Below are 64,247 nucleotides of genomic sequence, written 5' to 3'. Positions count from 1 at the left end.
ACAGATATGACACTAGTCATGGAGTGAAGTAATTGGCTGTGTAAACAATCCAGACAGGATCTACAGAGCTGGACCAAAATATTATTGCTGTCTTCTCGGAACAAGATGGTAAAACCACAGGCACATTCATACATCCATTCATACTAAGTTGAAACTACTCCAGCATTTGTTATGAGAAAGCATAATCTCAAATTGCTCTTTAAAATTCTAGGAATGCTTATCTTTGCAAACACACATAAGTACCCCGAAGGAGGGATGAAGCTTGGAGAGGAAAGTTTAATATACTATAGGAGTATAATATTTGTTAATTTAATACAGTCTAATACTTTTTAGAAATGAAATGGATGGGTAAATTGGAATTGTTAAGTTGGGGCAAAGTACGTCATCAATGTGAAGGAACTAGAAGAGTGCATTTTCCTTGTTTAATGAACTGGTATTTCTTTAATACTTAAAAATTGGGTTAGAAAAGGATTTTGGAATTTATTTTAAAGAAGAATTGTGTTAATCCATTGTCTGCTAAGAGCACTTTTCCATCACTTTCTTCCCAATTCTTTTTTAACTGGAGGCACTAAAACACCAAACTTTGGCTTTCTGGCAGGAAAGCTATATTTTTATCAGGCCAATCTGTGTGCAACTCCAATAGTCTGTGTGCATTCAGAAAAACTTATAAGCCACTCTAAACATCTTTGCAGAAATATATGTGAAGCTTGGCCTCTCATTGAATATCGAGAAAGTTCTCTTCCAGCAGTCACCAGCCAATCCCTCTGCAATGCCAGAAAGACAGCTTAATGGTGTAATATTAGAAAATGTTGACAATTTCCTCTAGACCATTTCTTGGTAGCCACCTCTCCACATAAGTCAACATTGACACTGAAATACAACACTACCTGAGCTCTGCAAGTGCAGCATTTTCCCAAATGAAGCAGAGAGTGTTTGAGGATCGGGACATTTGTAGGGAGACCAAGATGCTTGTTTATAAAGCTATTGTTCTCCCAACATTGCTATTCTGGGAAACATAGACTGTCTACAGACGTCACACCTAACTACTGGAATGTTTCCATTAGCGCTGCCTCCAAAAATCCTGCAAAGCTCTTGAAAAGACAGGCAGACAAATGTCAGTGTGCTGGAAGAAGCAAAAACTACCAGCATTGAAGCGATGCTCCTACACCATCAGCTCTGCTGGACTGGCACGTTGTCCAAATGCCCGATCACCATCTCCCAAAGCAGTTACTATAATCCCAACTCAAAAACGGAAAACATAATGTTGGTGGACAGGAAAGGAGATTTGAAGATGGGGTTAAAGCCAACCTTAAAAACTGTGGCATAGACATCGAGAACTGGGACATCGAGAACTGGGAAGCCCTGGCCTTGAGAGCTCTCTCTGGAGGTCAGCTGTGACCAGTAGTGCTGTGGAATTCAAAGAGGCATGAATGGAGGACAAAAGGGAGAAACATGCCAAGAGAAATGTGCATCAAGCCAACCCTGCCCAGGACCGCCTTCCACCTGAAAACCGATGTCCTCACTGTGGGTCAAGAATAGGGCTCCACAGTCACCTACGTATCCACTGCCAAGATACTACACATTGAAGGCCATCATACTCAGACGAGTATGATGGCCTCACATAAAATTATAAACTTATAAATTGTTGGTAACGTACGTAAAAAGTGCAACTTCCTCATTGCATCGAGGTTAATAAACAAATGAAATCATTCTTCATGGGCATTATCTGCAATGATGAAATCCCACTGATCATGTTTGTGAATATTCACATTTTCAAAAACATCTTCATATACCTAATAGACTTCTGTCCGCAGAGCAAGATGCTTCTGTAATCCACAAAATTTTATTACTGGCTGACAGGTCGATATTTGAGCTGAGCAGTAAATGCACATTTATGCCAAGCCAGCAGGTCTCTAGTAAATTACATTTTCTTCCCAGCATATAACCATAAGTAAATTTCCACACTAAAAGGCAGAGAGGAAATAATAACATCTGAATTAGAATGAAAACACATTACTTCTAACATGTTGTAGCAGATACTGGTTAAATTAAATTAAACATCATAATTACATTAATCCGGATTGCCTGCATTTAAAGTACTGGTAGCCTTTGTTTCAGATGAACAATGCTGTCAGAAAAGGAAAAAAATGGAACAATATGCTCTTTAGTATGTTCAAAGTACTTCAGCATCTAATTTGTTGGGCAGAAAAACAGAAGGGCTTTACATATCCATAATGATACTGTGATAAATTGTGAAATGGAATTAATTCAAATGAGCTCCTCATTTTATGGAACTTTTGTATTTTTTCATAAAATCAGAAGGAAATGGAGGCGCTATTAGGGATAAAAAGAGAATGGAATAAGACACAATTTTTCATGCAGAAAATGGAAGGCAATGAGGGACTTAAAGAATGGGAGGATCTATACTTTCCTACTTTCCTATACCAATCATATGCTCCCTCACTTTTATTGTTATCTGAAAATCTATATAAATAAAAATGTAATGTTCGTTTGTGGGATTAACAGAACTCAAAAACCAGTGGGCCAATTGACACCAAATTTGAACAGCATACTCCTAACAACCCAATTTATGTCCTTCACTCCAAAATTTTTGATTTTGTCATTTGGGAGTTGTAGTTGCTGGGATTTATAGTTCACCTACAATCAAAGAGCATTCAGAACTCCACCAATTATGGCATTGAAACAAACGTGGCATACAGGACTCCCATGATCAACAAAAAATACTAGAAGGGTTTGGTGGGCATTGACCTTGAGTTTGGGAGTTGTAGTTTACCTACATCCAGAGTGCACTGTAGACTCAAACAATGATGGATCTGGACCAAACTTGGCACAAATACTCCATATGCCCAAATATGAATGGAGTTTGGGGGAGATAGACCTTGACATTTGGGATTTGTAGTTACTGGGATTTATAGTTCACCTACAGTCAAAGAGCATTCTGAACCCCACCAACGACAGCATTGGGGCACATTTCCCACACAGAACCTCCATGACCAACAGAAAATACTTAAGGACACCCAGTTCAACTCTCTTCATCAGGGCAAGAAAATGTTAGAAACCAACACTTTCTCATTACTTTATTTTCCAGATCACCAGGCTGGGCCACAGCAACGCGTGGCAGGGGACAGCTAGTCTTAATATATATATGTATATTTAAAAAGAATGGGAAGATACAATAAAACACATGGTGGATGCAATCAAAGCCTCAGTTGCCCTAGGTTGGAAGGACCATAAGAAATGGGATATAAAAACTTGGTATAAATATCTAGCCGACTATCTACTCCAAAACTATATTCGTGAAAGGAAAAGTTATTATAGGACGGACCAAACCAAAAAGACCTGGGAGGCAAAATGGAAGGGTCTCGTTTCTAGAATAAAGGAGAAAGATGGCTGTAAGGAATTAAATACGACATCCTCATGATTGAACAATTATAATAAGTATAGGAAGAGTAGTAAACAAAATGAATACTTTTGAGAACCTTAGACAGATGATCAGGGCCTTCTCAGTGGTGGCCCCTCGGCTGTGGAATGCCCTACCTGCAGACATCAGATCAGCCCCCTTGCTGTTGGCGTTTCGGAGGAAGGTGAAAACCTGGCTATTCGAACAAGCGTTTGACTAACCAGTGAAATTGAACATAGAAATATGGAACAATGGATAATGAGAGTGGATGCTGATTTTATTGTTGAGGCGTTATGATTGTTATACTGTCGTTAATTGTTGATGTTATAATCTGTTTTAATTGCATTATACTGTTTTGTGATATTTTGCATTGTTGTGTAAACCGCTTTGAGTCGTCTAACCTAGCAGTTAAAAAACATGCAAATGTGAGTAGATCAATAGGTACCGCTCCAGCAGGATGCTAACGGCACTCCATGCAGTCATGCCAGCCACATGACCTTGAAGGTGTCTATGGACAATGCTGGCTCTTTGGCTTAGAAATGGAGATGAGCACCAACCCCCAGAATCGGACACGACTGGACTTAACTAGTCAATCTATTAGCATTGTGTTTAAATTATAGAATAGACAGAGATATCAGGGGAAAATGATTAAATGCTTGAACATAATGAGGTATAAATGTTCGATAGTATTCCTGTACCTTTGTATTATGTAAGGAGAAATCAAGGATAGAGTTTCTCAGGAGGGAATGGGGAGGTGGTTGGATTGGGGAAAAATAGTTGTATTTTGATGCTTGAATTTTGAAGTTTCTTTGTTTCTATTTATGTATATACAATAAAAAAAAATAACAATGAGCTCCTCATTACTCCTGTCAGGAAATGAAAGTGAATTGTGCGTCATTGTCCCCCGCCCCATGAATTAACCAAAATAAAAAATAAAATAAATTGGAAACCAAAGAGCTGAAGAAATAGAAATTATTCCCAGAACAATTTTTTTGCAATAAATTCACGCCACATGTATACATCAGAGGTAACAATAGATAGCTTTCATTTCCATCATAGTTGCTTTTAGTTATAGTGAGCCAGAAGTCTATTAAAATTCATGACTCTTCAGAAGAGGAAATGACTGCTGTGATGCTCAGTTATCTTTATGGTTCGTCTCGAAACTTCTACAGCTGGAGAGGATAAAGCAGCAGGTTCTAAGGCAATACTTTGATCATCTTTCATGATCAGGATAGGTGACATCCCAATACTGAAAAGGATATTCCCATCCCATCATTGGCATGAAATGCACAAGTAACATGCTTCTGTCATAACCAGAACAGTTCATTTTTATTTATTTTTCCAGATGGAAAGATAGACACACACACATTACTTACTTACTTACTTACTTACTTACTTAGGCGATCCCTCGTTGGACGAGTAAGATGGTCTTCCATTATGGATTTCCTTGTGGGTCCGTATGTGGCTGTGGAGCCCTATTCTTGCTCTGCATCTTCTTCCGCAGGGGGGGCATTGGTTTCCAGGTGGAAGGCGGTCCCGGTCGGGGTTGGCTTGACGCGCCTTCCTCCTGGCACGTTTCTCTCTTTCACCCTCCACTCGTGCCTCCTCAAATTCTGCAGCACTGCTGGTCACAGCTGTCCTCCAGCTGGAGCGCTCAAGGGCCAGGGCTTCCCAGTTCTCAGTGTCTATGCCAGAGTTTTTAAGGTTGGCTTTGAGCCCATCTTTAAATCTCTTTTCCTGTCCACCAACGTTCCATTTTCCGTTCTTAAGTTCGGAGTAGAGCAACTGCTTTGGGAGACGGTGGTCAGGCATCCGGACAACGTGGCCGGCCCAGCGGAGTTGATGTTGGAGGACCATCGCTTCAATGCTGGTGGTCTTTGCTTCTTCCAGCACACTGACGTTTGTCCGCTTGTCTTCCCAGGAGATTTGCAGGATTTTCCGGAGGCAGCGCTGATGGAAACGTTCCAGGAGCTGCATGTGACGTCTGTAGACAGTCCACGTCTCACAGGCATATAGCAGGGTTGGGAGGACAATAGCTTTATAAACAAGCACCTTGGTATCCCTACGGATGTCCCGGTCCTCAAACACTCTCTGCTTCATTCTGGAAAATGCTGCACTTGCAGAGCTCAGGCGGTGTTGTATTTCGGCATCGATGTTGACTTTGGTGGAGAGGTGGCTGCCAAGGTAGCGGAAATGGTCCACATTTTCTAATGTGACACCATTAAGCTGTATTACTGGCATTGGAGAGGGATTGGCTGGCGACTGCTGGAACAGCACCTTGGTTTTCTCAATGTTCAGTGTCAGGCCGAGCTTCTCATATGCTTCTGCGAAGGTGTTTAGAGTGGCTTGTAGATCTTCTTCTGAATGCGCACAGACGACATTGTCATCAGCATACTGGAGTTCTATAACAGCTGTTGTTGTAACCTTGGTTTTGGCTTTCAGTCTGCTGAGGTTGAATAGCTTGCCATCTGTCCGATAGATTATTTCCACTCCGGTGGGAAGCTTCCCATCAACAAGGTGAAGTATCATAGCGATGAAGATGGAGAATAGAGTTGGGGCAATAACACATCCCTGTTTGACACCTGATTCCACCTTAAATGGGTCACTTTGGGAGCCACTGCTGTCCAAGACTGTTGCCATCATGTCATCGTGGAGGAGCCGCAGGATGTTCACAAATTTGTTTGGGCACCCGATTTTGTGGAGGATGGTCCAGAGAGCGCTGCGATTCACTGTGTCAAATGCCTTTGCAAGGTCGATGAATGCCATGTACAGAGGTTGGTTTTGTTCTCTGCATTTTTCTTGGAGCTGTCTTGCAGTGAAGATCATGTCCACTGTTCCTCTGGAGGGGCGGAAGCCATTCTGGGATTCTGGGAGGGTGTCTTCTGAGAGGGGCAGAAGGCGGTTTGCAAGGATTCTTGCGAGGATTTTCCCAGCGGAGGTTAGAAGGGAGATACCTCGATAGTTTCCGCAGTCTGTTCTTTTCCCTTTTTTGAAGAGGGTGATGATGGTGGCGTCCTTGAAATCTGCTGGGATTTTCTCGGTCACCCACACTTTTTCTATGAGCTGGTGGAGTTGGTGTGTCAGCTCAGGTCCTCCCTCTTTAAAGATTTCAGCAGGGATCCCATCTGGTCCACTGGCTTTGTTATTCTTCTGTTGGCTGATGGCATTGCTGACTTCTTCCAAACTCGGCAGTGCTGCAAGCTCGTCCCTGGTTTGTTGTTGCGGGATTTGTGAGAGGACCTCTTCGGCCACATTGGAGCTGCGGTTCAGGAGGCTTTGGTAGTGTTCTTTCCAACGTAGTGCAATTGAGTTTTGGTCCTTCAGGAGTTTGGTTCCATCTGATGAGCGTAGAGGCTGTATCCCATGGTTTCTTGGTCCATAGATGACCTTTGTGGCTTTGAAGAATCCCTGAGCATCATGGGTATCTGCCAGGTGTTGGATTTCTTCAGCCTTCTTTGTCCACCAGATGTTCTTGAGTTCTCTTGTCCTTCTTTGGACCTCAGCTTTTGCACTGGCATAGATCTTTTTCTTAGCAACACAGTTGATGTCTCTCTGCCATGCTTGGAAGGCTTTCCTTTTCTTGTCAATTAGCTGTTGGATCTCGATGTCATTTTCATCAAACCAGTCTTGATGTTTCTTGGCTTGGTATCCAATAGTTTCTTCGCAGGCTTGGATGATGGAGGTCTTCAGTTTGTTCCAATGTTCCTCGACATTTTCGGGGTGTACTGTGGGTAGATGGTCCTTGAGTGCTGTTTGGAGATGGGCTCGTCTGGAGGGCTCCTGAAGGGCTTGGGTGTTCATTTTGCGCCTTGTCTTCCTTCCTTGGAGTCTGCACTTGGGGGCAATCTTGAGAGCCATTGAGGATCGAATTAGCCTGTGGTCAGTCCAGCAGTCATCAGCACCTGTCATGGCTCTTGTGAGGAGCACATCACGGCAGTCTCTGGCACGTGTGATTAAATAGTCTAAGAGGTGCCAATGCTTTGACCGGGGGTGCTTCCATGATGTCTTGAACTTGTTTTTCTGGCGGAAGAGCGTGTTGGTGATGACAAGGTTGTGCTCCGCACATTTGGTGAGAAGCAGGATGCCATTTGAGTTGCTGTTTCCAACCCCGTCTTTTCCGATGGTCCCTGGCCACAGGTCGAAGTCTCGCCCGACTCTTGCATTGAAGTCCCCCAGGAGGATGATTTTGTCCTCCTTAGGTATCCCCAATAGGACGGTATCCAGCTGACAGTAGAACACACACACATAGCCTTATATCCATTAGTATTGAGGCTTTTTTTTTAATGTGCAAGGTAAAACTATTTTTAAAAATAGTTGAATCAATATTTAATTTTTAATTTTATTTTATTGCGGAATCAAATGTTATTGTTTCCTTTGAGAGTCAACTTGACAAAATAGAAGCTGCTAGTTAGTTAATCACTCTATTGACTCGTATGGGAAGGAATCAGGAAGAGCAGCTGCACAAAGGAATTAGGAAGCAGGAAATTGTGCTGTGTGGCAGACCGTTGTCCTCCCCATTTCCTTTGTGCAACGGCTATCAACTGTACAGTGGTATGGGGACGGGATTAAGGATTATTATAAGGAGATAGCAGACTATCATAGAAATGGGATCGTCACCTTTGGTGACAGTTCCTATCACAATACCTGTTGCTGGCACACGATGTCACTGCCACAAAGCTGTTCTCTGCTATTAATAGGTAAAATCCATTAACAATCCCTTATTGCACCATGCTTCCAGGACTACCTGTGCAATTATTCAGGTGCTTCTATTTTTGTGTAGAAGTGACATCAGGGGTTGGGTTTACCTGGCTCTCCCCCTCTCCCAATACAATCAAACAACCTTATCACATTTGGAAATACTCTATTTCAAGCAGCATGCATCCTGGATTTTTTTGACAACTGATTGCATACTGTATTGAGATAGTATTCATGTTGATCCCATCACACTTAAATACTATGGGCGCTTCCAGACAGGCCGTTATCCCAGGAGCATCTACGTTTAAAAAACATTGGGATGGGTGTCCAAATGTTCTCCAAGAACTTTCTGGGAAAACACCAGGACACTAACCCCCCTCCCCAAAAGCCCCCCAGAACAATGTAAAAAACAAAAAAACAAAATAACTTACCCGGCCTCCATGAGACTGCTGCCGGAGCTCTACTGGCATGTCATTTGTACGCGCCAGGACAGTTCCGGCAGCTGTCTCATGGAGGCCAAGTAAGTTATTTTGGTTTTTTTTATGCTGTTCTGTGGGGCTTTTGGAGAGAGGGTTGGTATTCTCACAGTTTTCCAGGCTGATTTCTGTTCAATTACTGTCTGTACTACAGTAGTGTGTTTATCCCATGCCTTTTGCAAGTAGTGGGTTTATCCCATGCCTTCCAAGAAGGCGTGGTATAAACTCACCATCAAATTAATTCACCACAAACCAAGGTTTTCCTGGTTTATGGCTGATTAATTCAGGTTTGTCTAGGACATCATCTGGACAGCCCCCTTTTTATTGCGGAAGTTCCCACAATAAAGTGGCTGTCTGGATGCACCCTACGATTCTTATGTTTAGAAAATACTGTGCTTTGACTCATCACATCATAGAAGGGTGACTCCTCACAATCCATTCAAAAAATTTGCTAAGTCACTCCGTAACCTTTTTTTTAATAAAAAAAATTGCACTGACATTATTATTATTATTATTATTAGTAGTAGTAGTAGTAGTAGTAGTAGTAAGTCTCTTTTAAAAATAATCTAATAAACAGAGAACTGCAAGAAGGTGGAGCTTCCTCCCAAACAGGAAGTTTGGCCATAGGATCATGCAGCAGTCAAGTGCCATAGTTGTGGCATCATAGAGGCATGTGGTAGCAAGGGTGACCCACCTAGTAAGTTACCAGGATCACTGACTACTTGAATGTTTTGGGATAGCAGCTTTCTGCAGTAATGTCCTAGGCCACCTGGGGAACATGGTTTGAATCAATTTCAGCCATGGACACTTACTGGAAAATGCTAGGCAAGTCATACTTAGGCAGTGGCAAACCTCCTCTGAATAAAAGATGCCATAAGTCAGTGGTGACTTGAAGGCACACAACAACAACAAAATGTGAAAGTTACAGCTAACCCCAGGCAACATATTATGGATGTCATGAAACTGCAGCAAATTGTTATGTATTTTGTTATTACTCTATATTTACCACCAGGAAGAGGAAAGGCATTTGCACAATTTCATAATCATTTGGCTGCCCTAGGGTTCTTTATGTCTTAGAAAAGAAGTGTGTTCTCTTGCTCTTTTTCACTCGCTCTTTCTTTCTTTTTTTCTTTCTCTCTCTTTTTTTTGCTTTTGAAGCAAAATATTTTGGATCAGCCCTGAAGTCCTTCTTTGAAGTGATTCCTTAAACTTTTTATGACTACCAGTGAATAGATTTCATTGGCTATATATACTCAACTTCTACAGTTTCCCCCATTCATCCATATTAGCTCTTGAAATTTCCAGCTTTTTAATCAGACCAATAGCATAACTATCAACACTGCCCTCCCAATTAAAACCCATTTTCTGGGGTCTCTTAGAAAAGGAACACCAAAAGTGTGGGCAGGCTGGAGGCTCGGGGCCCTTCCACACAGCCCTATATCGCAGAATATCAAGGCAGAAAATCCCACATTATCTGAGCGTGGACTCAGACAACCCAGTTCAAAGCAGATATTGTGGGATTTTCTGCCTTGATATTCTGGGATATAGGGCTGTGTGGAAGGGCCCTGAGTTGTGCTTTTCAGGGAATGGTACTATTGATGGGTGGACACGTACTGTGAAGAGTTCTGTTTTGTTCCCTGCCCAGTTCTTACACCTCTCCCTCTTCCATATTACCTCTGTACAGCTTGTTCTTTCCCCTCTTTGTGTAAATATTCCTCCCCTACTTTGAAAACTGTCTGTCTGTAATAAAAGCAAGCTTATGATTCTACTTTTCCTTTCCAGAGCTTCCAGTGGGGCTCTAGTTTTGGAAACCATGTGGCTTGCTTGTGTATCAGCCAGTTCAATATGCCATGTCATTATTAATAAGACATGGGAATCTTGTGATGCAGCGATGGGGAAAGATGTATTCCAGTATTTATTTTCCTTCAGTTCCTCATCAACACTGTATCAGATTGTATGTGACCTGATTTCTTAACCCTGCTAAACAGAATGCCACAATATATGTATATTTTGTCAACACCCTGTAGGCTGAATCAAGGTGACGGGAACAGATGACTGTTTTTGCAAGGAATACCAGAGGGGTGACTCTGGTCACTTGTCATAACTCGTAACCCAGTGACAATAGTGGGGTAACTGATTAAAACAGCAGTGACTGAAATGGATGGTTCCATTGTTTTTTCTCTGTAGGGCTCTGTAAAAACATGTTGGATGGATATGCTAGATGCGTCACCTGACTCTGATTCCTCATGACGAGAGAAATCAACTACAGTCTCTGTTCCTGCTTGCCAGCTCTTGTACCATGTGTGTGGGAAGCCTAGTTAAGCCAGCTTAAGCAATGATGTTAAGTAACATAGCATTTTATCCCTTTTGTTTCAAAAAACACAGTTACTTTTAATTCTGTATTCTCATTTTGGTTCTGTTGCTTTGTGCTCAGCTGGACGGCACTAAGTTGCACTGGTAATGTTTTATGTTTCTTCCCTGAAGCTTTTGCTTTTAATGTTATTGGCCTCATCATGCAACTATTCATAACAGTTTTGCTTAATGGAAACACCAAGCACGAAAGAGAGAGGAGAAGCTGAGTGGTCAGAAATGGAAGCTTATAACAAACAAAATAGATAAATAAATGGAGGAGAGCCTTGGCATGCTATCAAGACACTAGCAGTGAAGAATATGGGACACATTTCATGAGATGTATGTCTTTCAGCATCGGCTTTCCAGCTCTGGCTAAGTGCCTGTCAAACCAGGGTTGGAGTGAAATTTGAAATCAGACTTGGCCATGGTAGTCCACACTTTGGTTACATCCCAAATAGATTACTGCAACGTGCTCTACATGGGGTTGCCTTTGAAGACTGTTTGGAAGCTCCAAATGGTCCAACCGGCCAGATTGCTCACCAGAGTGGCATACAGGGAGCACACAACCCCCCTGTTACATCAGCTCCACTGGCTGCCAGTCTGCTACCAAGCACAATTCAAAGTACTGGCTTTAGCCTATATAACCCTAAACGGTTCTGGCCCAGCTTTCCAGTCCAAACAAATCTCCCCCTATGAACCATCTTGAAGATCATCCGGGAAGGCCCTGCTCTAGGTCTCACCTCCTTTGCAGGCATGACTGGTGGGAATGAGAGAAGGGTCTTCTCAGTGGTGGACCCTCAGCTGTGCTGGAAACTCCCTTTCCAGCAATGTTAGATCAGCCCCTCCCTCCTGGCCTTCAGAAAAAGAGTGAAAGCATAGCTCTGGGATCAAGCCTTCAGTGAAGAACCATAGTGCAATAGATTAACTGGAATTATGTGCAGTGACTACCGGAATGACCTGGATTATGATTGTGGATTGCGTGGTTTTATAGTGATGTTGGAAGCTAAGCAGGGTCAATCCAGGTTAATATTTGGGTGGGAGGCTGCTGGGGAATACTGGATGGTATAGGATGTTTTGGAGAAATGCAATGCAAACCACTTCTATCCCTTGTCTTAGAAAATCATATGAATTTATGGGATTGTCATAAGTCTACACCCCCCCCCCCACCCTAATATTAGGAAACCCATGTTAGTTGCTTTGGACAGCAAATGCTAAGAGCCATTGGTGAGGCGCCGAAGGACAGAGCTATGATTATCAAATCCTCCATCCTGAGTGTCCTCAGCTACCCTACTGCCCTTAGCTGTAGTGGAGCTTTTTCTTCTAAAAGCAGCATACTAGTAAGATTCACTTATTTATCTAGTTCACTTTTGTGTGTCTGTGTATGTGTGTGTGTGTTGTCCCTCTTCTCAGGGAGCAAAATATTTTGGTCCAGCTTTGTGGAAACTGCTTGAAACATTTACACAGCTAAAGACTTCATCCATGAGCAGGTTTTGTCCCAATATTACTTTGCTTTAACACACACACACAGCATAGTACAAAGGCCACAAGGGAGAAATTATCAGTGAAATGCTTGAGGGGAGATAATTTTCCAAGGCAGTTTTATGGTAATTCTTTATAGCCTAAATACTAATGTCCTGCTTACTGATTGTTTGACCATGACAAATTCAGGAAAGCATGTGTATGATCTCCCAAAAAAACAGTGATTTGACAAAAATGTGTTTGCAAAGGATTAGCCTAACAGCTAGTTCTCATCTGAAGCAAACAAATATTTAAGTGTTTGATGTTCTTGTTTCTTCTCAATGAGATGTTGCAATAAAACAGTAAAACACTTTAAAAAACCAAACCTTAGCATGTGTATGTTGCCTTCAAGTTTCCTGTTGACTTATGACGACCCAATGGATTACATGGGGCTTTCTTAGGCAAGGAATACTCAAGAGTAGTGTTAGTAATTAAGGCTTCACAGTGTTGTCTTCAGCACTGAAAATTGTCGCTCCCACTAAATGAAGAGGGCTGAAATCGAAATTTGTTTTTACCAAAGAAGGTGAGGGTTAAAAAATACCATATATATAAAAAATAAAAAGTTATTTTATATTTTATATTTTATATTAACAGAAGAGCTTTTTTGTGATAACAAACAAACAAAAGTGTAAATTGGCTAGCAACCTATTGGTTACTCAAATTTAAGAGTAGACTCATTCAATCAATAGGTAAAATCTCACTGAAAAGTGGGATTTAATTAGGATTAAGAACAGGATATAAGTCATTATGAACTGTAGAACTGATTCATATGACAAATTGTAACCCTGAGTGAATCTACACTGTAGAATTAACGCAGCTTGACACCACTTTAACTGCCATGGCTTAATGATATGGAATAATGGGTTGTGTACGTTGGTGAAGCATCAGCTGCCTTTGACAGAAAAGGCTAAAGACCTTGTAAAACTATAACTCCCATAATTCTACAGTATTGGCCGAATGGTAAAGTGGCGTCAAATTACATTAAATCTATAGTGAAGGTGCACTCCATGTGTCTCCTCAGCCCACAAAGGCTCACTTCTCCTAGCAATGATTGTTATACACATTCACTCACACTTTTTACAGCATCTGAAAGCAATGTGGCACGTCAGTATTGGGCACAATGCACAGCTTTTGGTAGGAGCAAATAAAGCAATGAGTTATCTGACTTGAAATGTAAGGAGAAAGTTCTTGCATGACCCTAGTTGTTGGTGACTATGTTAGTTGTTCAATGATGAACATAAGAGGAACCATATTGAATCAGACAAAAACTCTAGTCTAGCATTGTATTCATACATTGGGCAATCAAATGCTTATGAAAAGCCCACTAGTCGGCTGTGAGCAGAATAGCTTGTTTCCAAGTAACTATTCTTTAGAGGTATGCTACCTCTACTTCTGGAGGTAAAACATAGCCTTCATAACTATAAGTCAGTGATAGCCTAATCTTCCAAAGGATATATTAGATTCTCGCATTATATAAATATTACACATTTGAGGGTATATGGTAAAAGATAATTTACTATTCTGGGCTGCAATTTGTACATCAGCTACTTAGCTAAGTATGTGCAATGTCACTGCTAGTCTACACATTAATTCCAAAGGGTAAGTATAAACAAGGATTCTTTTAATAATTCCATTTTTTAGAATTAGCCAAAATTCATTTCAAAATAAGACATAGGACCTCTTGACATGGCCCATTTGGGCTGTGTTGTTTTCCTAACAATCACTGGCAAAGGCAAGGCACGCAGGGTGGCTTGTGGCATCCTACGTGCCCTCCCTCCTTCCCCTGTGGGGACAGGGTGCATCCCCATCAGATGGGAGAAAGGATGGCAACACACAACAACATGTGTTGCCCCACCACCGTTTCCCCCATCATACAGGGAAAAGGGGAGGAAAGTGTGGCTATTTCAGTTGGACCACACTTTCCTTCTCGTGGTGGTGACCTCTACTTTGGGAGGAATGTGGGCGCAGCCTGGTGAACATCATCTGATGATGGCCGGCAGTCCTTGGCCAAAAGCGGCAAAACAGGGCTGTTTTCGCCCCGTGTGAAGAGGTCCTCAGTCTACTGTTTCATTTCCCTTCCACATGGTTTTATATTGTCACTATGTTTTAAATGTCAATTATTATTGAGCCACATTCATGGTGGGGTACTTGGTTTTTAAATAGAGGTTGATGGCCACTTCTCAAGAATGTTTAGGCTATGGATTATTTCCTTTCTCAAATCCCATCTAGTTCAATGAATCTTATGATATGCCTTTCCAGTAATACTCTAAAGCAGTGGTTCTCAACCTGTGGGTGCCCAGATGTTTTGGCCTTCAAATCCCAGAAATCCTAACAGCTGGTAAACTGGCTGGGATTTCTGGGAGTTGTAGGCCAAAACACCTAGTGACCCACAGGTTGAAAACCACTGCTCTAAAGCCTTGAACCAGAAAGTTTCAGTTCTTTCCACAGTAACAATTACTTCCACCGTCCACTTCTCCTAAGGTGGATCCAGACAGGACTTTATCCCAGGAGAATCCGCGTTTTACAAAAGCAAATCTTTCTGGGGGCCTGTTCACATGCGTGCTTTCTGGGGTGGGTGCCCAGATGCTCTTGTGGGACTGGCCTGCGAGAACATCTGGAGACCCTATCCCCCTCCCCCGAAGCTCCCAGACCCCTTTGAAAAGTAAAATAAACTTCATCCGGCCTCCAATACACTCTTGGAACAGCTCTCCTGGCACATAGAAATAATGGGCCAGGAGAGCGGGGAGGGAGCGATTTTACTCCTCCCCCTGCCCCTGCTTCCTGACACATCATTTCTACGCACTGAGAGAGCTGTTCCGAGAGTGTCCTTGAGGCTGTGTTAAGTTTATTTTACTTTTCAAGGGGATTTGGGGGTTTTGGAGGAGAGGAGTGGGTATTCCCACAGTTTTCCATATTAATTTAGTCCGGAAAACTTGGAATGATGTCTGGACTGCAGTCCAGACACCGAAAATAGTGGGTTTATCCCACGCCTTCCAAGAAGGCACGGAATAAATCCACTGTCTAATTAGTTCGCTACATATCAGGGTTTTCCTTGTTTGTAGTGAATTAATTCGGGACTGTCCAGAATGTTGTCTGGACAACTCCTTCTTTATTCTGGGAGTTATCATAATAAAGGTGCTGTCTGGACGGGCCCTTAGTTGCACAGAATTTTTCAATGGTCTCTCGAAATATTTTGGAACCTGGGGGGTTGGAAGTGTGAAATATCCCCCTTTATCTGCCTGCTACCACTCTTATTCCACACGGCACCATTATAATCTGGAGTAATGTCTTTCTTGACGGTCTACCTAAAAGGAGATACTGGAGCCATTTGTGTGGAAGCTTGAAAGGATGTTCAGAAGAACAAATGTGATGTTTGCTTCTGAAACAAATTTAAGTTTAGCCTAGAACTGAAGAACAACTTCCCAGATGCTAGGTAAAGCATAGAATTTGGCATAGTACTGTTTACTCTTGTCCTATCTTAATAAGCAGTTTTCTTGTGGTTTTAATGTAGACCTGAATTGTTGCGCCCATGTAATTGTAACCTTTGTAATTCTAACAGTCACACAAAAAGGAACTTCCTTACAATCATTTCGTCCTAACATGCCTGATGTATTTAATTTCAGCTAAACAAATCTACAGAAAGACAAAACCTTTGCCCTTGCTCAGGCTTTTATCTATTTCCTTTCTATTCACCCAACCTGAAGCCAGAGTTTCCTATACTTCCAAGTGTGGAAAATAGGAATAAGATGAAGACATTTACAAAAATAATTAAAATACCTGCATAGCATAGATGAACATTTGAAGTGAACCATGTCTAAAATAGTTGTAATTACTTGGATCATTTTAGTAAATGCAATTCAGAATTAGATATGAATTGGAACCACACCATTAAATGGCAGCGACACAGAGACTTGGCGTAACAGAGGTTCGAGACTGTAAATTGTATTACGTTTTGATTTTATTTTACATCAGAAAGAGTTCTTGCAAGCATATATTACAAAAATAAAATAGCCACTAAATCAGGTCATTCAAATCTTTAAACCAGTGGTTCTCAACCTGTGAGTTCCCAGGTGTTTTGGCCTACAACTCCCAGAAATCCCAGCCAGTTTACCAGCTGTTGAGAACCACTGTTTTAAATGTATTGGTGAACACTTGGCCTCTGTTTCCATCTTTTTGAAGCATATTAATACAAATGACCACAGGTTTTTTTTTCTCCAGAAAAAGCTTCTCTCTGTGTTCAGATGTTTCTGGCTTTTAAGTATTTCCAGTTCTGTAAGACTTCTGAACACAAGATTTGAGAACAGACTGAGCAAGCTAGCCATTGAATAAATTACCTCCAAACACTTGACCTAGAAATATAACTTTGAACATTTGCTTTCCAATAGTGTTAGGTTTTTTTAATCATTTAAGAGTGGTAAATATCACATGTTTGATGGTTTAAGCAAACTAACTTCAGAATAAAAAATAATAATCTCGAAGTGAGACATGAACAAAGCTTTGTACAAGAACCAGTACAACCATAGACATATATGTACATTATTTGTCAACATTAAAAGCACTTGTAAAAATGGTTGAAAGGTTGTATTGCTGACTGAATAAACATTCCTGTTGCATTTGCTTTATTTCTTTGAGGACCTCATCACACTAGAGAATGAATCCACTTTCAATCCGGTTTCTGCCTCCTGCAGAATTCTGGGGTTTGTAGTTTAGTGAGGCTGTTAAGGGCTCCTCTCTAAGCTACAAAACCCAGAATTCTGCAGGAGGCAGCAACCGGATTTAAAGTGGATTCATCCTCTAGTGTGATGAGGTACTCAGGAAAGACCAGCTACGAAGTGGCATTATTTATTTGTAATTTAATTTAAACTACGGCTTTCATCAATATGAAAAAATACTATCAGAAAATCTGATTTTTTTAAAAAAAATTGTGTCAGGAGTGACTTGAGAAACTGCAAGTAGCTTCTGGTGTGAGAGAATTGGCCATAATGCAAGGACTTTGCCCAGGGGACGCCCGGATGTTTTGAGGTTTTACTATCCTTGTGGGAGGCTTCTCTCATGTCCCCACTGATAAGAGGATGAAATCAAAGAATCCTGAGACATTTATATTTCTGTTTAATATATGGAGTAGCATAATCAACAAAGATTATCCTATATCAATATAATCAATTTCCTAAATAAAAATAATATTGATTGTGTCCTTTGCGAGTCCTTTGTACAAAGAAATTGTAAACACCCACAAAGCAGTGGCAAAATCCAAGGAAATATCTTATTGAAATGGGTGATTCCCACCCTTCACGTTGTAGCCAGAAACCACCATGGTGGGCTGTTAAATCTTCTTGCCACTGTAAGCAAACACAGATTTTTGCAAAGTTTCCAGCAAAATACCAATACAAAAGAAAACTTTATTCAGCTGGCCTTTATGGGTTTGCTAACACATCTTTGGGTCTTTGAAATTGTGAAAGGCTCAGCGATGCATTTCCACCTTTTACATTTCCTGAACAAGTAATATTTATAACAGCACACAAACTCCAGATTTACTCTCAACTCCAACTACTCTGTTGGGATTATTGAGTTCTTCAAACAATCCTGTTTCAATCACTTCTTCCTGCCAAGGTATGGGGACAGCACCTGTGGCAAATTTCTTGAAGAACTTCTTGTCTTTCTCGTCAAATTCAATTCCTCGCACTTCAGAGAAATCAGCAATGTCTGCAACATCTTTGGCATAGACAACGGATGGATCTGGCACAAAGGGCGGATCTATAAGGCCTGCCTCAAGCCGGTGGAAATTTATTGACTTGAAGAAAGGATGTTTCCTGGGATCGTCATCGTTGCTCCTGAAATAAAGGAAGAGATAGTAAGACAAGAGGAGGCTAGACTTGAATTACTAATTTAGCCTCAGAGAGGCAGATATTTTAGATAAATTAACTGGTGGGTTCAGAGAGAAGTGATCAAACACACAATAGCTTAATTTATCTTTGTTTGTTTTTCTTTATGCATTATGAATGATCCAAAATTAATGGTCAAAATACCTTTTACTTTATACACAAAGTTTAACTCAGACCAAAACCTCCATCTGAAGCATGTTTATTTGAAATTCAAGTCTCACTGGTTTCACTGAACTCATGTTCTGGAAATGGATCAACATCATTCTAATAATCAATCTTTATATAAGCCACAATAAAAAGGTAAAGGTTTCCCCTTGACATGAAGTTTAGTTGAATCTGACTCTGTGGGGTGATGCTCATCACCATTTCTAAGCCAAAGGGTCGGCATTGTCCATAGACACCTCATATGTCATGTAGCCAGCATGACTGCATGGAGTGCCTTCCCACTGAAGTGGTACCTATTGATTTACTCACATTTGCACGTTTTTGAACTGCTAGGTTGGCAGAAGCTGGGGCTAACAATGGAGGCTCACCCCATCCCGTGGATTCGAACTGCCAACCTTCCGGTAAGCTAGTTCTGCAGATTAGCGGTTTAACCTACTGCACGACAGAGGCCCCTAAGCCACAATATTTTAGCTAAAGTTAAAATTCTGAGTACCGTACTTAAATCAAAACCCTCGTGCCCAAACTCAAAATGGCAAAATAATTATTATGAAAGAGATTTTTACCCAAGTCTTCAACTAATTCTTAGTGAACCAGATCAGAATACAATAAAGCTTGGCATCTTCCTTTTGTAAACTAATTAGTTACTCTTTTGAGTTCCAACCCTTTCTTCCATTTTAGTTCATTACAATTATAGTTAAAACTAACAAAAACCAGAAACTTTTATAAGTCGAAGTTTCTGGAATACTACAAAACTAGCCTGGCGTTCAAAACAGATGATTTTCCCATTAATCCCATCTTTGCTTCCACAGCCACAATCAGAAGGGAAAGCAGCACAAAGAAGATCTAGAATCATCTAACATTCGCCATTTATACCTATATACCTGAAGCCATTAAATAACTAAAACATTTCAGTTACATTATAGCTTTAATGTAATTATTATGCATTATAGCTTTAATGTAAGTATAGCATTATTGTTGGATTTTAAGTACTAATTACTTGACACTAGTAATTTCCGAACTGAATAGAAATAAACATAAAAAGACAGTAAAGGAGCGAATGTCGAAGAAGCATTATATTATATGAAGTAAATAACAATAGTAGTTCCCAACCTGTGGCCCTTGGACCACCAGTGCTCTGCAAGAATGAAAATATGGTTTGCGGCCTCGTCATTACCATACCATTGCCTCGAAACCACGTGGCGATGGGAGCGACTGGTCTCACAAAATCCTCTTATAGTGCTGAGGCAACAGGGATGTTGGCAGGGGAGAGGCTGACTACCCACGAAAGATTACTACTACCACATCAGCTCTAGATTATTAAAGATGGTTTTCCGTGGGCAAGCAGATGGCGACTACTGCATGGCATATGTTCTGTATCAGTAACTAGAGCTGATGTGGTATATCCAATGCAACCCCATATAACCAAACCGAATTTAAAGTTGACCAAAACCCAGTTCATAACCCCTTTAGTACTAATAATGGGAGAGTGGTCCCAGGTCAAAGTGGTCCCTGTTCAAGTGGTCCCCGGTTGAAAAAAGTTGGGAACCACTGCATTAGAGGTTGGATTTATAGGGGAGAGTCATAATAATTTGTTGTTGTTCATTCGTTCAGTCATTTCCGACTCTTTGTGACCTCATGGACCAGCTCATGCCAGAGCTCCCTGTAGGCCATCACCATCCCCAGCTCCCTCAAGGTCAGTCCAGTCACTTCAAGGATACCATCCATTCACCTTGCCCTTGGTCGGCCCCTCTTCCTTTTTCCTTCCACTTTCCCCAGCATAATTGTCTTTTCTAAGCTTTCCTGTCTTCTCATTATGTGGCCAAAATACTTCAACTTTGCCTCTAATATCCTTCCCTCCAATGACCAGTCAGAATAATATGTGTCAGTAAAAATGTGAAAAGCCAAAGCCCTGCATGTAAACAAGAATTACTCCATAAAACAACATATTTTCGATCTGCCTCAGTTCACTAAGCTTTTCATTTTGTTTTGATTGTATTTTACATTAGAAAGATGTATTGCAAATATAAAATAGCCATTATATTAGATCATTCAAATTTAATTACAAACAACCTGGGCTGGATTTACACTGTCATATAATGTTGTTTGAGTTGCATTATATGGTAGTGTAGAACCATATAATGCAGTTTGAACTGCACTGAACTGCATTATATGGATCTACACTGACCATATAATGCAATTCAAACAACATTATATGGCAGTGTAGATCCAGCCCCAGTTTTGCTTACAGAGAGAATAAGTATTATACACACACCAAAACATGCAACTCTGTAATATTTTACAACACAACTTTCTGTGAACACAATTCTGTTGAGGAAGGTTAAAGTAAGAAAGCTTGAAAATGTCTATCAAAGGTGCTGGTGTTTGACTGCTGTCCAAATGATAAAAGCATCCAGATAAGTGGCAGGTGTAGGGTTATGAAATCCTGACATCGTTTACTGCTTGCACCATATAATCCTCATAAACCCTTTTAGACATGGACCTGCTGCTTCCTGCTGAGTTCAGTGCCAGCAAGCTGTGGGAGGGAGGAACATTTGCAATAAGCTCCATAGCCATCGCCTACGCTTCGTTGAGAAACTGACATTTTAGCACCATCTCCAGGCCTTTTTAAGCAGACACAATTCTTACCATAGGCCACTGAGTCCATTTTAGTAGCAAACAATTGGGAAGTGCAGTCCTAGTTTTACCATGGTCATCTACAATACAGTAGAAAACTTTATTATGGTCACTGACCAGCACAAATGTGAGGGCGATCTGGCTGTGACATTTGTCACCCCATTGATTGCCAGGGTTGATTTGCCATGGTCAACTTGTGGGGTGGACACACCCCCCACAGGATCATGGGCAGAGCTCCACTTGATGTGGAGTAATAAGACAGCTTGAGAACTGATAAACACATAGATCAAACTCACAATTGAGATTCCATCTAGTCTTCCACAAGTATCAGCTCAATATTTGTTTTTGTTTTTTGTAGTTGTACTAAAAGCATTACTGATACAAGTTCGGCAAAATGGCAGACATGCTACTTGGACCTTACCAATGGACAAGTTAGCAATAATAAAGATACCTTTGTTTAGTAAACCTGATATACCTTAGGGTTCCAATGCATTTCTATGTTTTTTTAATGGTCAATACAATGTTTCCTTCTGTTAAAATCTATAATAATGAGGCTATAGGAAGATTATTGATTCCAGGGGTGGAAAACCTGTGGTTCCCCATCTGTTCCAGAAAATATGATCATTCCAGTAATTATGAATGTGTAGCCCAGCTCGAACAGAAGAGCTATGCATCCCTTACTCTTGACCTGCTATCTTTAAAACTGAGATTCTTTTGAAAATATTAAGTTTCCTCAGGTAGAATTAGCCACATACGGGCACATTAATGTCATGACCTTTTCAGGCTACTTTCAGTGGGACCAAAGCAGGTCTCAGAACTCATGGTGCATGAACCATGTGTATCCTGCTGACATTTTTGCAGTCATTGGAGCCCCTGCTGCTAAATGTCAACAACATGGTGGTGAAAAAAATCCTACATTCCCCCTCTGAAACAAGAGTAAACAGACACTGTGCTTTAGAGGAAAACAATGCCACTGGAAGCTTCTGAGAAGGGTGAATTCACTCTTCCTTCATACTTTGTTTCATTTCAGGAAATATTCTTCCCAATTAAAGTAAGTAAACTTTATTACGGTCGATGACCACATAATAATAGGGGGAACCAGTCCTGCACATCCATGACAAACCCAAGGGGTTATATTCTTCAAACTTCAACAAATTTTAAAATCTAAGCTAAAAACCAAATATAAGTAGTTATTAAAACCCAACTCAACCCATGAGATCATCCAAAGGCATTCTAAAGAAAGGTAGTGGGATGGCACTGGGGAAGGGGTAATATCCAACACTATAAATATCAGTCTATAGCTTATTTCCTATCTCTATTCCAGAGGTGAAGCTTAGACCAAAGCTTTTGAGCCCTCCACTTCCAGCTGCTCCATGCCAACCAATTCCAGATGTGTTCAGTTGTTCAACAACAGGTCCTGCAGAAGGATCTGGCAACTGAAATGCTACCAAACTTGTCCACATGTAGACTGTGATAGCGCGAGTGGCGCCACCTGTGTGTAGAACTTTAAAGTACAAAGGTTTAAACTGTATAACATGCCCATACTTGCTTTCTTTGTAAATGTATAGTTGGATTGATTGGTTATTTATAGTTGTCAATCAATGTTGTTTGCACCAGTTAAATTGCTGCCTCAGCTCAACTGTTTGGCTCCACCTCTTCCTAGAAGAGGAGGGCAGTGTTTCCTTTTCCATTCTACCATCAAACTTTCTATCAGATAGACGTGAGAAAGAGACTTGGCTCTAAAGCCCTTTATTAAGTTACCTCTCATCACCAATTCTAAGGTTTTTACCCTTGGGACTCATATTTCATGTCCAGATCGCCCTGGACAACGTTGAGGAGACCCAAGCGCCTTCAAACCAGTCCTTTGGCATCAAAAGGAAGACTCTGTGCCTTCAACATAGGCCATTGGACTGGGGGTTGTGTTGTTCCGACCTCCACAGCCATTGAGAAAAGAGGGAACAGGAAAAGCTTCTCAGCTGCGAAATCTCCTTGGACCCAAGACAACCAGAGACTGTAATGTATATTTGCTTTACCCCCTTTGAAACTTCCAGATTATTGCCTTAAAGGGATAACTCTTTGTGAACGATAAAACCTATTTTGAGTTATCTACAGTGTTTTGGTCCTTGGGAGATAGTAACAGTTCTCTAAAGAAAGGCAAGAAGCAATCCCCTGGGGGAAAGATGTCACGTCTATGTCTCTTTCACTAAGAGTTATAGCCCCCAGGCATGACGACATATAGACAAAAACATGGCGAAATTTCTCTGGATTCAGCCCATAACTTGTACAAAGAAAATAATTAATATTCTAACATGTTGCTTTGCTTTAAAACAAATTATCCACCTTGCCCTGGAAACAATTACACCTGTAATTCACTATTTTTTCAAAACAACAATGGCAGGTGTTTGTTGCTTGTTAATGGCTCTTTGTCCTTACTCAGTCTACATAACAGGAGTTGAAGAGGAGGAATAGTTGTGTGGGGGCTTCCTCATGCTCCAACCCATAACATGGATAAGCTAGAGAAAACCACTAATGAGGAGTGAGAAGATATGTTGACAATCTAACATGCATGATATACTCAGATTAGTGGAACTAAAAAGAATACTTTTTAAAAAGATAGCTAGCCAGCCTTTTCTTTCTTCAGAGAGAAACATTCTGGCTCTATGGGAAGAAGAGGGGGATTGCTGGTGCCAAGGTAAGTGAGTATATGGGTTAACTTGTCTTTTTCAGTGGATCAATAGTAACTTTAATAGTGTTAGTAACGGTATCTCATCATGTTACTTTTCTGTCTTGATGTGTTGGGTGATTTATGTAATAAAAAGATGCCTCATAGAATTATAAAGTTGGAAGAGACCACAAGGGCCATCCAGTCTAACCACCCAGTTCATTATAAAAAGCAACATTCCAAACTCTATTTATCATCAGTTTCCTAAACCATGTCCCACTCAATGTGCAGTTCTCCTGTCTAGCAGCAGACAGATCTCTAACCAAGCATTGTTCTTGCATTTGCACTCTCTGTGAGACAAAGCATTCAGAAAGAGGCACATGTGCCTAGACTATGCAAATCTTCACAACAATGCTCTGAGGTAATAGAATAGCTTGCCAATTACGACTTAGTGAGCTAGCTTCTTGGCTGAGTCCATATCTGAATGCATGTCTCCCTACTCTAATTCCATCAAATCCCCCTTTACACTGCAAAATTATAACAACAACAAATTAAACTCACAATTTGATGTTGTTTAGTGATTATTAGAGATCTATGTTGCTGTAAAGCAATGTTTCTCAACCTGGGGGTCGGGACCCCGGGGGGTCATGAGGGGGTGTCAGAGGGGTCGCCAAAACAGTATTTTCTGTTTAGTCATGGAGGTTCAGAATGTTCTTTGATTGTAGGTGAAATATAAATCCTATCAACTACAACTCCCAAATGTCAAGATCTATTTTCCCCAAACTCCACCAGTATTCACATTTGGGCATATTGAGTATTTGTGCAAAGTTTGGTTCACATCCATCGTTTCAGTCCACAGTGCTCTCTGGATGTAGGTGAACTACAACTACAAAACTCAAGGTCAATGCCCAACAAAGCCTTCCAGTATTTTTTGTTGGTCATGGGAACTATAAATCCCAGCAACTACAACTCCCAAATGAAAAAATCAATCCCCCTCTTCCCAACTCCACCAGTATTCAAATTTGGGCATATAGGTATTTGTGCCAAATTTGGTCCAGTGAATGAAAATGCATCCTACATATCAGATATTTACATGACAATTCATAACAGTATAAAATTACAGTTATGAAGTAGCAACGAAAATAATTTTATGGTTGGGGTCACCACAACATGAGGAACTGTCTGAAGGGGTTGCAGCATTAGGAAGGTTGAGAACCACTGGCTTAATGTATAATATTTCATCTGTGCTATCAAGTCATTATTTGAGAAAGTGTTGTGGTTGTTGTTTTTCTGGGTTTACAGTTGTATTATGCTGTGCATACATATATCACATCCATCTCTCTCCGGTGTAGAAAATGGGGAAATTGACAGGCTGAAGTGGTTTTCTGTTAATTTTTTGTTTACTGGGGTATTTCTCTTTGCCTGGAAAGAGTTCAAAAGATGATTACACAAATCCTATGTGGGTTGGGCCCGGGAGATGAAATAGTTAATCTGTTGTGACCCTGACTCTTTTGATGTGCCTGATTCCTGATCACTAACAGAACATTTTTAAGGATCAGGTGTGCAAATTAAAGCTGCCTGTGAGGAGCTTTAACTTATGCAACAGGTACTTAAACAGATAACCCAAGGTCTCAATGACCTCAGCAAAATCTTTTAGGTAATCTTTACATAAGGATGAGCTGTTCTTGTACAATATCACCCGCGTAATAGGCACAGACAGCCTTTCCGCTGTCTCCAGTACACAATAGCTGGCTTTCCTCCTGCTCTTAATGTTTCTAACGTACACTTTGTGCCTGCGATAAAAGAAGAAAACCAACAAACATGCAATTTATGGATTCTGGTATTAGTTCTCTCCAGTGTTTACACATTCCATCTATAGAGAGGATCACAAAGACAAGGGTTTTGTGTCTTGAATATATATCTTTTATTAGTGCCTGCGTTCAAGCTCTTCCTTGTCTCTGCAACTCTACCCACTGCCTTTAAGAAAACAGGATAACAATGTTATTGCTCCATTGCTGAGGGAAGTGTGGAGGCAGAGAAGAGAATCCTCATTACAGTCACTTAGAAGTATAATTACTACAAAATGCGAAAGCAGCATGCCTGAGAAAATCAACAGCAGCAGGAAAAACATCTGCATAAATAATTGTTACAAGGCAATTCTGATGCCTCAGAGGTTAATAAAACATTCAGCAAGCTGGAGCAGGATGGTACGAGATCAGGAAGAGAAATGCATGCATCTGTTTATCTGCCCTTTTGCAGATCTGTTGACGAAGTGAAACAATTTTCCACATGTCAAATTTAGGGTGGAGCTGAAGGACAGATTATATGAAAAAGCAGGAAAGTATAAGAACACAAATCTTAAAAAAAACAAAGGTACCTAGTTCCTTTGTTTGTTTGTTTGTTTGTTTGTTTAAGTTTTCTGACCTTATACTTCTCTGCTTTCTCATATAATCTGTCCTTCAACCCCACCCTAAATTTGACAAAGCTGGACCATAAGGAGGGCTGACCAAAGGAAGATAGACACTGTTGAATTGTGGTGCTGGAGGAAAATTCAGAGTGCCTTGGACCGCAACAAGATCCAACCAGTCCATACTCCAGGAAATAAAGCCCGACTGCTCACTGGAGGGAAAGATATTAGAGGGAAAGTTGAAGTACTTTGGCCAGATGATGATGAGACAGGAAAGCTTGGAGAAGATAATGATGCTGGGGAAAATGGAAGGAAAACGGAAGAGGGGCCGACCAAGAGCAGGATGGATGGATGTTATTTTTTAAGTGATTGGCTTGACCTTGAAGGAGCTCGGGGTAGGCATGGCCGACAAGGAGCTCTGGTGTCGGCTAGTCAATGAGGTCACGAAGAGTCGGAAGAGATTGAACGAATAAACAACAACAAATCTAGTTCCTTTTGCTTTGGCCACGTAGCCTTCTTCAGCCCCCAAATTCTGACAAATGCTGAAGACCATCCTCTTGGGCCTCTTTGACACTGCCATATAAAATCCAGATTATCTGTTTTGAACTGGATAATATAGACTCCTACAATCCAGTTTAAAGCAGATCATGTGGATTATGTGCTTTAATAATCTGGATTATATGGCAGTGTAGAAGAGGTCCCTGGTGCGCAGTGGGTTAAAATGCTGAGCTGCAGAACTTGCTGACTGAAAGGTCGCAGGTTCGAATCTGGGGAGAGGTGTGAACTCCCGCTGTTAGCCCCTGTTTCTGCCAACCTAGCAGTTAGAAAACATGCAAATGCGAGTAGATCAATAGGTACCGCTCCAGCCGGATGCTAATGGCACTCCATGCAGTTATGCTGGCCACATGACCTTGGAGGTGTCTATTATTATTATTATTATTATTATTATTATTATTATTATTATCTTTATTTGTACCCCGCTAACATCTCCCAAAGGACTCGGTGTGGCTTACAAAGGCCAAGGCCCTCAATAAAACAACAGCATAACAAATACAACAATAAAACTCATAAAGCAAACCAATAAACATTAAAGCAATAACAGTAAAACATCAAAACAATACATCATGACACATTTAAAACTAGGGCCGGGCCAAATGTAATAAATAAATTAAAAGCGCTGGACATGACAGGTGAAATGTAAGTGTTTTAGGGTAGGTGCGATGTGCAGGCGATCTTAAATCTCTGGTAAAGTGCATTTGGGACATGATGCTGGGAGTTTCCTATTCTGGAAAGGCACCCTGGAACAGACAATGCTAGCTTTTGTGCTTAGAAATGGAGATGAGCACCAGCCCCCAGAGTTGGACACGACTGGACTTAATGTCAGGGGAAAACCTTTACCTTTACGTAGAAGGGGCCTTGCTTTGGTCTTTTTTATTCTAATTCCTGTCTTTGCAATTGTGTCTTTAAATATTAAGTTATTTACATATTGCTCTTCCTGACACAATTTCCTGGCGTTTGCTTTTTTATTATTTCATTTTATGTTTTCTATTTTCTGTTTTAATCTTTGTTTGCTGCTTTGGGGTCTTTTTGTCCAAAAGGTAGCAGAAAATGACATTTACTTTGTCTTACTTATATATATATTGACATTATGAATAAATTTGGTTTGCTTTCTAAACTTTAGAAACTATTCTCCCGCTAGTCACAGAGAATTACACAGCAATATTAGTTATCATAATCACATCCACAATTCAATGGAGTTAAATGTGTATCTGAATGGTAACATTAATTCTTATACAGGATTCCCAAAGGCAATTGATAACATCAAACTATCTCTCTTTCCATACACACACATACATGAACTGCACAAAAGGAGTGAGAATTATGTGTGTCTTCAAACAATGGACAGCAACTTCCAGAATTTCCCATCCTTTATTTTATTTATTTATTTGCCTTGAGTTGCCTGTGAAACCGCCTTGAATCGCTTGCGGGCTGAGAAAGGCAGTATACAAATATAATAAATAAATAATACCACACTTTTATCCCGCCCTTTTCAGCCCGAAGGCGACTCAGGGTGGCGTAAAGACTGGCAACAATTAGATGCCAACCACACATAAATGCATCATTTAAAACAGGTTAAATCACATAATAAAATTCATATAAAAACAATTTAAAATTATTTAAATCAATGGCTTCTGGGTTCAAATCCATGTCTATTTGCTTCATTAAGCCGTTCCATATTCATTCACAATACTGAGTTTATCTGGTTACAATGAGGTTCCAAAAGCTTGCTCAAAGATCCAGGTTTTTATTCTTTTCCTAAAGGTCAGAGGGAGGGGGCCAATCTAATATCCCCAGGAAGGGAGTTCCACAGCCAAGGGGCCATCACTGAGAAGGCCCTGTTCCCCATCCCCACCAAGCGTGCCTGTGAGGCAGGAGGGATCAAGAGCAGGGCCTCCTCAGATGATTTTAAATTCCTGGAATGTTCGTAAGGAGAAACACATTCGGGTAGGTAAGTTGGGCCAGAACCGTTAGGCCTTTATAGGCTAAAGACAGCACTTTGAATTGTGCCTGGTAGCAAATTGGGAGCCAGTGGAGCTGGCGCAACAGCAGAGTTGTATGCTCCCTGAGCGCTGCTCCTGTTAGTAGCCTGGACCATTTGAAGCTTCCGAACAGTTTTCAAAGGGAACCCTATGTTGCAGTAGTCTATACAGGATGTAACCAGAGCATGGACTACCGTGGCCAAGTCAGACTTCCCAAGATACGGGCGGAGCTGGCGCACAAGCTTTAACTGTGCAAATGCTCCCCTGGTCACCGCCGAAACCTGGGGTTCCAGGCTCAATGATGAGTCCAGGATCACACCCATGCTGCGAACCTGCATCTTCAGGGAGAGTGTAACCCCATCCAACACAGGCTGTAACCCTATGCCCTATGCCTTTTTGGCCTTACGACTGACCAGGAGTACCTCTGTCTTGTCTGGATTCAATTTCAATTTGTTCGCCCTAATCCAGACTGTCACAGCAGCCAAGCACCGGTTTAGGACCTGAACAGCTTCCTTAGTAGCAGGTGGGGAGTGACAGAGTTGGATGTCACTTGCATACAGCTGACACCACACCCTGAAACTCTGGATGATCTCCCCCAGAGGCTTCATGTAGATATTAAATAAGATGGGGGACAATATTGAGCCCTGCGGACAATGGTTGTGGGGTTGAGCAGGTGTCTCCCAACAACACCTTCTGGGAGCGACCCTCTAGGAAGGACCGGAGGCAAAACAGTGCCTCCAAGGCCCATTCCCACGAGGTGTCCCAGAAGGATACCATGATCAATGGTATCAAAGGCTGCTGAGAGGTCCAGCAGAACCAACAGGGACACACTCCCCCTGTCTAGCCCCTGGCGTAGATCATCAACTAAGGTGACAAAGGCTGTCTTGGTTCCATGTCCCAGCGTAAAACCAGACTGTGCTGGGTCCAGATAATCCGTGTCTTCCAAGAATACCTGGAGTTGTAAGGCCACCACATGTTCCAGGACTTTGCCCAAAAAGGGGAGATTGGAAACGGCTGACAGTTGACAAATTGAGTGAGGTCCAGTGATGGTTTTTTCAACAGTGGTTTTATCATAGCTTGTTTTAAGGTCGCTGGAATGTTACCTTCTCGAAGGGAGGTATTAACTGTCATCTTCACTCACTCAGCCAATCCCCCTCTGGCTTCCTTTACAAGCCAGGATGGGCAGGGGTCTAGGATGCATGTGGTCGCTCTCATCCCTCCAAGTATCTTGTCCACATCCTCGATTTTACTGTGCTGGCTTTGACTGCTTGGAGATGTAGTTCCAGAACATCTAGAGGGCAGCCTAATTCCAACCCTTGCCTACTGTATATCTGTAGTCAGGCCCATATTTACATATTTCCTATGTAAATATTGGCCTGACTACAGATATACAGAGTATTTCTGTGTAAATTTACTTGGCCGTAAACCCTAAGTACTTCCAAGCAAGTGTTGTTAGGGCTGAAGATGATCAGCACGATTTATTTAGTGAGTAAATCTCACTCGGTTCAAGAGAGTTCATGTCCTCTTAACTGTGCTTAGGACTTCAGCTATCACACTTGAATACTCTGTAGTAAACATGAATAGTGTCTAAGGGAGAGACAGATTATATTTGCCTGATAACATGCTTGAGGTATTAGTAGTTAGCCCTCCATATCTGTGAAGGATTGTTTTCACACATACCCATGGATACCAAAATCTGTGGATGCTCACATCCTACATACAAAATGTACATAAAATGGCTCAACTAGGCATGATCCAGAATACATATCAGTGCAATACACTCCTGCCAATCACTCTGACAGTTGAGGGCACTGTGACAGAGAAGTTGCAAAGACCACACCATTGTGCTTCTGACTCTCTCTCACTGGCACAACGCCTTCAGTCTCCAGTGTTGAAGAGCAAGTGGAGGGAACCCATGTGGACAGAGGGCTGGCTGTACTTTATATTTGTATACATGCAGTCTTTTATTGCAAGAAGTCAGAAATGACAAAACATGAGAGTTTGCCTTTTTGTTAGTTGACAGAATTGCAGCAAGAAAAACTGCCTGTCTCATTCATGTCTCAAGTAAAATGCACAACCTTCATGAAGTACCAGAATTTGTTATGTTTTCAGCTCTAGAATTTGTTGACTTTAGTCATATTGTGAAAGGGGTGTGGGTGGGAGGGGAATTCGTCTTTTGGACATATTTTAATGCTCCCACTGAAACAGGACAGGATGTCATTGTATGAGGTTGAATATCTTGATCATCCTTCTTAACTATAATGCTATTGTGATACTCCCACTAGTGGTTCCCAACCTGTGGGTCCCCAGATATTTTGTTCTTCAACTCCCAGAAATCCTAACAGCTGGTCAACTGACTGGGATTTCTGGTAGTTGAAGGCAAAGCACATGGGGACCCACAGGTTAAGAATCACTGTGTGATTAGATCTTATGAAATCAAGGTTAAGAACCCTTATTCCAAGAACTTTAAAAAATCAAATCACTAGCATCCCAATACAATTGGCTTTACACATTTTGAAGTGCCACTTTGCAAATTTGATTATTTGTGGACTTGATTAATATGTTTTCTCTGGGGATCTCGAAGTCTCCGGTTTAACTATACTGGAAGATTCATATTGGGAGGATCTAGTGATTCCTAGAGAAAACACTTCTGTAGACATTTGAAGCCACCTCCCCTTCTGTGATTTTCTGGTCAACTTCTGGTGTTGACCATAGAGTTGCACTGGAAGGTCCAGAAATTCCAAAAAAAGTTCTCTCAATTTAAAAAAACCAGCATTTTAAAATTCATGCTTTTCCTACTTCCATGGGGGTCCTGCATCCTTAACCCCTGCAGAAATTGGGGGCCTATTGTATTTGATGTTACTATTCCCTGCACACAATGTGGGGTATGATAGCTTGCTTCTCTATAAAACTTCCTAGTACTGTAAAATTGTATTAAGACATCATATCTCTGATGTGCATTCTACATGAAATGAATGTGATGAATTTTAGCTTCCTCACAAATATTAACAGATCATTACTGAATGGGATATGGTGATCACATACATAAAATTATTCACAACAATGTTTCATATTCAATTATACTTGGATATGAATACATATAGTAGTATCTTTCTCTCTTCCTTGAAATTCCCCACTGGCACCCACATTTCAGCAAGTGCTTTAGCTTATCCGATTGTAAACAAAGTTAAAACAGGTATAACAGCATTTCTGGGTGGTTCTTCGTGCAATAATGAAGATGCTCAACATGAATGAAATGGAATGGAGAGTCAGGGAAGACCACAACTTTGACTGAGCATGAATCTATACCCAGATATCAATCAACCTGATATGGCCAACGCAAACCTGAGTGGAGCAGGAATGACAGATGTAGGTTTCCACAAAGGCAAAAGCCACTGTGGTTCTCCTGGCACATGAAATGAGACAGGATCAACTCCAGACTTAACCCTCCCTGCAGAAAATATGAAGATAATTTGTAAAAACTGACCATCAGCATCCTGACCATCAACAGGATGGTCAGGGTGCTAGCTGGAGTGAATTCTCCATCTGATTTTACTTGCCTGACTAACTTTCCTAACTTATTCTGGAACCTACAAAAGATGGAAGTACCCAAGGAAAATAGTGCAAACTTCTACATTGCCCACTGTGAGGGACTACAGCAGGATTCCCTGGTAAATTGTGGACTATTCATGGCATCATTTGCCTAGATCTCCCCTTATCTACAACTCATTTTCAATGGTATCTTACAGGGTAGCCTATGAGTTAAAGTGTTGCTTCTGCAACATTATCAAATACTATTTATGAACAGCAGAATTCCTATGCACACTGCACATATCTTATTTGTAGTGCAAAAAAAAAAACCAACTTAAAGAAATACAATAATGAAAATGAAGAACAATTTTAACAAATAAAAATTATTAGTATTTCAATGAGAAGTGTAGACCTACTTTTGGCTGATGAGATAGGATTGTTTTTGTTGTTGTAGTTGTTGTTGTTGTTGTTGTGTGCTTTAAAGTCATTTCAGACTTAGGTTGACCGTGAACAAGGGCCGGGTAAAAGACCTTGGAGGGCCGCATCCAGCTCCTGGGCCTTAGTTTGAGGACCCCTGCCCTAGATGGTTGAGGGCCAGGCTTTTTGGTTGACTGCATCCCCTTGTATGAACCTGCCTGGGCCCTAAGATCTTCAGAAGAGGCCAGTCTCTTGGTCCCACCTCCATCTCATGCTTGGTAGGTGGGAACGAGCGACTCTGGAACTTCTTGCCCAGGGAAGCCAGAATGGCCCCCTCCCTACTGTACTTTTCCAGATAGGTTTTTAAAAATGAAGGTGTTTAAGATCTAGTCAGGGGGTGCTGTGGTTGTTAACTTTGAATATGTTTTTGATGGATTTTAATTATTTTTTTTAGTGCTGATTATGTTTAATTCTGTTTTAATGTTTGTATATTTGTATATTTTAAATTGAATAATAATGCTTTTACATCAAGCCACTTTGAGGCCCCTTTGGGGAGATAAAGCAGGGCATAAATAATAACAACAACAACAACAACAACAACAACTATTATTATTATTATTATTATTATTATTATTATTATTATTATCCAAATTTATACTGACAGTTTTGAAGCACAATACTCCTGACCTCACGATTGTGTTAAAAAACCAACTATGGATAGTCAATGTTGCAATCTCAGGCGACAGCAGGATTGAAGAGAAACAACTGGAAAAGCTCACACGAGGATTTAAAGATCGAACTGTAAAGACTCTGGGACAAGCCAGTAAAGGTGGTCCCAGTGGTGATTGGCAGATGAGTGCAGTCCCTAAAGAACCTGGCCTGCACTTGAACACAATCAGCGCTGACAAAATTACCATCTGCCAGCTGCAGAAGGCCACCCTACTGGGATCTACACACATTATTTGCTGATACATCGCATTACATTAATTGAGGAATCAGTAGGTTAAATGTTTTTGAATATTTACATAAAACTGTAATTTAAGATAAGACTGTCCAACTCTGATTAAACCATTATTCTAACCTCCTTAAGTGTAAATATGCTTATGTATCCTTCCATTAATAATAAAGACAGTAAAATAATAAGTGTAATAAAATAATAATAATAACAAAGTAAAATAATGTAAATGTGATGATGATGATGATGATGATGATAATAATAATAATAATAATAATAATAATAATAATAATAAATAGAGTAAAATGATAAATAACTTCGACTTATGTATAAGCCTAGGGGGGCTTTTTCAGCCTAAAAAAGGACTGAAAAACTTGGCATATACTCGAGTATATACGGTACTTTGAATTGGATCTGGAGGAGAATATTAAATCTTTTAAAGACAACATTTTGGTAGGAAAAATCTGAACAGACAGATGCACCCAAGGCATTTTCAAAGGTAATCATCACCAATTGGACATTTGCATGCACAAACATAAATAGGCTATCTTGTGTAAACAATCATGGAACACCTACAGATTTTATAAAATGTTTAGACTTATTTTTTCTTTAAAAAAAGAAAAGCATTATTTATTAAATTATATTTCAATTAAGATAAGGCAAACAATACCTGCTTCCCAAACGATTTTCTGGTTTCTTCGCCAAGAACAAATTACAGATACTTTTTGTTGGTTCGTCAAAATCTTTGTGCTCAAACTTAGGGTCATCTTCTAATGTTCTTTTTTTTACTTCATCCTTATTGACCTTCTCTTTGAAATCCTTGAACGGAGTTCGGCCAGCAATCATCTCATAAATACTGCATCCCATAGCAAACCAATCAACAGAGTAGGTGTAAGCTTCTTCGTTTAGGATTTCAGGAGCCATGTATCCATTTGTTCCAGCCTGTGACAATCAAACATAGCTTTAATGAACAGTCATTCTCAGAGCAAACACTGTTATTGTCATGTTTCTGCTTTCATAATTTTAAAGAACTTGTTTTAATTTTAATTATTGTTACATTTTAAAGTTTATATTGGAAAGTGTTTATAAAGTTAATATATTACTGATGTCATGGCCTATGGCTAGTACAATAAACAATTCACACTACATTCATTCATGAACAGTCATTCTAGTAGAGTAATGTTCTTGAGTGAGAGAGCAAATGATTCCTTGGATAAAACATAAATGATTGCATTTAGATATCACTCATAAAACAAAAATACCTTGATGTAGATGCTACATAATAATATTGGTGATTAATATGATTCTATACTGTTGCTAATCTAAATCAAATTTCTTTTAAAAACAAACTTTTTTCTTTTTGCAACTCTGTTTATTAATGTTAATGGTTAGAAAAACTTCAAAAAGTCTTATAATTACAGATACATGTCAACTGAATATGGGTTTACAGTATGTTCCGCAAACCACTACGAAGCTCAGTGGGTAGTTTTATAATTCATAGTGGGACTAATCAGCTTCCAAATCCAAATGCTAATCACTACCAGTGTTTCTCAACCTGTGGGTCCCCAGGTGTTGTGGCTTACAACTCCCATAAATCCTAGCCAGTTTACCAGTAGTTATAGTTATATATATAGGGGCTCCCTATATATATATATATATATATATATATATATATATATATATATATATAATATTTTATTATAAGAATACATATATAGGGAGCCCTTGGGTGGCGCAGTGGGTTAAAGGACTGAGCTGCTGAGCTTGTTGATCAAAAGGTCGCAGGTTCGATTCCGGGGAGCGGTGTGAGCTTCCGGGAATTGAAGGCCAAAACATCTGGGAACCCACAGGTTGAGAAGCACTGCAACTAGTCCTACATAGAGCAGGACCACTGAATCAATAGAATGTGCATGGTGACTTACAATTCAGTAATCCAATGAGTCTGCTCTGATTGGGACTAGCGGCTGACAGTATTAAAATCTCTCCCCCCCCCCCCCCAATGTTGCTTAATAAATTTTTAATTTATTTGCAGTCTATATTCTGATTATACAGATTTCAAGAAAATGTTTCCAAAAATGTCAAAGAAAGATTAGGCTAAATTAGCTGAAATTGAATAAAACTAGCGGCTGACCAGTTTTAGCACATCATCATACGTAAAGGCTACACAAATACAGCAATGGCCAAACATTAGTAAAGAGTAGCAAATGGACGCAATACTGAGGCAAACATAAAATAATGTAAACACAATCTAGGCATCTAATTTTATTGACTCTAATACTGAGAATGCATCTTTATACTCGTGGGTTTCTTTCAACTCCTTTTCATTTTCTAATAGCTGAATAAGATCAGCCTGTGCAGCATCTGCGTTGGCAATCTGGAATCATAATTTGAGATTCTTGCAAGACTTCAATCTGCTTTTTTATTTAATAGTCATCAGGATCTTCGGTTTTCATTTTTTCAATCTTCTCTTCCTGCTGTTTTGCTTCCTTTTCATTCATAACCCTTTCCTTTGCCAAACGCTTTACTACGCCCATTTTGATTTTGATCTGCCTGATGCAAGGGTCTGCTATGGCGCAGGGTCGTTGAATAAATCTCATAATATTATAACTATAAGCCACACTTTCCCCTTGTTCTATTAATAGATTTCTTAAGACAGTTGCTGTGTTACATGTAATCATTCATTTGTTTATATAGTAATTTCTGTGCCACTTTTGGCCTCAAACGATTCCTCCCTAAGGACATCCAACTGGCAAATTCAAAACATTTTCCAGATAACCTCATAGCATAGAACATTAAGAAGAGAAACTTTCTAAAAAGGATAAATTTAACATACCCATATTTTATCAATTTTAAGACGCCATTGATGGTAAGATGCACTCTAATTCCAAGCTTTTATTATAAGAATACACACACACACAGAGAGAGAGAGAGACTATCTAGAATTTCTAAAGAGAGATCTGGCTAGATGTGCTGCTTGGTGAGGAGGGGGAACAACAGGCTGTAGGAAGTAGTGGTTATTCTAGTTTCCAGCTGTGTGCCTGTCCTTGCCCCATCTTACATTCCTTGTCCAGCCAACCAGTGTGAGATTCTTGGTTGCTAGACCTTGCTGTATGCTGGCTTTGCATCCCACTCTCTTAGCTCCCACCACTCCTGTTCCTTTGATTCTAGTTGCACCCATGATTGGAAGATACACCCCATTTTTTGAGATGTTTATATGGCAACAAGAATGATTGACAACTGGGAAATAGAGGGAGAAAACGTGGAGGAGGTGACGGACTTTGTATTTCTAGGTGCAAAGATAACTGCAGACACAGACTGCAGCCAGGAAATCAGGAGACAATTACTTCTTTGGAGGAGAGCAATGTCCAATCTCGATAGTGAAGAGTAGAGACATCACACTGGCAACGAAGATCCGAATAGTTAAAGCAATGGATCACCTACGGATGTGAGAGCTGGACCATAGGGAAGGCTGAGCGAAGGAAGATAGATGTTTTTGAACTGTGGTGTTGGAGGAAAGTTCTGAGAGTGCCTTGGACCGCCAGAAGATCCAACCAGTCCATACTTCAGGAAATAAAGCCGGACTGCTCATTGGAGGGAAGGATATTAGAGGCAAAGATGAAGTACTTTGGCCATATCATGAGAAGACAGGAAAGCTTAGAGAAGACAATTATGCTGGGGAAAATGGAAGGAAAAAGGAAGAGGGACCGACCACGGGCAAAATGGATGGATTGGATCCTTGAAGTGACTGGATTGACCTTGAAGGAGCTGGGGGTGGTGACGGCTGACAGGGAGCTCTGATGTGGGCTGATCCATGAGGTCACAAAGAGTTGGAAACAACTAAACAAATGAACAACAAAAGATGGGAAAATATACGCAGTAAGCCAAACAATTGTACTAAGTAAAAAAATTCTAGTTATCAAGAAGGCTCTTCCCAATTTCATCCTCAAATTTACAGAGACACAACTTTGTATGTCACCTCTTTATACAAGCTCCTTTTTGTGCCAAGCCAAGAGTGTATCATAGCAACAAACCAGTGCTAGGATGATGTCCACCTATTTAGCTGGCTTGAAAACAGGATTAGACAAAATCTATTACCACAAGGATCAGAGCATGCCTTTGAATGACAAAGGGAAATGTTTGTTGCCTTCACACCCTACTTTTGGATTTCCCATTGTGTGAAATAAGAGGCAGGACTTTCATACGATTCAGCAGAAACATGCATAGTTGCAAGATCTTTTGTTTCCACATTACCTTTAATATTCTCTCGTATCTTAAAAATGGGAAATAGTTAAAAGAGAAGAAATCAGTGTGGTTCAGTTCCTACACTAGTACTGAGGAGGATTGATTAAATTGCTACTGACAAAGATACTGGGTGGCTTTGTGCCAGATGTAATCTTCCAGTCTGGTAGGCTGGTTGTGTGTCTTCTGGGCTGAATCCATTGGCAGTGCCCACTTTAATACATTCATTAATTCAATGATATTTATGTAAATGTTGGCTACCATTTAGTAAATGATTAAATGGTTATATTCTAGCTTGAACTGCTAACAGAATTTGGGTTCTTTGATACTGCGATTCATGTTGCCAATCTCAATTCTAACATGGGTAAGCATAAGGTAGTGGAGAAAGACAAGATAACATGACGCATGCTTAATACTAACAAAGACTCAGTTCTGTCTTTGTGAATTTATATGTTTATCTTAATAGAATGTGCTTCCTTGTAATTTTGGGGATCCTTTATTCAATACCATGCACACCACCGTTCACACCATTTAAAATGTTCCATAGGCCTTGTAAGTCACATTTTAGATGGCATATGAAGGAGCTTTTACCTCCTTAGGCTGCAATATTATCCAGTTACCTGATAATAAATACTTGTAAGCAAATATGTATCTAAATCTATAAAATATAGTCTGCTCACCAGGTTATAAGAATATAATTTAGTGAGAACTGAATTTATTTGGTCATACCAGAGTACAAACTGACTACAGACCTTTTCTCTCAAAATAGAAGAAGCTTATGAAAGCAGAGGTTGCACCATGGGGTCACATTCACAAGTTGAGGCAGTACATTTTAAACTGTGTAAGTCTCATTAGTGTTAATGGGATTTGGATAGTGTATTAAGATTGTAGTCACTGGTTTCCAAAGCAAAAGTACACTACCGAAAGCCTGTTATGTTATAGCAACAACATTTTGACTGCAGCTACTAGAATCTTAGCACAGCCTAGAGCAGGCATGGGCAAACTTCGGCCCTCCAGGTGTTTTGGACTTCAACACCTACAATTCCTAATAGAGGCTGTTGGGAATTGTGGGAGTTGAAGTCCAAAACACCTGGACGGCTGAAGTTTGCCCATGCCTGGCCCACAGCATAGATGAGATGGCTTACCTATAATTTAATAGAGCTCATCCCAGCTTGGAGGAAGAACTAGGAGTGGTTGCAACTGGAGTCCATATGGACAGAAGTCCCTATGTGATTATCACTACCATCTGGGGATCTGGGGATGAGGCAGTGATGAAGGGTCTCCAAATGTTCCAAATGCCTCAACACTCCAAAGTCTCTATGGAGATCGCCAAAGCAGGGGGAAAGCCACAGAATTATCAGTTTCAACTCTAACAGATCCAACCTGAATTGTGATAAGTACTGTATAACATAACAACACTCATTGCAGGGCATGACAATATTAGAATCTATATGTGCAACTCAAGTCAAGGAAAGTAAAATGGGGAATGAGAGGAAAGGAATTGACATGGTATAGCAGAGAGGAGAGAAAGCATTTGAGGAGAAGCGGTAGCTCTGTTGCTGCAGAAGGTCCTAGGAGATACTGTTGGAATCTCCAACCAAAAGTAATAGGATGAGGTGAGGGAATGAGGCTGTTTGGAGTTTCGGCTTAGAGTTTTGATTGGTAAGCAAATCTGAGTGGTTTCTTTTACCTGTCTAGGCTTCAGAAGTGGCAATTGGGAGAAATCAGCTGCAGTTTTGGCCTCGCTGGGAAGAAGGGGGTTTCCTTTGCTTGGTAAGAAGGGAAAGGGGAAGAAAGATTTATCTTGCTGTCCTTTGTAGAAAGGGATTTTCTTTGCCTGCTTAGAACAATATGAGATGGATGGAGGGAGGGAGGGAGAAACTGGGGTCTTGGATTCACTGGAGGAATGTGTTGCCTTTACCTGCTTATAAGGGGAGTGCTTGAGTGGGGATAGAAAAATTGTACCTTGAGGTTTTGATGTTGCTGGAATTGATTTTCTCTGCTTGGTTTGCTGTGTGTATTTGTGAGCAACTATGGTCTGGAAGGAAGGTAACGGTGTGCCATGCACTCATACTGGCCACATGACCTTGGAGATGTCTATGGACAACACCAGCACTTTTGCTTAGAAATTGAGGTGAGAACCACTCCCCAGAGATGGACACAAGTAGACTTAATGTCAGGGGAAATCTTTACCTTTGCTATGGCCTGGAACGATGAAGTTTCTCTAGCTTAGAAAAGTTAACTTTGAAGTTTTATGATTAAATTTTGCTGGGAAGGTTGAATACAATAGCTAATTTTGTAGTTATTTCCATTCAGCTGGAATACATCATTTTCCATCAGTGTCCATTTACATCATGAACCCAGGAATACAACCCTGAAATAAATCAAGACTGACTTATGTGGACCAAAAAATTCCTTTTAAAAATAATGTAATAACATCTTCTGGTACTTCTTTCTATTTACGACAAAGACAGACAACGTATATATATGCACAATTTGAACGCTGTTAGTGATTTGCATGAAAGAATAGACACACTGATACTCCCTTCTGTATAAAAATGATCACAAAGGTACTATATACCATGAAAATACTGAGGACTACTTTATGCTTCCTTAATATTTCCTCACATTTTACCAATCTTCCCCTCATAGCATAACATATGAGCAGCTGCATGCACTTCTTTTCATAATACAGGCTTTTCATAAAACCCAGTAAGACACCCAGTAGGGTATCAGGTCAATAGATACAAATATATATCTTAGTTTCTGTAGAATTTGGCTTTTATTTACTTCAGTGAGGCTGAATACATCTCACAAACTATCAGTTTGTGGTTATAAGAGACACCTCACAGATGCTTGTTTTTCCTACCCCATCCTATTGTCTCCTACTCTAATTTTAAGAGTTGGGATATACATTTTTATGTGTGAGGCATAATATAATTATTTTGCCATGAATAAATGTTTGAAAGCTAATGCGTGCAAAACTCAGTCTAGGTATCATGTTGGTACATATCCATTAGGCTTGGTTGATTAAAAAAATGGTTCAAAACTCATTTCAGATGTAGGGGGCACCGGTGGTTTGATTCTAAAGGCAATTCTGATTTTCACAGAAATATTTTTCCAAAACTTTTCAAAACTTCTGAGACTTCCGAATCCTTTCGTTAATGGTTTGAAAGTGTTATTTCCTGTTTCATTGGGTGGTCTTTACTTTGAAAGTAGTTGTTTTACTCCAGAAGTGAGGAAAAGCAGGTGGAGGACATTTCTTCCTTCTCTGGTTTAAAACTGGCTTCTCTGACTTGAGCCGAGGCCAGGAAATTCTTTCCTTCTCTGGTTTAAAACTGGCTTCTCTGGCTTGAGCCAAGGCCAGGAAATTCCTCCCTTCTCTGGTTTAAAACTGGCTTCTCTGGCTTGAGCGGAGGCCAGGGACCAGAAGCGGAGAAAAGCTGAATAATTTCCAATTCACTTCCTGAGTAATAACAAAAATGGCGAAAAAAGCTTCGGAAGGGCAAAGGGACTTCTGGTTTTTAAATAAGCTTCGATATCGCTTCAAAAAGATAATTTTAACGAAATTATTACGAGCAATAAGTTATCCAACACGACTCTATCCATGCCTAATATCCATGCTTGTATCTGCAAGCATTTCCATTAGACATGCTGTATGGGGATGATGGGAAATGTAGGCCAATAGATCTGAAGGCCATACAATATCTGTTCTTTTATAAAGAATGTTACCATTATTCCCTAAGTCTGTCCTTTTCCACCTCTTTCTGCCTGGAACCACAGCTCATCATGTGGTGAATTTGTTGTAGAAAAGACTTGATATTTAGATTTTTACATGTGGAGCCATGATTTCTAACATTATTTTAACTAGAAGCAGATTGATATATTTCTCCATAGCTATTTGCTAATACTGTAACTTGTTCTAGAGCTCTTTGACACTGATAGACTCGTCCCCTGAGGGTGTTTGTTCCAGAGCTTGGCGACGTTATGTCTGCGGACTACAACTCCAAGAATTACCTAGCTAAATAAGAAGCTTTATTAGATTTCACTGTATTTTCACTTTAGGACCATAGCAGCTAATTCCAATGACAAATTACAGAATGCATAAAGAAATACTTATTGGCACTGAATCAGTTTCACTAGAAGTTCTTGAATTGTGAGAAAGGAAGACATTCATTTCTGTTTTCCCTGTCAGATGATACAGAATGTTATGGATTCCTATCACATCCCCCCCCCCCCCCAGTTTCATTTGTCTAATGGGAAACAGGAATATGAAAAAGAGACATCTGTATATTTGTAGGATGGGGGAAGACAAGTCTGATGCCTGCCAGCCTTCATTGAAAAGACAGGGAAAAACACATGAGAAAAAGAGAAGAGAGGTAAGCTTTGTTTTTGTTTCTTCCATTGAGTGAATCATGAAAAATTTATGTCCAGAACACCTTTGTTTGGTTTGGAGACATATTGTGTTTTTCCAGCCGCATGCTGTCTTTTCCCTTTATTGACCCAGTGTCTTGGGAAAAGGTTTTACGATGTCCCCAACTCCATCTCAGTTGTGGTGTCACTAAAAACTGTGAGGAATCCATCGGAAACTGAGTTTATAACTAGGCTTCTGCAATTCGACTGGAGGATGATCCGTTGTTGGTATCTGAATTTTGTTGGGTACCCAGAACCATTTTTGGGAGCCTCCCTAAAATAGGCTAACAGAAAAATCTGTTTTCTGCTAGGTAGTTGAAAGAGCCGACCAGTTGGCAGCAATGGGGAACTTACAACGTTCTCCTTTTTGTTCATGGGATTCTTTCCTTTCTTCCTTTCAAGGGAGCCTGGGTTTGAGGAACGGGGTTAAAGAAGAACCCTTCCTGGCATCCTTTCCTTTCTTCAAGGGAGTCTGGATTTGAGGAACGGAGTTAAGGAAGCACCCTTCCTGGGCTCCTTTTTGTTCTTCCTTTCAAAGGAGTCTGGGTTTGAGGAAAGAGGTTAAGGAAGCATGTTCTGCATTCTCCTGAATAGAAGGGAAGAAGTTGCACCTGGCAGCCATGTGGGCCATTTTGGGCGGAAAAAGCATGGCAGCTGAACCCTTGCTGTTACGTCCGTCCAGAGAAGCCGAAGAAGCCAAAGGAAAATGGCTAAAGGATACACGCACAAGTCTATTTATAACCCAACCCAGTGTTCCATTTCTTTTAGAGCATGTAAAAAACGAAGAAACCAGAATGTAGGACATACATAAGAATGATTATGTGTAACTAATCTAACTCCAACTAGTCCAGTGGGAGGCAGCCAGAGTACTTACAGGAGCGTCATACAGGGAGCATATCACCCCCCGTTACGTCAGCTCCACTGGCTGCCGATCCAATTCCAAGCACAATTCAAAGTGCTGGTTTTGACCTACAAAACCCTATACGGTTCCGGCCCAGTGTATCTGTCCAAACGGATCTCCCTCTACGTCCCACCTCAGAGTCTAAGATCTTCTGGGGAGGCCCTGCTCTCGGCCCGCCTCTATCACAGGGCGGGCCGAGGAGCAGGGCCTTCTCGGTGGTGGCCCCTCACCTATGGAATTCACTCCCCGGGGAAATTAGATCAGCAACATCCCTCCTTTCTTTTAGGAGAAAATTGAAAACCTGGATTTGGGACCAGGCATTCGGACAATCTGGCAGATAAATAAAGGACTTTGACAAGTAACAAGAATGGACAAGGTGGAATGAAATTATGGAACTCTGAATGACGAACGCTGAGCATGAGATTAGTTTTATTGATTGTGTTATATATTGATTATTTTAACTGTTATAATTGTTTTAATTGCTGTTTTATACGTATGTGTATTACTGTGTAGGCATCGAATTGTGTCTTTGTAAGCCGCCCTGAGTCCCCCTTGGGGGTTGAGAAGGGCGGGGTAGAAGTACTCGAAATAAATAAATAAACTTCACACTGATTTGTTTTACACTTTCATAAGGAGCGTTGGCATACTTTCCCAATCTTCTCTGTATCTACATTTTCAAAATACAGTTACATGGCTGCAACACCAGGAGAATCTAATCTACTGGAAAATGCTAGCTGTATTTACTGATGCTAAAAGGATCTCAGCACTCCGAAGAGATTTTGCAGACATACAAGGAACACGCAACTAAAAATTTGTTTTATGCACTCTGAAAAAACATCCTGCTGAGTGCGTTGTGCTGCTAAAATGTCCCTGGCTAAAGCACTGTGGCATTTAAGCTCGGAGAAGTGGGGTGGGCTGGTCACAATGCAGATCTCCCTAGGAGTTCCATCAGCACAGGGAAAATGTGATTTAGATATGTCTACCTTTTCCCACAGCTTTTTACAAAGCAAACTCAATGAGTCTCGCAAACTAAACAGAGATACAAATCTGTGTGTCCATCCTTTATTTGCCATGGCACAAGAACTATTGAACATGGAGGAAAAACAAGCTGAATTTAGCCCTATCAGCTGTTTTGTAGAACTCACTCCTTCCTCCCTTCATGGGGTGCCGCTGACTGCTTTGTTCTCCATTCCAGCTGTTCCATTTTTCCTTCAGTAGTGGCCTTAACAGACCTTGGAGGAATGTAACATAGGACCACAGGAAGCTGTCCAATACACTTGGTTTCAAAGATTAATTTTCCTCCGCTTATGACTTAGTGTGCCTTGTACTGAATGAAAAAGTAGCAAGCAGAGACATGTACAACAAGGAATAGAAAGGGGGAGAAATCGCCAAAGAGGAATTCAAACAAATAGCCAGCATGTGTAGGAACAAAGTGGAAAAAAAAGTTAAAGCACAGAAAGACCTTAGGTTTGCAAGGGAGGTGAAAAACAATAAGAAGTGATTTGGTTATGTCAGTAGCAAGAGGAAAAATAAGTAAATGGTTGGATTAATACGCAGAGGAAATGGTAAAATGTTCCCTCTGGGGGCAGAGAAGAGAATTGACTGCTGTATTTCTGTATAAAAGGTGATTGGATTAGAGTGCCCTTGTGATCTCTTTCAACTCTATGATTCAATGAAAAAGCAAAACTATTCAGCCACTTCTTTTCCTAGTCTTTTCCCGAAAAGAAAGCAGTGTCCAACCTAACACCTGGACTGTGGCGCAGCTGGCTGGGAGTCAGCTGCATTAAGATCACTACTGACCGAAAGGTCATGAGTTCGAAGCCAGCCCGGGTCAGAGTGAATTTCTGACCAATTTGTGTAGCTTGCTGTCGACCTTTGCAGCCCGAAAGACAGTTGCATCTGTCAACTAGGAAATTTAGGTACCACCTATGTGGGGAGGCTAATTTAACTAATTTACGACATCATAAAAATCTCCAGCAAGCATGCAAAGAATGAGGAAGTACTTAATCAGTGTCACTAATGGACAGTGAAGCGACAGCTCCCCTGGTGGCCAGAATACCCTCAACAAGAAGATGGAATGTTAAGTAGCCTCTGTGTGTCTGTCTATATATGTTGTGTGTCTATGGCATTGAATGTTTACCATGTATATGTACACTGTAATCCGCCATGAGTCCATTGCGGGGTGAGAAGGGCGGAATATAAATACTGTAAATAAATAATAAATAAATAGTGACCATGGAGCAGATGATGAAGTGGTGGAAATACAGCACAGAATATGTAAAGAGGTAGTTCAGGAATACCAGCGTATTTAAAGAATTCAAGTCTCCAAGGCCAGATCAATTCCATCGAAGCCTTTGAAAAACCCTAGCAGAAATAATCTCAGAACTACTGGTAATAATATTTGAGAATTTCTAGAGAACAGAAAAAGTCCCAGCAGATTAAAGAGGACAAAACAGTGTTACCAATTGCTCCGCTTCATCCTGGAGAGATGTTAAAGGCAAAGGTTTCCCCTTGACATTAAGTCTAGTCAAGTCCGACTCTGGGGTGCTAGTGCTCATCTCTATATCTAAGCTGAAGAGCCAGCGTTGTCCATAGACACCTCCTAGGTCATGTGGCTGGCAAGACTGCATGGAGTGCCATTACCTTCCCACCAAAGCAGTATCTATTGATCTACTCACATTTGCATGTTTTCGAACTGCTAGGTTGGCAGAAGCTGGGGCTAACAAGGGGAGCACACCCCGTCCGTGGATTCAAATTGCCAAACTTCCCATCAGCAAGTTCTGCAGCTTAGCAGTTCAACCTGCTGCACCACCGCAGCCCCTAAGACGCTAGTAGCACAAAAAGGTTTTGTTCTGGGTCCAGTGATATTTATGACTTGGGTGAATGAAAAGAGAGCATGCACCAAATTAGGAGATGTCGTTAATATCTCAGAGGACAAGATGAGAATTTAAAATGACCTTAACCAAATGGAGAGTTGGGTCAAAACACAACAAAATGAATGTTAACAGAGACACAGATACTATACTTATGCAGGAAAAACTGAAATGCTGAAATATAGAATGGGTGACACCTGACTTGGCAAGAGTGCATGTAAAGAAATGTAGGACTCTCAGTAGACAATAAAATGAATATGAGACAACAGTGTGATATAGCCACTGACAGATGATATATAAAAAAGATAGAAAATGTGTAAAAGCATGAAAATAACAGGAGATGGCAAAAGTTAATGTATTGTAGATTGTACTTAATATTATGTGTCTGCTGTAAAACAAATGATGTATAGCAAATTTATTGAATTATGATAAAATAAATAAAAATATCTTTTAAAAACCAGTAAAATTATAGGCTGCATCAGTAAGTGTTTAGGGAAGTAATATACCATTTGCGTTGCTTTGTCCAGTTCTGGGCACCAAAATTCAAGAAGAATATTGACAAGTTTGACAAAATAATAAAAGTTCTGAAAATCATGCTCTGTGTTTAGCATGGGTATGTTTTACCTGGAGCAGATAAGTTAAGTGATGAAAAGATCACAATGGTTAAATATGTGAAAGAATGTCATATTGAGGAGAGGACAAGCTTGTTTTCTGCTGCTCCAGAGACTAGGGCCCAGAGTAATGGATTCAAAGAGATACCACCTAAACATTAGAACAAACTTCCTGGCAGTAAGGACTGTTTGGCAATGGAATATGCTAGTCTGGAATGTGGTAGAGATTCCATCTCTGAAGGATTTTAAAGAGAGGCTGGATGGCCAAGTATCAGGAGAGCTTTGATTATATATTCCTGCTTGACAGGAGTTGTATTGGATGCCCTTTAGGTCTTTTCCAACTCTGATTTCATGAAATCACAGTTGCCCTTTTCCCTTCTTTTTAGTGTCACAAATTTGGTAATAATTTATTTGGCTTTGATCTGACAGCTGAAGGTGGTACATTGGCTAAGAGATTGCATCCAGAGGATTTTGTCATCTCAGTTTAAATCTCCACAAAATCAAGTTTGTCAGTATTATCATATTTTTCATTGTATGTCTTGTGAGCTTGAATAAGATGTAGTTCTGGTTAAGTGCTTTTGCATTCAATGCTTTTATAGAGAAGTTAATAGAAGCTATGACAATTACTAGAATTTCTTCAAATATTATGTGAGTCACTACACTTTTTCCAAAAAGCAAAAAATCAGAAATACCCAGTGGTAACAGAAAGCCAATAGCTATTCTGCTGTTTGTAGAAGTGAAAACAACTACTGAGAACAGAATAATAGTTTCTAAGTAGTTGTAGGTTTTTTCGGGCTATATGACCATATTCTAGAGGCATTCTCTCCTGACTTTCGCCTGCATCTATGGCAAGCATCCTCAGAGGTAGTGAGGTGAGGTGAGGTGAGTTTCTGAGTATCTTCCCCAATCACAAGCAAAGGTAAGGATTTGCACTTCTTTCCTTCCCTTTTTAACAAGATTATTTTTTTGAGCAAGAGGAGATGCTTTGTATATTTGGGGCATTATTTTAGAAACAACATCCTATCCCTGTTAAAAAGAATTCCACTCTCTGATAGAGTTTGGCTTTCTGAGTTACCTCTTATCAGCTCAGCTGGTATGTGAGATGAAATTCCTCTTAGATAGGAATAGCCCACCCATCAATCATGACTGAAATTAGTTTTAAAATGTGTTGTACATTAGTAAGAAATTTCAGTGGGTTAAAAATATGGCTGCTAGATTGCTCATTAGTATAAATCGGTTAAAATAGCTTTGTCTCATAAATGTATTCACTCAAGGAAGATATTAACCGGCTAAACACATATGACAATTGTTGGAAATAGCAACCTGCTCAAGCCTCCACTAGTTGTTTGTTATGTATATAATTGCTTACGGTATTGTATTTGTGTATTGGTTTGCAATTTTATCTAACTTCTTTGTTGTGGGAAGGGCTGCAGACCATGTAATTGGAAATGGGCATGTTCAGGACTACAAGTCAATTTTGGAACAGTTTGCTTTAGACTTCAGTGGAGATAGAAGCCAATAGACTCTTAGAGAGAGTAGAAGCCATCTGTTTGCTTTGAGAAGCCATTTAAAGAAGTGCGTGTTTGAATCAGAAACAATGAGTACAGTTATACAGTTTAGACTTCAGTAAGATATATGCTTAAAGACTCCATTGGACTATGGACTACTGATTCTAAGGAACATGCCCTGTGTTACCTACACAGAGAAACTACTTAAAATCTTACCTTAACTGGATTCATAAGCAAAGTGCCTGTATGCTGTATACATGAAGTTTTGCGAGTAAACCAACTCTGTTACTTTTAAAGAAGACTATTTATTTTGTCTCTTGAGAACATGCTTTAAAGGCAAATATATTTTAAGAGAGAGTAGATATTTTTGGACAACTAAAGGAACACTTCTGAAACTCCGCTTGTGGTGGTACGGCTGTACCAGAAGCTCCAACTTTATTTTCTTTCTGTTAAAGTTTGCAGTCATAGGATAGGCCACCTGTCTATCATCATTAAGCTTTGGTGCCGCCCCCTGTTCAGGGCTCTGGGAGGGAAAGGAACCATTTTGGGCAGTCTCACACAAGAAAGCTAGACTATAGGACGTAGACCAGCTTGTCCCGTAGAAAAAGCTTCATTCCTCAAGATCATCCGGGGAAATAGACCATCCAGGGTTACAGAAATTCCAACAGAAACAGAAGGAAAAGGGTCCCAAAAGCTCTGGCTGAGAGCTCACAGCCTCTCAGCCTCACAGCATCAGAGGGAAACAGCCCTGAAGTTTCCAAAGATCTCTCGGAGGGAGAACAGCATTACAGATCTGCGAACCCCAGTTGATATATCTTCAAGTTTCGGCTGGTAGATCTACTCAATACCCAGGCGCACTTGGATTCGGTAGTAGCACCCACACCGATGAGGCATAGATAGAAAGCAGCCTGGGAGAAGTTAAAAAGGGTTTTTCCTACAGAGAAGGTTCAGTTGATTAAAGTCAGGTACCAGTCCATTGAAGACTAAAATAAGAAAGCCTTGAAGTGTTGTTTGAAGGTTTGTTGTTTGTTCCATAACAAAGACTTTGTTGTATCATTAAAGACTCTAAAGACCATCACTTCAGGAAAATCCCTGAGAATCTTTCTTTGAGGCACCCCAGCTTCCCGCTGGGCCAAAGTATACGTCCTATAGAAAAGACACTTGTTACAGGCCCAGCGCGCGACAGAACATTGCTGAATATATATTTTGTGCACTGGCATGTCTTTGTCTCTTAACAGTTCAAAGACATACCTAGGTTCATCAGCAAGTTTGCATGAATGCTAGTGAACATCATTTTTCAAAACATTGTGACTTTTAACAAGGTCATGCCTTTCCAGTGACCAGTGGTTTTTTTCCAAAAAGGTTATGAATCCCATTTCCCAAATGGCTATGGAGATTCACATTTTCCAAAAACAATTGATATGGTCTTTACTTGCACAAAAACTTCCTGATACATTACAAAAATATGGCACCCGAGAGTCCACATAAATAGCAGCAGAGAATAGGGGGGGCAAAAGATCTTGGCCAGAATTATCTATCATAATCTACATTACATAACATTGCATATATTTAGCTACATAGCAGAGATGCTAAGAAATCCTGTTAGTGAATTGAAAAAAATGTGTAGCAGGATAGCAATAAGAGTCTCCGAATGTGTCTTGACACTCCTCATTTGGTGTTTGGATGTACAATGGAACTGATGCAGAGCAGGACTGATGCACAACAGGACCAATATATATCACTCCCCTTTCTGACTTTCCGACTTAGCAACATAACTGCAGCCCTTTACCAGACATCATGGAACTGCTTAATTCTAATTCCTACAGATAAAGGTTTACTTATAAAGATGTGAAATTCCCAACAGGATTTCATTTTTCTTTCACAATAAATTATGTGATGGAGGCTCCTTCTTTGGAAGTTTTTAAACAGAGGCTGGATGGTCATCTGTCGGGGGTGCTTTGAATGCAGTTTTCCTGCTTCTTGGCAGGGGATTGGACTGGATGGCCCATGAGGTCTCTTCCAACTCTATGATTCTCTGATTCTCTGTGTGTGTCACAAATTTTCCAGTGTACAAATCATGTTTGCTTCTTCTCAAGAATATGCCAGTGCAGTAATTATTTCTAGTTTATGAGAAACAAACAGCAGTAAAAATTATCAACATGCATAAAATAAAGAAAAATGAAGAATTTTTTTTCTACTTATCGTCGGCGGCAAGGATGGAAAAGCAAAGAAATTCCATCTAATGAAGACTGGCTAAAGAAGATAACAGATATTAGGGACTTGGACAGTCTATCGTACCAATTAGAGGACCAGAGCAAGGTTAAACAAATAAACTGGAAATACCTGGGAGAATATTTGAAAAATAAAATTAAGCTGGACATATAAAATTCTATGGGCAAGATGTATAAGGAACTTAACGGACAGGAAAAAGAACTATATAACGAGATAATTACTCCTCTGTGGACTGAATGGAAGTGAAACGTGCACCTGTTTACTCCCCCACCCTTCCCCTACCCTCCTTTACCACTATTACCCCATTCCCCACTCCTTCCCCTCCCCCCCCCTACTTGTTCTTCCCCCACGGTCTGTCTAAATTTCATAACTTTCTATCACAATGATTGTTCCCCCTCTTTCACTGTAAAGGAAAATCTTATAAAAATAATAAAAAAAGAAAAGAAAAGAAAATATATTGATTTCACTAGTTCTCCAAAAGCACCGCTCATACAAAGGACAAACTGCAGAAACCAGAACCAGGAATTAAAATGATCTGATAATTTACCTCAAGTACTTTTCAAGCAACCTTATGTAGGAGAACTCATTTTTCCTCATTTCATTATGTGAGAGAAATAAGGTTGAACACTGTGAAAGCCACCCACAGCATGGCTATCAGCCTCCTCCCAGTAGACTCAAATCAAGGAAAAGCTTCATGAGAACCACCACTCCTCTTAATGTTCCACCATCCCAGCAACAGCAAGAGCATCCCTCTGAGCAGCTAAACCAGGAAATCCCAATTGGATGGTCCTCCACGAGGATTTGCCTCCAGGGGCAACTTGGAAATCCCTGAACAGTCTCAGAAGTGGAATGGGCAGATCAAAAGACAACCTAGAAGAATCCTCCACCTTGTGTGACTGTGGAGCAAAACAAATAACTCGGCATCGGTATGCTTGACCATAGTGCCCTGCCTCATGCACAGATGAAGGGCATGTAAGACATATCTGTTTCAACAGGCCTTTGATCTCTGATATTGTTGTTTTTAAATTGTTTTTAAATTGTTTTAAATTGTTTTTAAATTGTGTTAGATTTTAGCCTGTTCATGTAAGCCGCTCCGAGCCCCAGGGGAGTGGCGGCATATAAGTTTGAATTATAAATAAATAAATAAATTCTTTAAAGCTACAAACAGTGCAGTCACTATTGCCTGGTTTTGGTCAAAAATTATTTAGCCACTTGAGCTCCTTCTATTTTTATCAATTTTATCCTTATTTATTCAATGTTTTTGACATGAAACAAAACGAAGGGATTAGTACCATACTGTGCCCATTGGGTACAACTGTACCTTTTGTGGAAACTTGCCAAAATTTGGCAGCTGATAAGTCACAATTTTGGAAACTTACCAAAGTTTGGCACCAGTGTATAGTAACCATTTTGAGTTACACTGCTGTAGTCTTATATAAAATTCTGCAAAGTACATATTTTATGTTTTTTAAAATAAATAATGTTGGAAAATAAATTTATTGAAATATTATATTAGAATCATAGAATTATAGAGTTGGAAGAGACCACATGGGCCATCTAGTCCAACTCTCTGCCATGCAGAGAAAGCACAGTCAACACACAATCTTAAACATGTTATTCATAATTCTGAAATAAAATATTACATAATAAAAATTTCGCCCAATTTTTGGAAAACATCCTATTGCAGGTTCTGATGACAGTGAGGTTACGAAACTACTTCAGGGTTTAGTCAGAACTTTAGTCAGAACTAAAGTGTTCAACTCCATCCCCTAAAACAGCTGGATTCTATCTCCTGTCCTCATAAAAATCATATTTTGTGCTCTTCTAGTAGTATCCTCAGAATCATTTGTTCAATGCTTGGCATTTCTCATTTTGTGTTCTATTATTTTTGCAGAATAGATCAAGAAATTACAGTATATATGGAAACCTAGCAATTAAAAGTTACTCTTTCCTTTGTGGATAGATGGCTCAAGTCAATAGTATCAATTCTTTAAGTGAACATTTAAAAGTGATCAAACATGTATAACAATTATGCTTTTGTTCTTGAAGGAGCAGCAAAGAAGGATCAAGACTGTCTTCTCCGAAACTGTGATTGAGGTAGAGCAGCACCTGAATCACACCATACCTTCCTAGATCAATTGAAGGATTTTCTTGACAAATTTTGTTCACAGGAAGTCTGTCATTGCCTTCCCTGAGACTGAGAGTGTGACTTGGCCAAATTAAATAACAAGTCTCTAAAATATCAAATTAGGATGGGTTTTTTTATTTTCCTAATAAACAGAATCCCACAAGCAAATAAACTTGGGATTGGAAGGTTGAGGAAGGGGCATCTGAAACATGAGTTAACCAAAACGTTTCTGCATTTGTTCAAATGTTATGCTTCCCCAACACATATGTAAACTAAAGCTCTGCAATTGTTATTAAGTATATGTACCTAGATCAGTGATGGGCAACCTTTTGAGATTGGTGTGTCAAAATTTGCCAAAAACCTGAGCATAACTTGGGTGGGGAGTCAACTTCGAGAAAAAAACCCACATAATTTTGCAATATTTATAGTTTAAATAAGAAAAATATATATTGCATGCTGAGTTATGGAGTGAACAATGCTCAAACGTGCAGTTGTTAAATTTGTAGAGCCTTTTACAAATTTAAGGATGGAATTAGATTGGCTCTTATAAGGTGTACTTCTCTGTATGTGGCTGCGTGTCATCAAAAATAGTCATGCGTGTCAGTGCTGACACGCGTGTCATAGGTTCACCATCACAGACCTAGATTCTATGGCGTTTTGTTCTATCTAAATGCAGTATAAAGAATCTCATAATAGTTATTAGTTAATAGTAATTATAAATGCCACTACTAACTGCCTTTTATTTATCAGATCCTTTGAAAAGAGTTGTGGGTATGAAATGTTTGTATTTGCACAACAACAATATATAAATAATAGAGAAATATACACATTTCTATAACTCACATAGAGTTGTAGCGAGTAAGTGTGGGCAGGGGTGACTTTCCAAACCCTAAATGGAACTCCTAACAACCTTAGTCAGCATAGGCAATAGTTAGCAGGCATGGAAGTTGTAGTCCATCAACATTATAAGACACACCCCGACACAGAGGTTGCAAGCCCAATTCTGTGATAGATTTTAAATATTTATTTTAAAAATAACACAAAGAGGAGGCACCCCTATTTCTATACTTAGATATAAACAGAAGAAATCCAGAAAGGAAATGGAAAAAGATAGACCTCAGTAAGTCCCTTCCTTTTCCAAGTTTTTTTTTTTTTGAAAAACCCTATAATGACGAGCTTTCTTCTCCTCTGCCCCCTCCACCATTTTTCTTGCAAGGGCAGAGTACAGAGAGTAGGCCTGATGCAACCTGTTACATCTTACCCACTCACTCACTCACTCATCCACTTGCCTATTCAACTGCAGATGGGTGAGTAAAGCGGGTGGGCGGCTCCTTGGGCAGATGGATGGGTAAGTGAATGAGTGAGTGAGTGAGTGAGTGAGCGAGTGAGTGAGTGATATGCCTTTGCTAAAATGGGGCCAGCAAGTTAGGCCAGGAAGCAGTCAAGGTCTTCAGGGCAGGGCAGAAAGACACATGGAGGGAAGGCTGGAGTGTTCACATCACTAAGGTTGCCTTCCTTCACAGAACACATGGCCATGAACAGAGGTTAAAAACAAGTTATTCAGCAGAGTTCAAACTAAGAATCATTGCTTTTGCTGTGGAAACAGAGCTGCAGGAAGGCTGTTTTTTGTCAATGAGAAGTTGGCGTGCAACTGGCAGAAAATGAAAGAAAAGCTAGAAAAAACTACTCCTACTTGGTGTTTATTTAGAGGTTCCAAAACAGACAAGTTTCCACAAATTGATGTTTGTGTATGTGATGGAGATGTGTGACAATGGCTGCAGTGCATCCCATGAGATGTTGCAGATGGAAGCAAAGGAGGTAGCCCAAAAACACAACATTCCCCAAACTCAGTTTAAGGCAAGTTGTGGTTAGGTTATAAGGTTTATGCGATGACACAACTTCTCTGAGAGAAGGAGAACCACATTATGCCAAAAGCTACCACCTGATTTCACTGAGAAGATTGAATCTTTCATTGCTTTGTCTTGCATATGTGCAACGAAACACCATACCCCCATTTTAAAATTGGCGATACTGACCAGACTGTTATGTTCTTTGATATGCCCAGCAACACCACTATTGCACCACAAAGGATAATCCAGTGTCACCATGAGAACCAGTGATCAGGAGAGATTTTGGTGCACCATAATGCTGGCCATTACAGATGATAATAAGAAGTTGCCACCTTACGTCATTTTCAAGAGGGAAATTATACTTAAAGGAGTACAATTTCCCTGTAAGAATCATGTATGGGTGCAGGCAAAAGATTGGATCGACTTAGAACTCATGATGGATTGGGTTAAACCTATGGATCAGAAGGCCAGGTGCTCTATGGAAACAGGTAGTTCTGCTAGATTTGGACAGTTTACAAAGTCACATTATCAAAGAGGTGAAATAACTTCTCAGTGGCAATAAGACAATAAGAGCTAGTGATTCCTGGTGGCTTAACCTCTAACTTGCAGCCATTAGATGTATCAGTGAATAAGTCCTTTAAAGGCTACTAGCGCCATTTGTATAATGAGTAGATGATGAGCAGTGCTCACCAATTGAAACCCATAGAAAATTTGAAACACCTGTCGTTAGAACTGATGTGCACATGGGTCATTAAGAGCTGGGACCTTATCACAGAGGACACTGTTGTGAAAAGCTTTTGAAAAATTGAATTTCTAATGCACTGGATGGATCAAAAGATGATGCATTGTGGGAGAGGGATGAGGAGGAAAAATATCTGCTGTGAGCAGTGCTGAGGACAATGCATCAGATGACAGGAGTGACAGCGGTGTGGAGTCTTCTGACAAGAAAAATTAAAATGTTTATGCAATTTGTTTTCTGAACACTTTTGTATATGTTCTCAAGTTGTTTTCAATATCATTTTATTAAAAGGTTACTGTTTTGATTAAATTTTCTAGACTAATAAATGAATATATGGAGCATGTGTCAAGAAATTACTGAGCAGTCATAAATAAAACGAACTTCAGTGTATATGCCAATAATTAAACTTGTAATTTTAAACAAAATCAATGTCAGTGAAATAAATGATTCAAAATTCATACTTATCATTTATACTAATCACTTCCTTTCTCTGTTATATCTTCAGTTTTCTTGCTTTTAAGAACTCAACTCCATTCCCTCCAAATCCCAAACAATGTTCTTAGCATTGTCTCAGAAAAATGCTTCTTTTCCTGAGGCCTAATGCCAATTATCATGGGCTATGCATAGTGTATATAGGTAATATACTTTACCACAAAGTCAGGCAAAAATAGCACACAGATACTCCTGGATTTCAATTCATATAATCTCTCACTTTTGGCTATGCTAGCTAAGATAGATAGAGTTATAGGTCAGCAAACCTTTGATGGCCAAGGTTGCCTAGCCTAGAGTTAAGCTGTTAGGTGAATCTCAATCAGTGATGAATTAATCATTATCCTACACAATTCATGGAGTCATCAGAATGGAGTTCCTGCTGTGAGCTAGTCATTATACAATATCACTTTCTCTATTTTTAAACCAAGTGGTGGTTAATCTGTGGTCTATGGATGACCAGTGGTCCACAAGAACTAAAATATGGTCCATGGCCTCAACGTTACTACGCCATTGCAATGACAGTGATGGTCTCGTGAAACCTTCTTATAGTGCTGAGGCCAGGCGTGTAGCTGGGGGGGGGGGGGGGGGGGCTTGAGGGGCTTCAGCCCCTCCTGAAATTCTCAGGGTGGTCTGCAAGAAGGCCTTACTGGTACATTATTTAAACTGTTATGTTTATTCATATCATGATCTGATCACCATGTTCAATATATCTCATATGCATGGAGCTATTGGGATAACTACAAAAGGTTTGCTAGTGTAGATCCTCACCCCCCCCCCCCAAATCAAACTCAGCCCCCCCCCCCCCCCTAAATCAAACTCAGTACCTCCCGAATCAAAATCCTGGCTACGGGCCTGGCTGAGGCTAATTAAATATGGTTTTCTGTGGATGGCATATGTTCTGTATCAGAAACTAGAGTTGATGTGGTCTATCCAATGCAATTTTCTGAATCAGCACCCCAAATAACCAATCCAAATTTAAAATTGACCAAAAATGATTTGTAACCCATTTGGTACTACTGGGGGAGTGTGGTTCCTGGTCAAAAAAAAGGTTGGGAACCACAGTTTTAAACAAAGTACTTGAATTTTATATTTCCTAAAGTTCAAAATACAATGATTGCTCCCTGATCAGAAAGCAGTGATATAGTGATTATTGTTATTAGATGCAGGCAAATATGAAATATCAACTAGCCATATACTCCAACTGTGTGAATGATGGTGGTGATGACCATGACAACAACGACTATTTAAGTTTATACCCTACCCTTCCTCTTCATAGGGCATACTGAGTAGATATATAATCATTCACTCATTGTTATAGCATCAAAATATAAAGATATTAACTATTAAGGCAATTTTACTTTATTACGACAGGGTAGTCAAAATGTACCACAACTCCCATATTCCCTCACCAAGGGCTATGCCAAAAACATCTAGAAGGCTGCAGTAGCCATTTGACTCAATGCATTTGGACTCTGCTCTTCATCCAAAAACTGCTCCTTAGGAAAGCTCAATAAAAACACATAACATAAAAAGAAAATCAAGTAAGAGGAAGTGGGGGAGGTGTGAAGCAAAGATAACCAATTGCCTGTTTTTCTTGGATCAGCTCTCTTAACATAGTTAATTTAGCTGTTTTTCAAAATCTCTGAAAATAATGTGAATATTGGATATCCTCAGTTATGATCTATCCCTGACCTAGGCTGGATCTACACTGCCATATAATGTAGTTTAACTGCATTAAACTGGGTTATATGGTAGTGTAGACTCCTATAATCCAGTTCAATGCAGTCATACTGCATTCTGAAAGTACATCCTTTGGAAGTTGATCAAACCCAAGCCACTGAATTGTGAGACTGAATAAAAAAATGTCTACTGCCTCAATAACAATGCATTATTGCTTAGATGGCAAGGGTAGACCAACATTTGTTCCACTGGTCAACAACTTCTCTCCCTAATTGCATTTTTTAAAAAAATCAAAAAAGAGATTCTTGGGAAGGAAGAATGCGTAGTCAATCTTAGACAAATCTACTCATTAACTTAAATAGGACTCCCAACTAAGTGTGTACAGGATTCAGTCTAGATCAGGAGTGTCCCAGGCATTCATTGTGGTTACAGTCCAAGGCATGATACAGGATTAGGAGTGGCTGGGTGGCGTGAGGGAACTGGGATATTAATATAGTCAAGTGTCAACTTTATTCCCGTTGCATCATGGAATTACATAATTATCCAATGGAAAAGTAATTGCTGGGGGAGCTTCAGAGAGAGGAGATGGTAAATAGCAGGTGGTGTGCGCCTTGCTCCCTAAGCCACTCCTCATGGTTTCCAGATTATTATTTTTTTACTGTTCTGATCATCCTCTTCTGAACACGTTAATGTATTTCAGCAGACTTTTAAAGTCCAAAATGAACAATATGAACAGGTGAAATAAAACAAGTCCATCTAAACTTTGCAAAAGTAAACAAAAACTTTTTGAAACTAGGTTGGCTACATAAATAATGGTAGAAATCATAAGAAAAGCGGAGGCTAGTGAAAGAAACAGCAATTCCTCGATATATTTAGCAAATATTTTGAAACTTCTAGTTTGAAAAAGTTTTGTTCGCCAGCCTCCACTTTTCTTGTGATTTCTATTTGGTAGCCAGACTTCCAAATCAATTTTTTTTTATCATTCTGAGCATAGTTGGTGAGGCAGGCTTATTGGATTTCTGCTTTGCTGGTCATGCATGTTCAATAAGTTGCCTGTTGTATGCAGGCACAAATGAGTGCAGTAGAGCAGTAACTCACCAATGTCCAAAAATACTTTGTAAAAAGGAGCGTGTTTGACAAAGGCTTTGTTAATAGACATATGCAAGGATCAGTAATGAAAAGATAGCTTTTCTCTAACAAAATACTTTCAATCTTTAACACAGATACTAATTAAATCATGGATGTCATGTGCATAGGTAGCACAAATGTTGATCAGTCACTAAAATATTTTATTTTCTTAAGTTGGTCTTTCTTTTGATATACTCACAAACTTCAGATTCATTCTCTGGCAAAAAAGGAGTTGTGAGTGGAAAAATTTAAGAAGCCCTGCGCTAAAAGACCTGTAGGCTATGTTTTGCTGCTGTATTTAAAAAATGTATGGCATATTAGGACTACCTGCAATAATTACACTATATAACACAATTTTTGTTCCTGTATTATAAATGTCATTTCCTATCATAAAAACATTTTAAAAACTTATTATAAACTGCAAAAACTTTGTTTTTGCAGGACATCCTGCAGCACATTTTGCTATAGATTTTCAATAAATATCTCATTGAGTTTCAACAAATACAACATAGCTTGTGGCAGCCACAAAAACAAAGTTTCTGGAGTATAACAACTAGTTTCAAAGTAAGTAGTATTTAATTGTTTTAATTGATTTTAAGTTCATAGTTACATTTAGTAGTTAGTTATTATGATTTCTTTGTGTATTGTATGTTGGCACTGATTTTTGCCGCCTTTCTCACCCCAGAGGTAAATAAATAAATAAGTAAATAAATACAGTAAATAAATAAATAAGTAAATACAGTAAATAAGTAAATACAGTAAATAAATAAATAAGTACTGCACAATCAAACAAGAATAATGCTTTCAAACGAGGAACAGAAAATGTTTCAAATTTTGTTACATAGTGTTATGATCTCACCCTTTAACTTGATTTCATGGCAGTTGTACAAGAAAAGTACATTGGATAATGGAAATATGGGACATTGACTGCATTTGTATGTCATGATATATGAACTAATGCCTGCTAACAAGGATGTTTTATCAACCAGTTGCAAAACAGATATTTCATTTTCTTCATATGCCCACCCATTCAAAAAGAGCAGATAAAAATTCAGAAAAACAAATTAGAAACAAATTAAAAATGGGAAGACAAACCAAAGGTCATGCAATTTATAAGTTATTGCAAGCCAGTTTATCATGATATGTAACAACATCAGTTATGTACCATATTTAAATTACCTCATAAGGCTCTTCATCAATTAAAGTATGCCATTTTTGTGTAAAAAAAAGGACATGGCATTTCCAGTTGTAACATCTCAAGTAGGATGTTATGTCAGTGGAGACTGTGGCTGATTGTACCGTTATTGTGGTACTGTCTCAAAAATTGTTAATTTGTGTTGTTGTGTTTATACAAGTATTTTTGTTAAATTATAAGGTTCGTTATGTACATGTTAAATGTGTTATGTAATACCCCCTCCCCTGCTTAATAACCTTCTTCAGGAAAAGCATGGAATTGAGTTATACTCAGTATCTCCATAACTAAGTTTGAGAAAGATTTTTCCCCAGGTTGAACCAGCTAGAGATCTCAGAGGATTTGGGGTGTGTGTGTGTATGTATTTAATTGTAACATGTGGGTTGGTTTCTAATTGGGTTATTTGAGGCTATCTGATCTGGAGGTCTATTTTTATCAAGCATTTCATCCTCTTGCTCCCACCTCCTGCTTTTTTCTACAGTTTGACCTGGAATGTGCAAGTGGATGGGTAGCACTTCCGGTGTGGGTTGTTCTGCCCAAATTTGATGACGAGACTGAGGACAGATACTGAAGAAAACAACCCCTTGAATATAGATATGTAGGAATAATCAGGTGGAAGTTTTCTTGTAGAAATTCAATTGAAACAAACAATAATGCTCCTCTCCAGTTCCAATTAATCCCACTAGAATTTCTACAGAATTATTCTTCATTGAATTATTTCTTGTATTTTCGAGTGAAATGGGGAAAATTTCCTACAATAATATCTTTCTTCTTCCAACTCTTTCCCCTTGTTGTTGTGTGCCTCCAAGTAATTTCTGCCTTATGGTGACCCCATCACAGTGTTTTCTTGGCAAAATGTGTTCAAGGGAGGGTTGCCTTTATTTCCCTCTGAGACTGAAAAAAGTGTGGCTTCCCTAAAGTCAATGAGTGGACATCCAAGGCTGAGCAGGGATGTGAACATTGGTCTTCAGATCCATCACTCAATGCTCAAAGAACCAACCCATGTTGGCTTTTCCTTCCTTCTCTACTGTTTTTGCTAGGCTGCTATGTCTTGTTTGGAAGAAAATGCTCATTTTATATTATGCATTAAAATGGCAACTTCTTGTTAGGAATGAATAAGTAGCAGGTCTGCTGGCTGAGTTGCCACATGGTGCATCCAAATAGTTAATTAAACTAATCCTCTTACCATCTGTCACTTAGAATGAAATGACCACATAAGATCTTTACTGAGGAACAAATCCTAAAGAATTAAAGCCTGAGCTCAGTGCATTTGGAAATAGAACAAGCCTCTCTCTACCCCGCCTCCTTGCAGCTCTGCGCGGTGAACTCTTACTTACCCTCTGCCTGATTTCTTTGCCCTCCTTGACTTCCACGGCCAAGCCAAGATCAGACAACCGGCAATGGCCATTATCATCCAGGAGGACATTTTCTGGCTTCATGTCCCTGTAGACAATTTTGATGGAGTGAAGGTGTAGGATCCCACACGTGATCTGAGCTGAGTAGAAGATGACCCTATCCATTTCCAAACCTTTTTCACCCACGTTGTAAATGTGATATTTAAGATCTCCTCCATTCATGAGGCTCATGACAAGACATAGAGCAGTTTTGCTTTGATAAGCATAGGACAGAGTGACAATGAAACGACTGTTGACTTTCTCCAGGATTTCCTTCTCTAGCAAAGCCATATTTTCACCGCCTTTTTTCTTCAATCTTTTCTTGTCAAGCTTCTTACAGGCATACATCTTCCCAGTATTTCTTGCCTGGATGGCACATACCTAAAGCAAATTTCATGAAAAAAGGGGAAAGTCTGAATAAGTGAAGTGAGATAACATATGGCCTTTATTGTGAGAGCTTCATGGTACTGTAGAGTCTCGCTTATCCAACCTTCGCTCATCCAACGCAGTCTGCCTCCTGCCCAGATCCACAACTGTTTCAATACATTGCAATGTTTTGGTGCTAAATTCATAAATACAGTAATTACTACACAATGTCACTGTGTATTGAACTGCTTTTGCTGTCGATTGGTTGTAAAACATGATGTTTTGGTGCTTAATTTGTAAATTCATAATGTAATTTGACGTTTAATACACTTTTCCTTAATCCCTCCTTATTATCCAACAATGTTCTGCCAGCCCATTTATGTTGGATAAGCAAGACTCTGCTGTATTACTTTTTGGATATGATTTCCGTAGGGATTCATAGGGAATTCTGTAGGGAATCTGAGAGACAGCTTCTCTTTTCTCTATTTATGAAAAGCTATCAGTCAACATGCATGTACTTGAGCTTTAGACTAATTAAAAGCTTTGTTTAGATGAAAAGAATTTGTGGCTATGCAACTTCTGGATTCTCTACCACTCTTTCTACACTGCTGAAACATAATGGAGCAGTGATCTATACTATGCCTGTAAGTGTATCCACTGGGGAAAAGCTACAGTACATCATTAAAACTATAGCAGGTTATTTCATTCTAAAATGAGATTAACATCACATCACGTAAACAGAAGCAACTTGAAGAAAGTGATACAAGTATTGTAAATAAAACTTTTCCTGTTGCTCCTGAATACATTTTACTGCAGAATGATCAACAAAAAGTGCAAAAGATGGGTATATTTCACAAGACCAGGTTAGCAAGTTGTTCCATGCCTACTCTCTGGTAAAGGCCATTCATTATATTGCCAAGGCCCAACTTTTTGCACAAGAAATATAAATAAATGATTGTCCTTACCTCTCCAAAGCCCCCTTTTCCCAACACTCGGAATTCATCAAAGAGCTTATCGTTAACAGGTTGTTTCTCAAAGCCTTTCCACTGCACAAACTTGTCAAAAAATGGACTACTTTGGAAGTCTTGAAATGGTTTTCCTTTAAGGTATTCAGTTGTCTCTTCCCTGGCTGACTGCACATTTTTCTCAAAATCATCTTTAGACGCCGACTGGCACTTGTTGGACAGATCTGCACTGAGATATTTCAAGAAGCTATTGCTGATATTCTTCAGATACATGTTGACTATGCCCTCTAAGAGGCTGCTTTTGATATTATCTTCTGCTAACTCCCAAGCATACACTTCATCCATGAACTCCTTGGCCAACAGGTATTCAGGCACAGTCTCCAAAAATTCCCCGAAAAATTTCTTCCCGATAGGCTGTTGCTCGCAAATATTGTTATAGTCCAAAGTAATGGATTGCTTAATTGCAGCACATTCCTCCATCTTGGGCAGTGCAAGGACCCTCCACCTTTTTTGCAGCTCCTTAGCATCGACATCGCCACTTTTCCTGGCATTTAAGTACGCTGTGTTGGCGATCAGGTTATCGAGTCCCCCCATGTCACACATCTTGGCGGTCTGTTAGGGTAGCAGAGCCTAGCTGGGGCAAAAGCACTGGTATGCCTTGGGGCGGCTGCCCAGGTACTGCTTTCTCAGCGCCACTGCCTGGCTGTAGGCGTGGGCTTCGGAGGAATAGTCGAGAGTCTGCCTACTTTAGCATTAAATACCTCTCAAGGATTTTCACTAAGTACCTTTAGGTGTATGTACCATTTGTGGAAAGTGGCTGGTAAGAGGTTTCTCTCTAAGGAGCTTTGAGTTTGCTATCTATAGCTAAAGGGATGACATCCCAGGAAAACCTCACTGTCACCACCATTACCCAAACTGCATTTTTCAGTGGAGACTCCACTACCAGTGCTTCATGCATGTCCAGTTGCCCTACTCTTTTAAATCTACTAGGCCATTTGTAGATGTGTGCCCTTTTAACAGAAAAGGTATGCCACCTTGGCCAGCCCTTAAAGAACTAAAGAACTATTATTTCCTGCCCACTGCTCTAAGCAACTTTAGTTCACAGATGTATGCCTAATATAACTACATATTTTTTAATTAAAAAATAAGGAGGGATTTTTTAAATGTCCGATTCTTGCAATGTGGCAAAAGAAAATGTTTAGCAATTGGCTGATATATATATATATGTCTTAAGAGTTTTCAAAAAACTATTTCTTCATAGCGATCTTACCCAGAGAAAAGGCAGCATTGTTTCCTGTACCTTTGTACTGGACAAGTGACTTGCTTCCTGTTATACACAGCTCTCTCTCTTGGTAGGGACTCAAATCGGCTTAGACAAAGACTAAGTGTTGATTGTTGCTCTATAAATAATATTGATCCTATGTACAACCAAAACAGGCTACTCCTTATCGCTCATAACTTGGGGGAGGTAGAAATAAAGCGTTTATACGACAAGCTATTCCTTATTCTCAATACCTGAACATGTCTTCAGTATCACAACTCTCCCTCCTGAGATAAAAAGCATACTTTTCACTTCACCTCTTCATGATTCTCACCGAATTAATGGGATTACAAAGGGAGCTGGCCGTGACCCCTATATTTAGATGTCCTAAGGCTTCATTATAAAGGATTGCTGCAATTTACTTTAATGGCTCTCACACCTACAGTATTGTTGAGGAGAGAGCTGACTCTCTTCTCATCCCAGGGGATAACTGTAGAGTTTTTTTCCATGTCAGAAGCGGCTTGAGAAACTGCAAGTCGCTTCTGGTGTGAAAGAATTGGCTGCCTGCAAGGATGTTGCCCAGGGGATGTCTGGATCCTGTTTTACAATCCTGTGGGAGG

At 39.9% G+C, this 64,247-nt stretch overlaps 1 protein-coding gene and 1 pseudogene across 1 annotated transcript; both read right to left on the bottom strand.

Moving 5' to 3' along the window:
* Positions 1–16,402: 16,402 nt before the first annotated feature.
* GRK7 (G protein-coupled receptor kinase 7) lies at positions 16,403–63,261 on the bottom strand. Its single transcript, XM_060767797.2, has 4 exons — positions 62,367–63,261; positions 60,979–61,416; positions 34,326–34,597; positions 16,403–18,293 (listed from the first exon to the last, which is right to left on the bottom strand). The coding sequence occupies exons 1-4, from the start codon at positions 62,967–62,969 to the stop codon at positions 17,969–17,971; spliced, it is 1,638 nt and encodes a 545-aa protein (XP_060623780.2). The 5' UTR covers positions 62,970–63,261; the 3' UTR covers positions 16,403–17,968.
* Positions 35,904–36,252, bottom strand: LOC132770641 (tubulin-specific chaperone A pseudogene; annotated as a pseudogene).
* Positions 63,262–64,247: the final 986 nt, after the last annotated feature.

The sequence above is a fragment of the Anolis sagrei genome, chromosome 3 (genome assembly GCF_037176765.1).
Source record: "Anolis sagrei isolate rAnoSag1 chromosome 3, rAnoSag1.mat, whole genome shotgun sequence".
NCBI lineage: Eukaryota > Metazoa > Chordata > Lepidosauria > Squamata > Dactyloidae > Anolis > Anolis sagrei.
Note: the sequence above shows the minus strand (reverse complement) of the source record. Positions and strands in the feature narration are given on the sequence as shown.

What these genes read in the sequence shown, in the direction of transcription:
- GRK7 (XM_060767797.2), bottom strand. Translation starts at nt 62,969, where the DNA reads ATGTGTGACATGGGGGGACTCGATAACCTGATCGCCAACACAGCGTAC. An exon ending in GCAAAGAAATCAGGCAGAGG is followed by an intron (nt 34,598 to 60,978) that starts GTAAGTAAGAGT and finishes TGATTGTCACAG; the next exon opens with GCTGGAACAAATGGATACAT. An exon ending in GAAAATCGTTTGGGAAGCAG is followed by an intron (nt 18,294 to 34,325) that starts GTATTGTTTGCC and finishes CCTTTATTTCAG; the next exon opens with GAGCAACGATGACGATCCCA.